Below are 72089 nucleotides of genomic sequence, written 5' to 3' on the forward strand. Positions count from 1 at the left end.
CAGGGAGCTAAGGCAACGGCTGCGAGTCAAATCTCACTGTGAAATCTATGGGACTGGATTGCAAGTAAATGTGCTCAAGGTTGAAGTTACAGTGGTACTCTTTCAATTTATACTTTCATTTGGTCTCATGGCAATGTTTACATTTTTTGTTTCATTATACGTACCAGACAAAAAAGAAGAAAAACTCACCATCACCAGGTTGCAATGTTGACTATCATCTTAAAATATCCTCCAGGATATTGTTTTTAGATTAGAAGGTCTAGACATTAATACAGCTAGAAAGGAAGACCAAAAGCATTTCAAGAGGTGTTTTTTTATTCCCATGCTCTTAATTTTGAAAAAAAATCACAAAAACATAACTTATAAAACAATATATACTGCATCCTCCACAACAGCATTATTGAAACATCCAGCATAACGGTTACCACAGGTGGGAATACACTGGGAAAGAAGTACCTTGTGCATTTTATATTATGTTTCTTTGTCATCTACAAGTAATAAGTATTGACAGAAAGAAGCAACAAATATGTCTGCAAGAAAACTTCATATGCGTTTTGTATGCGTATTAATATTTAAAGATCATATTTATCATTTCCATAGGTTTTTTTTATTTGCCAACAAAAACAACTCATTTTAAGTATCTACATTTACATCATAACACCTTTTTAAGATTTCTTGTTTGGGTTCCTTGCTTTTTGTTCAGAGCTGGAAAAACAAGTCACTTTTTCAAACAGTTTCCCCATCCGTGAAGCTACTCTAACTCCTTTATTTAAGATGCAGTATCAACATTTCAGGATAGTCCTTTTGCATGTCTTTAAGCATTTTTCCTAGATTATCTAGGAGAATTCTTTCTTAATTAAAAAAAATTAAATAAGGATGAATGATAATTTGATTATCAGAGTAAGACTTTGCAAAGAGGAGGGGAAGTTTCTGCAAAGTTCCTTTTCAAAGGGAGGAGATTAAGAGGGATACTGCAGTCTCGGGAGGATATAAATGAGAGAGAGGTAGGAACCTTTTCAGCTGCTTAGTGCTCGGAATGGTCGGGTCTTCATCGCTTTCAGCAAAAGAAACAAATCCCATCAACAGTCATGCATTTGAAAGCAACATCATATATTCAACGGCCAAGCACAAGGAAAGGCAAAAAGAGAAAACAGAATCTTATGGAAGTGGTTGACCCTTGTCATGCTGAATTTGCTCGTGTGGAGTTTCATCCTTTCATATCCGAACCACTCCACGCCCCGCCCCCTCAACTCATTCTTGCCGAACGATATACTCTTCCCCTGAAGTGGCAAAAACAACACTGAAACCACGCCTCTTTTCCCCACCCGCTACCACAAAGAGCCCCACCCAAAGCCATATAATTTCATCACTCTCGCGGTTTCTCTTTTTCTCCCCACCACGCCGTTATCGCATTTCCTCGTATAAAGTGGACGCTTATAGAAGAAAGTCCTGTGCAAGTTCAAGTAAACACACGTACAAAACCCGCATCATCCAGAGGAGAAAAAAAATTGCAACTCATCCATGTATTAAGGTTCGATTTGGGCATCTCCCTCTCTCCTTGCCAGAGATTGCTGGTCCGTCCGTTCCCCCGCCGTCCCTTCCTCCTCTTTCCCCCCTCCAGAGCGTCTTCCTGCCCCTGGGCGCAGCCGCGGTGCCTTTCAGGAAGAGGACGCCCGTCAACTGTTGTACTGACAGGCATTTAGGGTGGAGCCCGGGCTCTGCAGGCTGCTGTAGCCGAAGTTCGAGTGCTGCTTGGATTTCAGTCTCAGGCTGGCCAAGCTGGAGTTGCAAGTGTCCCTGTAGACGCTGTAGGGCGAGCCCGGCGGGCCGTAAGGGCAGGCCGGCGAGGACATGGCCGTGTTGAGCGACGAGCCGCTGAGGTTGTTGAGGCCGGAACTGGGCACGCCCGGCACGGCCGAGTGGCCCATGGAGGACGGCATGCTCATGGAGGGCAGCGTGCTGGGCGCCGAGAACATGGACTGCGCCGACGACAGCGGGCTCATGGAGTTGAAGAAGGTGAAGCTCTTGGAGGAGAGCGGCGCGGGCGCCAGGCTTTTGGCGTGCCAGTAGTTGGATGGGTAGCCGGCGTACACCTCCTCGTAGGGCTGCATCAGGCCGCTGAACTGCGGCACGTAGCCGTTCTTGCACAGGTCCATCTGCTGGTTGCGCTCCCGCTTCCGCCACTTGGCGCGCCGGTTCTTGAACCATACCTGCAAGGGGGGGGGCGAAGAAAGAACAGGCACGCCCGGAGGCTTAGAACTGGACGAGGAGCAACAGCACCGGCGCAGCTTCTGCTTAAGATCCCCCGCTGCCCGTGCACGCTAAGGGCCAGTGGGGCAAGTTAGGTAATTTCATACTCTGACGGTCTTATTCCCCCCCCATCTTCTTTATTAGACGACTTCAAAATGTGCTCAACCATCTTGGGGACACTCCTGCTAATTTTGTGGCTCAGGGGCCCCTGAGCCATTTCATGGAAAACATTCAACAAATGGAATTTAAGGACCTAAATCCATCTAATCCAGGGTTGGACGCCATTTCCCATCATTCCTGTCTTTTGGTCGTGCTGGCTGACGGGAGTTGGAGTTCCACAATATCTGGAGGATACTGACAGCCAGCCAGACGCTTCCAGGAAGCCTCTCTGCTCAACTGAGGTTCAACTGAGGTTCCCTTTAGTTAATATGGCTGATTGTGTCTCCATGATTCCATCTTCATGTCAGATCCAGGGCTCAGCTGCTGAATTTGCTCCCACTGCTCAAATGCCTTGCTGTCAAGAGGGGGGAGAGGGAGCCCAAAACTTAACTAAGGGGAAAACACTCTGCACATGTTCAAAATTATTCTTTCTAAAAGAAGAGGTGTCAAGGTTAAATTTATTTCTGCTGACAAGCTATTTCCTTTCCCTCTTATTCCCCAAATAGGTACGAAAGCACCTTCTGGATATTCAACTAGCTTTTTTGCACAAACTCCAATACATTTCTCACATGATCCAGCCTGAACCTTGGCATTGAAAGTAGGTTCTAGGGTTCATTTAAGACTAGACTCAAACCAAACGAGTTTACTTCAGGAATGTCCCTTACTGTAAGGACCTATATTTTTCATTTTTATTAATAGAAGGATGACTAGGTCCTTCATAAACATGTAGAGTCACCTTGTTATGCTGGTTTTTATTCTTTATCGCACCACAACCTGGCTGCATCTGATAAAGTAAAGTATTGCCTATACCAGGGGTTCCCAAACTGGTCTGTGGACCACCACTGGTCTGCAAGCTTCATTCAGGTGGGCTGTGGCATGTCTGTGAAGACCACTTAAAATCTGAATGCTGTGGAATTCAAGTTGTAGTGCAACGAAATACAATAGGTAAGAAATAACAGAAGCAATAAAAATGCCATTAAAAACCATACATCTAGCACAGCACATTACAATTGCTACAATAGGCAGAAAAATCATCCGCAAAGACCCTTAGCAATTTTCAAGCAGTCCGTGGGGGGAAATGTTTGGGAACCACTGGGCTACATAAGATCACACAACAATAAATCAGCTTTTAAAATGGGTGGAGAAACTGTGGCCCTTCCTGCTGGATAACAACTCCCAGCATCCCTGCCCATTGGCTGTTCTGGTTGAAGCAAACTCTGGTCACCATTCTTGCTTTCAAAAGTGATACAGTACCTTTGAACATCTTTAACATGAATGTTTGTCTGGATTTTTAAAAGAAGCTGAACTGTCAGTTGGTTGTCACTGGCAATATTGCCCATATTCATACTGCTCAACTCCATAGGGAAGGCTGTGTGTGGATACAATAACCTATTATGCTAGTGAAGCCATTTTCTCAATCTAGACGACAGTCCTCCAAAAGGAACACCCTGACCTGAAGTCAACAGAGTGGAACTGAGAAGCCAGTAGAGTAGAATTTATTGCTGGATCTCCAGTTCCAGTCTCTGGTGAGCAACTGAAATAATTAAAATGATGGCCGCAAGCCACTTCAAGAATGTTAGATTCAATAAGGCTTTTAACTGATTAATCGACAAAGGAATTAAATTTAAATCAATATCCCATTTACCAAACTCTCGCTCTGGATGTCTTTCTGGGGACAGTGAAGAAAAGACATTGGTTCCTCCTGTGGGTATCCAGCCTGATCCCATCCAAGGTTGTCTGGATTTCCCTTATCTCAAGCCTTCCTCCTCTCCTTTATACACCTCCTTATAAATGCATTCAGTAGGTGCCACCCTCTTCCAAGCAGTGTATCTCTGGGGTACCATGAAGTAAAACACCTGGTGGGAGGAAGGGCCAGATAAATAAACAAACAGAGCTGCTTTGTCCATTGCTTTTCCTCCTGCTCTTTAGGACCTTGATAAATCCCTTCCTGCAGATTGCTGCCTGGGACTGGCACCCCATCCACCTCCTCTTTATGATCTCCCAAATTTCAGTTTCTCACTTCCCTTTGCTGCTGAGTATTAACTATCCTTGCCCAAACTTCTTGGGATCAGGCCCTGGTTATGGAGGCTAGTCTGCTTTCTCCAATCCTAATGCGGTTAAACAAACAAACCCTCTGTACAGATCATAAAAGGGGGGCTGTACAAGTATGTTTAAGGTAAGCATAGAGCCCACCACCCCCTACTGTCTTTTGCCTTTGAATGGATGCAGCATCTGTCTTTCAATATTTAGAATTTACAGCTTTGCTGCTGGAGAGGGAAAAGAGGCTCCTGGGGTTTAATGTAAAAAAACAGGGAAAGAAGGGGGGTCTGATGCAGATTTTCGGAAACTGCATCTTTAGGAACGCAAAGCCTTCTCCCTTTCATAAAACCTCCAGGGCTCAGAGAACAGGAAAAGCCACCCAACTCATAATCTGAAGCAGGACACAGCCAGATCTGGTTTAGCCTCCTGGTAAGAGACTGCATATTTAACAGGGAAGTATTGGGCCTCATCCACGTGGTTTCTGTTCTGGGTTAAAAATCTCCCCTTCGGTGGCAAGTATCTCTGGAACTGCCTGTGTTACTGGTGGGGGTTATGGTCTTTGCAGGTCCTGGCTGAGTACAGTTACAGCAACCAGCAAATAAGAGGTGACATCAAATTCACTCAAATTCTGGGAGCATGAGCCTTCCCCAAAGTGGAAAAGATGTTCTGTTTTTCAAGGGGGCAAGGAGCTCATTAAAACAGACCTTTGTATTTAAAATCCCTCTGTAGGTGATGCTCACAAATGCCTGAGATTGTAGGTGCAATAACCTAGAATTATACAGGGAAAACAGAAAGTCGAATTTTCAGGAGGAAAGACCGGGGGGGGGGGGGTCAGGATCTGGTGTAAATATAAAACAGGAAACGAAGACAGACAGTGCGCTCAAAACCTGTAATTCACTTCTCAGAAGGTGCTTCCAGCCAGGAATTTCCTGAAAATGAGGTCAATAGTTTTAATGATGGCTTCTAGACAGTTTAAAGGAAGGTCCTCTTAGCAAATTAAGGTTGGATTGGCAAAACTAGATTTTTAGGGCAGTTCCGAATAGATGGATAGATTCGATAGATAAAAGGCAGACATGAAATGTCCAGTTTATGCCCAGATCCTCGATAAGATCATTAATTAATTAATATAGCTATTGATTGCCAGAATGGCTTCTAGCAGTTTATAAGCATAAACCCAACTCCACAACTGACTTGAAGGAAACCTTCTTTTCTGCTAGTGAAGCTGACTGCCATGCAAAGATCAAAAAGGTAGTCTGCAGGCAGTGTTTTATCAGCTTGTTTTGCCCAGGTCTCAGCGGTTGACATAGGCCGAAGTGGAATTTCTGAAATGATCTCTGCTTGAGACAGAATTAAGGAGGGTAGCATTCTGCCCAGATTAAGTTCGGTTGCAAATGGGGATAGAGATACCAGTCCTTGTGGCTACCACATTATACCTACTTACTGAGAATGTGCACCTGAGAATGCACTGGGGAATGACGCCACTCAGGAGATATGAATAGGGGTTAGGTGTACATTGCCCCCAAAGGCATCACACAGCTTTAAGATGCTTCACTTTGGCTGGATCCTGCCAAAATTAGCCTAAGTGCCTCACTACAAAAATACAGCACATTCTCTGGCCCTGCCCATATTTAGTTACAGAAGCACTCCCATTGATCACAGTGAGACTTGAGTCTCACCTTGCTGCTTGAATTTTCATCTCTTCCTTACAAAAGCTACTTTTTATTTGGAAGCTATTGGCTCCTGATGAGTTGTTACAAAAGGCCTTAAGGGCTGCAATTTCTGGTATGCTTACCTGGGGGTGAGCCCCGGTGAACTCAGTGGAGCTGACTTTGACATGGCTAGTGTAATTTAGATTTCTGAAATAAATATTTAACCTCTTAGGATTTCCTAGTACCCCGATCCCTAAACCAGTTAAGCTTCTGATCCCATGCAGGTTTTGCATCAAAAATAAGTAAGGGGGCCTTCCTCCTAATGTGCCACTTGACCGCTGGAAGCAGACCAATGCGGAGGAAGGTGTAATCCTATGCAGATGTTACTTGGGAGTCTCATTGCACTTAATGCAATTTACCTCCAAGTAAGCAATCATAGGATAAGGTTTCACCATGGTTTCCAAAAATCCAGGACCTCATTTGGGTACAGTAGGATTTTCCTAACAGTCTCGCCAGTTGATTTTGAAGTTTTCACAATATACCCCCATTCACTTTTTTCTTCGGTATATCAGCCCCTTTGCAGTGGTCGCTCACTCGCGCCCATTAAGAGGTTTTAAGAGGGTTGCTACAGGAACCATTTAACTCAGTGGGCAGTTTGACACACTCACTTCAATCCTTTGTAATTCTTTCGCAAACTACACTTCCTCAGCAGGGATTAAACACACCCACAGCTCCCGGCGGTAGAAGGCTTCATTCTTCCTTCTAGAAAGCACAATGCAGGGGAAGATCCCGAAATTAAGAAATCGGTGGTGAGGGGCACACCCTCCAAACAAGTCCAGTAAACGAAAAACCCAAAGTTAAAAACGAGCACAGAGAAAGTCTAACAAAATGCTAGTCGTTTTTCCTCCCCTGCCATTTTGGGCCACTTTAAAAACAAACAAACAGAAGCAGCCTCTGCAGTTGCAGGTAAGAGATGTCTAGAAAGTCGGCTCTGCAAATATTCGGGACTAAACCCTTCGCTGACTTGGGAGTCCAATGCAGCTTGCCCTGCTGGCTGAGTTTACCCTCATTACATTTTGGTCTGCAGAGTGCTAGTGAACTTGGAAGTTAAGAGCCATTGATTCCAACGAAATCTATTTAATGGAAAGTGTGGTTTTGTTGGGGGGGGGAGGAAGTTAGAGTCACACACCACTCCAAAAAGCCCACCCCATATAAAGCCAAAACCAATGGGATTCTTACCCTGATCCTGAACGCTGAACTTGAAGTTGGTTTAATTTCAGGGGACTTTTCTTAGCGTAAACCTTAGGTCCATACGTTTGAAATAAACTTCTACTGAAAGCCGTTGGATATGATCAGGATAGCTGGTCCATCGGCTAAAAAGCCAGATTTGTGAATCACGCTACTACTGTTAAAACAATCTATACTCTAACATACGGAAGGAGCGGCCAAAATAAAATAAAATAAACCGCACAGGAAATAGGATCTGTCATAAACGGTTCTCGGTTGATTTTAAGGATTTTGCATCTCTCTCTCTGACACACAGACCTTGAGCTGGACATATTAAGTAACATTCTCTTCACAGGGATTTATTTTCCCGCAGTGGCCACGATCCAGCCACAGTTAAAGGGCAACAACCACAAATATATGTACTCAGAAGTCCCACTGAGTGCAATGGAATTTACTCCCTGTGAAGTAAGTTTACTAAAGAGAGTACTTGACTCTCCCTCTGAATTTAGTGTGACATGCAACCCAAAGCAGGGCATCGTTACTTGAAAGTAAGTCCCAATGAGCTCCAGAGGACTTGCACCCACAGAAGTGGTTATTGGTGGCTGGATCGTGCCCAGTGTTTTAGTCGCGAGGCGCAATGGAGGGCAACGCTCTTAATTTATTGGAATAAAACCGCCGCATTCTGCAACACATTCTGCAATATTTGTTAAATACAGGAGGTAAACACAACAGTCTGCCCAGGTAGCGCCATTCCTAACGCGCATCCCAGGGAAAGCTGCCCTGTGGACAGGAATGGGGCTTGCATTCGGCCATACAGCTAAAGATGCGCTGTGACCCAGCGGCACAGAAAAGGCTTAAACCCAACACTACATGCAGGGCGAGTCAGAAACTCTCCCATTTATTAAAATTGGTCGAATATATTTAATTTTCTTTAAACTAAGAACTAAAGTCCAGAGTCCTGCCCCCATTTCGACTTCTGTGGATATTTCCCGCTGCTCTCGCCTAGCACCGAATGAAATGCGCCAAGGAAACACTGTACAACTGAAACACCGCCCCATAACAGCCGGGGCCAAGAAAGAAAGAAAGCCCCTTTCTGGGCCCATGAAAAAGCCTCTACACGCGGATGCCTGCGCTCCCTCTCTGCCCCCAGCCATCGCCGGAAGAGAAAATAGATTTCCCGCTTGGAATTAAATGGCCGCTGCATTGCATGAAGCCAGGGGGAAACAATCAACCCGGAAAGACGTCTCTCCTGGCCAAGTCCCGTTTGTCCCATGCCACAGAAAAGGAGAAGGGTATGTGGCGTGTTTCCCTCTCTCCCTCGACAAAGAATATTATTTGTTTACAGGCCAAGCCTCTGCATGCTTACTCGGAAGTAAGCCCACTCTGCTCTACTGAGTCATTGGCGAGTGTTCCCAAGACTGTCAATGGAAGGCAGTGGCGATTTCATTGTAAATCAACCAGCTAGTCAGTGTGGGCAATACTGAGCTAGAGGGACCAAGGGGTCTGACGCAGTGTAAGGCAGCTCCCGAGGCTCCCGATGAGGCCTCGCTTCGGGGCTGTTGGAGGCGCCCAGCGGGCCTTTCAGCTTCCTTATCCCAGTTGGGCTCGGGCGGCACCGCACGCATTGCCAAGGATCCGCGACTCATTCCTGTGGAAGTCGCATCTGAGCCCCTGGCGGGAACTTGCATCGACCCTGACACAGTGGGCCGAGATGGGCGCCCCCCAAGAGCCCTTGCTGATGTAGGTGCCTTCCAGTCAGTTACGACTTATGGCGACCCTATGAATCAGCGACCTCCGAGCATGAGCCCTAACCCCCCAAAGGGGGCTGCGCCTTCACTCTTTGGCGCTCAAGCGCCGCCCAAGTGAGGCCCGATCCCTGAAGTGCAGCAGCTGGGTTTTCAGCAGCTCCCGCCCTCGGATTGCCGAAGATCTGGAGCTGGGGCTTACCCGGGTCGACTCGGGAGTCAATCCCATTTGATGTCGTACTCCCGAGCTAAGTGGGCACAAGTCGGAGCCTGCAATCTTCCGCGCGAGTCGCCTGGGAGGAAGGCGCGAGACTCCCTTCGGAGGAAGCCTGGCTAGGGGTGTGGGCTGCCCGTGTTGGACCGCATGTCTCCTTGCACCATGTTGGGACGTCAACCGTGCAGCCCACCACGCTTGCTCGGCCGTCAGCCTCACTTTTCCCCGTGGGGCTTCCTTCCGGGCAAGCGTGCAGAGGGCCGCAGTCTCTACCTCGGCTGGTGTTTCGTGGGTCCAGGCGGGGACGTTAAATTAGAGCGGGAGTACAGTAGAAGCCTCCTAGTCGGGCCCAACTCAGCCCCGGGGTTTATTTCTTTATTTTGCCGCCTCCTATGCAGCAGCTGTGGGCCCAGGGACTCCCCTACCTCCCCACGGTCAGGAGGACCCTCTCTCTCCCCTCCCGGCCAAAAGCCTACAAATCAGGACCCAGGTTCCAGTTACACGCTACAGACAATCCTCTGTCGGTCTTCTTAGCAGAAAGCGAAATTGACAAAAGACGGTTCAGGATCTGTAAAAACAAAAAGATCCTCCGCACGCTGACCGGGAATAAGGCCGCGATCTGCAACAAACTTACTGGGAGGTACGTCCCAAGGAAGGCATTGGGACTTACTTCCGAGTAAACCCGTTTCCGATCTCGGCTCCATCAATGCGTGGTCAAAAGCGGCCATGCCCAGGTGAGTTTGCAATCGACTAAGCTTTTACTAGCGGACTTCTAGGCGTCTTCAGGCAGCCGGGGAAATGGTTGGATTAACAGGGGAGGCCGTGGAGAGAAGAGCGGAGGTCGGCTCACCCTGACTCTGGGCTCCGTGAGGTTGGTCCACACCGCGATCTCTTCCCTCATGCTCATGTCCGGGTAGCGGTTCCTCTGGAAAGTGGCCTCCAGCTCCTGCAGTTGCTGGCTGGTAAAGTGAGTCCTTTGTCGCCTCTGCTTCTTCTTCTTCGCCGGATCATCCGCGTTCCCATCGTCGCTTTTCTGCACACCACTTCGCTCCTTTTCTGGAAAGGCAAAAGGGCGGAGCATATATGTCGAGACAAAATCAATAAATTACAAAATGGTTTTTTAAAACACGGCAAAAGGCTTCTCCCACCTCCCTAGCCCAAAACATCCTAACTAAACCCTCTTTCGGCAAGAAATCTGCACAAAGTGAAATCTAAATTGCTGCTCTGCAGAGCCCCAGTTACATCCTTCCACAGCAGCGAGAGCTCTTGGACTGGAACCAGCTCGTCTGTTTCGGAAAGCCCCATCAAACACAACCCAGGACAGAGGATTTTCCATTACAGAAAGGAGGGCCTATCAACTCCGGATCTTGATCTAACCTTTCTTTATGCAGAAGACTTTGAACCCTACAAAAAGGGAAAGAATTGTGTGTGTGTTTTAATTAACCTATGAGGAAGGAAATATTTTTAAAAGGTGGGAGAAACTCACAAAAACTTCTTTACAAGTCATCACTTCATGTTTTTTTTAAAAAGTCTCTAAAAACAATGAAGAATTCACTTAGATTTTTGTTGTTGTGGTTGGATATCTTACTATCACATCAGGAGGGTAAAATGACAGACGTAGGGACACAACATTTACTCCCCACAAGGGGAACCTTAGAATTTACTTAACCCCAAACGAGGCTTTTCATACAACTGGTTTAAAGTTATAGTTTGGGAATTTGGATTCTTAAAGTCTGCAGATTTTTCAGTTAGACAAAAAAGTTTTTTAGTTAGTTAAATATAACTAGCTAACCAACAACAACAAAAATAAAATGCATTGGATCCTAACACCTACCTACAGCTTTGGAGCACGAATATTATTTGAATTCTTTTCCATTTCAAAGTGCAGGATGTGTACACACGTTTTCACACAAAACGTAATATCTACGTGTGCGTTTAGGGCCACGATTGGTATAAGCTCCTGTTGGCATTTGCATTTACATCGGGACCGTGCCTTCAACCTACAGCCCTCTGGAAGTCAATAAAGAAAAATTCCGAGGACAAAAACTAGCAAAGGTTAAGACAGTTCTAAGTTCTATTGACTTCAGCTGGGAAAATGTAATGCGCACTTAACTTGAGCGTAAATATCCTTGAATTCGGTTGACTTGCTTCTGAGTAAACACGCATAGGCTCGTGCTGCACGCACACTGATTGAAGAGCCCTTAGTTTGCTCCAAGTCTACATTTTCTATTTATAGTTAAAGAATATCAATTTAGTTACTTAAAATATATAACGACCATTTCATACGAACGCAACCAGGTTCTAAACCTGGCGCACGCGCCGGTGCAGAGGGAATCCAATCCATGGTTATTTAAAAGCAATTTAGGAGGAAATACCTAGACAAGCCAGTTTGATTTCAGGAAACTTCGTCGTTCACCTGCACTACGATGCTAACACATTTATAGCAGAACCGTGATTTCAGACCGATCGTCTGCGTGTTTACTCAAAAGAAAAGCCCACGGAGACCCCTCGGACTTAATCCCAAAGGATTGTCTCCTGTGATGCTTTGCTGTAAAGCATTTTAAGTACTCCGGCTCAACTTGGCACAGCCATTGAAGTCATTCTGCTTGCAATCCTACCTGGGAGCAAAGACCATTGAACTCGGTGGCACTTACTTCCGAGTAGGAATGCTTAGGGATGCTTATGGCCTGCTTTGCTGGATAATATACTCATTCACTGTTGCACACTGCTCCGATGTTACGGAGCCAGGACTTGCAATCGGTTTTTAAAGGGAAATGATCTAAAGGATTTTATAAATAGAATGAGATGTGTGTTACTATATGCTTATGTCCTGTGCGTGTTTATTGCAATCTGCAAAGAGGAGTCCACACACAAATTCCTTCAGTTGGGATGGTCTGGACTCCCCACACATCAGAGAGAAATCAACAATATAAACGAAGAGAATAAAATAAAAACAACACATTCACTCCCCAGCGCCTGTCTATTAAGTAACTTTCTTAAAATAGATGGAATAAGTTGAAAAATAAAGGGGTTATGGATCTCAGGCATAGACTATTGTGTGTATGTGTCTCGTGAGAGGGGTTTTGTATGCACCAACATAAACGTACATGCTGATATGATTTGAAGTCCCACTTCTGTGGCATTTACTTAGAATCGTCACCTTCTTGTTTCTGCATGCATTGCCATGCACAAAGTGTAATGGAAGGTGGGCCTAAATATGTGTACAGCACATCAATGTTTATACAATTAACAAACAAAACCATAGCGCAAGATCCATCCAACAGTAAACTCTTTATGTCCCATTGATTTCAATGGTGGAGATTAAAGTATATGCTTTAATCAGTGGGGTTTCAAAGTTCTTCACTTTCTTTGGATCAAGCGCTACGTGCCACTTTGCAGAGCGAAAAGGAAGTGTGTGTGTGTATACACACACACACGTGGACGCCCATTAGTGTGCATATTTAGGTACACACACTACCCATACAAACAAGCATACACATACATTTTAGGGACTCACGCAAATACCTTTTGGTTCACTTTAATTTGTATCTAAGATGCTTATCCTAAATCAAAGGCTTGGAATTTAATTTAATTTAAAACGAATTTAAAAAACGTAGCTTATTGTGAGAATATTCTATGCACTGAAAATCCTAAATAAAGGAGCTCTAGTTTCCCTCCCCCCAAATCCCTTTTAAGTTATTAATTCATATTCTCTCCCCTCCCCTTTAAAGTTACTCCTGGGCTCATCTGGGAGCTTTGAAAGTAAATAGGAGAGTTCAAACGGTGACACGGTTCAAACCCCAAAGTGGCGAATGACCTTATTGCAGCTCTGATGGCCCTCTTTCCAATAAGCAGTTTGCAAAGCAAACAAGGCAAGGCCTGGAACAACGCGCTCGCCTCGTTAAAGCTCCCTTGGTGATGTCCAGACCAGACGCCCTTCCCAACCCAGATCTCCCCGCTTCCACCCCTCGCCCTGCACCCATGACTAGGCTCCTAACCCTTGTCATCTCTGGAAAGACGGGCTTCCTAGCAGCGTCGGAAAAAAGGATTTCCAACGGCCTCCCGTTTCTTCAAATTGCCCGGGGCGGGGACAATCTGGAACGCCCAGCGAGGCGAGAAGAAAAAGGCGAGGAAAACACGGACAAGAAAAAAAAAAGACATATAAATCTTTGGCCTCAACCGAGGGACCGTCCTCCGTCAAGGCAACGGCAATCTTGGCCTTGGATTCATCCTCTTGCCAGTTTCATTATTTATTTATTTATTTATTTAATTTATTAGTCGCCCATCTGGCTGGTTGTCCAGCCACTCTGGGCGACATACAAGATAAAAAACAATACATTAAAATGTTTGAATGTTGTTCAGTGTTGTTCAGCATTCAGTGTTGTTCAATGTTCACACAATTTAGGAAAACTGTAGTTGGAGGTATGATCTTCTGTCGAGATGCAAATGGCCGAAGCAGCTACTCCGGGACTGGAAGGATTTGCTGTGTTGTGCATCTCCTCCACCAGCAGCAGAAGATGGTTTTCAGTCTTCCTATCAAACTTTAACAGAAGGTCCTCCAGCTGAGCCTCCACTCCCAACAGGAAAAAGCCCATCTCTCCAGTTTCCAAGCCAGCAATTTAAAAAAAGTCTGCCTGCTCCGACGGGCCTCTGATAGTTTCCAGTCATATCATACATTAGGCTTAATTGGTCTCAGCACATTTTCCCCCTTAGAAGAAGTGAAAGGTACTTTGTGCCTTGGCATGGAGGACACGGCCCCGCTACCCCAGCCCCGTTGGGATTTATGAGCCACAGTTTAGGAGTACAGCGACAACCTGGAGCAGCCCCCTCCTCTTTCCCGCGGCTCTCTCGCCGCAGCCTTTCAGCCGAGACCCGGCAGCTGGCGAACCGCCCTTGAAAAAAGAGTGGCCTATTTATCGATTACCTGGCGGGGCCTTAAGGAGCCTCTTTTTCGCTGGAGCCGCTGAAACCAAATTTCCCTATCTTCAAAGGACTTCGGAAGAGCACCTTGAGTCAAGAATGAACCTGATTTCCGTAGGGCAACTTAGAGACCAATTTCAGGCCTACTGCGACTGTTTTTACACGGGGTTTCCTGTTATTCCACAAATTAGGTGCATTTTAAGTAGACATGTAACTTTCCCTGCCTTTCTTGATCTATGTTCCTTCGTCAACGGAAGGTAGGCAAGCGCAGGTGCATTATCGATACATAATGTGTGTGCATGTGCATATGTGTGTGTGTGTGTGTGTGTGTGTGTGTGTGTGTATATATATATATATATATATATATATATATATATGAATGTAATTGTGATTAACCAAACAGAGGTTTTTATTATATTAACAAAACGTTTCAGCTTCTGCCTTCATCAGCTGCTAACATACCAATATGTATATATTGCATGTGTGTGTGTCTGCGCGCGTGCCACACTCTTTCAGGTATATGTGGCTAAAGTCACAATTATCAATGCAACTGCAAACGCAGAACGGGACCGTTCGAGAGATCGGAAAAGTGATTTAATTTTTTATGGAAATCAGTACACTTTGTGTTCTCGAAAATTGCACTACAATCCTGTGCACGCTTACCTGGGAGTAAGCCCTCGTTGGACACAGTGGGATAACATAGCACTGGGCAGTAAGTCTCATAGAGTTCACTTCCAAGGAAGGGTGTACAGGATTAAAGCCATAACCTCCTACTGTGCATTTGCCCCAAATAATTCACTTCCAGGTTACAATCAGCCATTGAGGTGTTGGCCTCATTACTTCCAATGGGTCTTTAAATGATACTTTAAGACCTATCGGAACAAAATGTCAAGGCAAGGAATAAGGTTGTTGGTGTTGACTTTAGGGGCATTCCTTAGGGACTCTGTGAGCCTGTCTTCTGTTGAGATAGAAGATAACCTCTTCAGCGAAGGGGCCTTATTACACACGAGACGTCCCCTAACTTTGAAACAGGCAGACACAGGGTTTTTTTGCGTGTGTGGGGGGAAGAGAGTAATCCAAAATTCTCCTTAAAAAACCGACAAACTTTAAGGCTGCAGTCCTACACACGTTCACCTGAGAGTAGGTTGCCTTGAGCTCAGTGGATCTTTCTGCCATATAAACACGAATAGGACCTACTCTCTCTCTCTCTCTCTCTCTCTCTCGCATTGTTCTCTGCTAAAAATGACTCTTCCCTTTACGAAGACATCTTGTATTCACTGCCAAGTTTCATGTAATGTAATGGATAGCCTATGGAATAATATAACTTTTAATTGTCTGGAATTTTCTCCCTTACATTCCCACCCCCTCATCCCCTCCTGATTTTTGATGGATGCCTCCCCGTCTTTGACAGCGAGATCTTTTTGCTTGTGTACGCTTTCCAAACTGGAAAATAACGCCAGCAGAGCTGACATGATTTCAGAAACATTCTGGAAAAACCGCACCCCGAATGGAAGCTCTGAAAGAAATGTATAGCTGCATTAAAAAAAAAAGTATAAACATAATATACATCTGAACAACACCCAACTTTTCGGTTGCATAAGAGCAGTATAAGACATATGGCAGAAAGACGTTTAACCTGATTAAAAACTGAACAAAGCTCCTCTGATGCATCTTTCCTTAGTAGAGAAGGAAGGAATTTCCTTCTCCCTACCTTAGATACATACCAACTAGGCGCACTCGCCGGAAAGGACGTCCATTCTTACCTGGGACTTCGGTGTCCGAGGACTCGCTGGCGGAATTCTCAATCGGTTCTCTGGCTTCGGAAGATCTTTGCAAATGGAAGCTGGGAGCCATGTCGTGGGGAGCCTGGGGCGGTCTTAAGCCGTCGGGAACCCGTTCCAAATTCATCCCACCTTTAAAGGAATCCATAGCGAGAAGAAGACTCAGTCGTGGCCTGCTGTGTCCTCGGGGGTGCGTGCGTGCGTGTGTGCTTCTTACAAAGACTGGGTTACGATTATTCCACAGCGGTTGCAACCAGAAGTCTGCTTTTTAGTGGTACTTGTTAAATCCACTTGGCTCCGGAACGGGCTTGCCTGGCTGTACGACAGGCACCGCCAAGCCTCGAGGTGCTCCGGCTGCATAGGCGGGAAAGTGGCAAAGGTCCCCCCCCCCTTCAAGAGAGAGAAGGTGGGGAAAAAGACGACTTGCGCGAGGTGGCTAGTTTCGAGCGAAAGAGCTTCAAGCGATCTGCCCCAGAACGGCTGCCTGTAAACTGAAGCGAAGCTCCTCCCTTCCCGAAGGTTCAAAACCTCCCCGTCCTCCTGGCTAATAGATCACGGCCATCTAGCGCTCTCTCAGCCTACTGGAGCTGCCTGCAGACTCCAGGTCCAGACGAGCGCTCTTTGAGGCTAGCTTGGCTCATTTCTTAAAGAGACAGCTCCCGCTCTGAAGCCCGGAAGGATCTTCCCTCCCTTGAGGCTCCTCTCTCTCTCTCTCTCTTTCTCCACTCGCTTTGCTTTAAAAGAATCACGACGGTCGGCACGTCGCTCTTCACCCCAGAGAAGCCTTTAGCCAATCAGCTTGCTCGCCCCTCTCTCCATCAGTGCCTACCTCCTTCCAGAATTTATGGTGCAATCCAAGGTCCAATTCCAAGCAAAGGGGACCTTCTGGCATTGACATCACCGGAGAGGGAGAACTGGGGGTGGGCGCGGCGGTGGCGGCGAGGGTAGATCGCCCCCTCAAGGTGAGGCCCACTGGGTTGAAGTCAAGGCAGTTTTCCTACCGGGAAATGTTTGCCTCGGAGGGCACATCTTTTGAGGCCACATCCTATAGAAATCTATAACCACCACCACCATCCCGCTTTCAATGGCATTGTACAGCACGCACTGTTTGGAAGTCAGGGCGCATGTCCGAGCTCACTTCAAGGGGATTAGTTACTTCCGAAGAACCGCAGCCTTATGCCCATTTACCTGAAAATGAAGCTGATTGGAAGCGGCGGGGCTTAAGTGGGAGTAAACGTGTCATAGGATCGGCTTGCACGACTTTTTAAACAATCCCATCATATTCATGGTTGAGACTCCAGTCCTAAATACACTTTTGGAGAAAGTCCTACTGAAGACAATAGGACTTACTGTCCAGCAATCCAACACAAGGTTGGGCTGTAAGATGGTAAAAAAGACGGCCTTCCCCCGCTATTTCAGCGCTTGGATGGGAATCGTCTATAACGGATTTTCCTGGGTATTACGTCTTACCTTTTCAGTAAGACTTTGTGTGGATAGGATTGCAAGCCACAACTACTTTAGGGACCGAGGGCGGCAACGGCGGCGGCGGGTGATTCTTTTGAAGTAATTCGCCTTGTGTAAAGAAATGGACTGTGAGATTGCTTAGGAGGTGTGTGAGACCCATGGAAAGCAACGGGGCCGAATTCCACGGAATTGCTCTCGTAGGGTGAGAATTAGTTGCGGAATTAGGTTCTGGAAGCTGAGAGGTCTCTTACCTCCGACCCTCCGTCCACTTTGAGAGGAGGGGGGAAAAGATTTCAAACCCGAATCCAAATGCCCCATCGAAAAATCCACAGAAAGCAAGGCTCGTTTGGGATTTGACGAAAAAATAAATTAAACTTTACTGGATTGGAAATTACGACCACCCTCCTTTGCAGGATGAAACGGTCCAGTCAAACACCTCTTTCCCCCCGCTCCCCCTCTCATGGCATGGAAAGGTTGAGCACTGGAAAGTTCTCAGTTTTTAGGGATTAGGGTTAAATGTAGCAGCGAAAGAACTTGTCCGGTGGCCTTTAATTTGGGGAGGGCGAACACGGAAGGGAGATAATTTGTTTTCATGGGACCAGAGACTGCAGGCTTTTTCGCTGGCCATTTCTGGAGCCTTTGGAGGGGAGAAATGAGGCCTGGAGGGGAGAAATGAGGCCCCAGCAGACCCCACCCTCTCCTTCAGTGGGGCAGCCGGAGAGGATCTTCCTAATACGAGAGACAGATTTAAAATACAGGCTTTTCTTATGGGATGCTGCTTGGATGCGATGAGATGCTTTCAGCCTGTGAGAGTGCCGCTTTCGAGGCCCTTCGATCTCGACACATGGAATCTTGATATTTAGGGCCGTTTTCACGCCTGCCCCTTACACTCACTTTTCCCATTGCTGTAAATCTAGGAAAAAATATTGGCTGGGAGCGTCCCTCTGGTTTCTGACAGAATGCTCATAAGCGACAATCTCCAGACCAGCATCACCATACTAATCATTGTTGCCTTTAGATCACTGGAACTTTCTACTCCCATGTAGACGTCCGCGAGGCTGCAGCTTCACGGAGTGTCCCTTAACTCGGACAGATAGGCGACTCACAAATAAAATTTTATTATTATTATTATTATTTACCTGAGGATGCAACCATTGCATTCCATGGGAGTTTTGCCATAGATTTCCGTGACGTGGATCGCAGCCTACGTGCACTTAAATTCTCGTTCTTCCAGTCAGCTGGGTGGCCTGTAGGGATTACCACAATCTGCGAAGCACTCATCCGAGAGAATTTCAGGAGAACGACTTGGTAAACTGGTTATGGATTACAGCCTAAAACAATCTTCTTTGCAGCTTGTCAGCCGATTGGTTTAAAGCTTAATTGTTGGGGCCAGGGCAACTTTTTCTTAGGTTGGCTGAAGCTGGGAAGGTTGTGGTTGCCGTGCGCGCGCGTGCATGTGCCTGTGTGTACACGCGCGAGCCACTTTGGTGACTCCATAACGAGCTGTTTACAGTTCTGCCCGTCATCCCGACCTCTCTCTCTCTCACACACCCCGCTGAAGCTGACTGGGCACTCACGGGACATTTCAAACCGAGGACAGGCTTTCCCCTTATTCCTGCTTCTTGAAAGATTTTCTCCAAGCCAGGCTCGCTTTATACTGGCCTCAAAGGCACAACATCAAGCCTCTCCCCACCCCAACTCCACTTTCAGATCCACTGGAAACCAGGATTCCTGTTGAAAAGTTTGTCCTACTTGGTAGATGGGTTGCGGTTTGATCTCTACGTAGCTATAATAGTATAACATCATACATACATATCCTCACTAAAGGTTTCAGCAGATGGATGGCAAAAAAAAAAGCCGGTAACTCTCAACAGAATGGAGCTTGTATTTATAGTTCCTTCACTCAAACTCAGGGAGTGCCTTGAAGTTGATCCTGACTTATGTTGACCCTATGAACAGGGTTTTCATGGTAAGTGGTATTCAGAGGTGGTTTTACCATGGCCTTCCTCTGAGGCAGAGAAGCAGTGACTGGCCCAAGGTCACCCAGTGAGCTTCATGGTTGTGTGCGGATTCTCCCAGGTCATAGTCCAACACTCTAACCATTACACTACACTGGCTCTCAGTTCCTTCACATGACTATATAAATATCTCTTTGTGTTGGTGCATATTAAATTGCACATTCATCTTTGAAAGACCATTTAATCTCCACCCCTTCTTGGACAAACCTGGGTTGGAGAGAGGTATGGATGTTCTGCCATCGTCTCCCCATTCTCTGAAATGTTGCCTTGTCTGTCATGCATACTGCATTAAATAACAAAGGTTGACAATGATGTTATTTAGCATTGTTCTTTTGTGCAAAGTGTCTGTTTTGGACAGAATAGACATTTTGGATAGAAATACCTTCTTTAGATGTTAAAGAAAGGGGGAAAATTGCAACTCAGAAAGATGAGACCAGAACCTGGACTTTTCCTTGTCATCTCTAAGGAAGTCTCTCACCCCACCCCACTCCACCCCACTCCACTCCATTGTGGAGGACCAACTCCCGTCATATCTTGAAAAACATATAACCAGGAGTGCTTCAGTGACAACTTTACCATTGCCAAATAAATCAATCTGCAGCAAAGGCATACCTAAGCACAGTTCCTTGGAAAGTATTCCATTTGAAAGCAAGGAGGCCCTGTTCTCAAACAAACGTGCCTTTGATCCTGAAGGTCAGTCCATACAAGATCTTGCTCAATTGGCCTAAAGCAGGAGTGAGGAACTTGTGGCTTTCCAGATGCTACTAGACTACAACTCCCATCATGCCTGACCATTGGCCATGCTAGCTGGGGCTTGGGTGAGGTGGAGTCCATCACCATCTCGAGGTTCACCATCCCTGGCCTAAGGGGAGTACTGGAAGGATCCAGTTAGGTATATGTTCCTATGCTCAAAGGATGGTCTCCACATCAAGCTGAAGTTAGGGGCAAACATCTCTGTGTTATTTTTAAAGGGCTGGGGTTATATTTAAACTCACAGAATCATCGACGACTATCTGAGTATGGGTGAGAAAGCTGTTGCCCTCCAGATGTTGCTGAATTACAATTCCCAGCATCCTCTGCCATTGGTCATACTGGCTGGGGCTGATGGGAGTTGTAGTTCAGCAACATCCAGAGGGCCACAGGTTCCCCACCTATGATCTAAAGGAACATTTCATCCAGCCCCCAGGTTTGCCCTGTCCTAAAATAAAACACTCTCAGAGATAATCAGAACAATTCTCTGCCCTGGTATTGGGTGTGTCATCCTTCACACTCCTTATTCCGGGGAGTGTCATTGAATCTACTTCTCCAAAAGAGAAAAAACACCCTAGGAAGCCACTTTCGGTTTAGCAAACTCCTGAAGTCCACGGCCCCGTGATCTCCTTAGGCTGATCTTGTTTTATTGCTCCTCCAGCTTTTCCCTTCTTCCCCAACAAATGTGTGAATTGAAGACTGGAGAGTGGCTAAGCTGACTTTTCCCAAACAAGCCCAGAGCAAATTATTTTTAGGAGAACGTCAAAGCCCTGCAGGTGAACCACTACGCCCTGAAAATGGCCTTTCAATGGTTTACTCTCACCTCTCTAGAAACCACCAATCCACAACCCCTTTCATTTGAAATCAAAGGGACAGCACTGCTCGCCTTAGAAGCTGCTTCTAAGCAAGTGTGTTTAGGATACTAGCCTTCATCCAACATCCCTGCATTTCAGTTGGTTCAGGCTTGGGTCCTAAACATACCACTTGTAAAGGCTATTCAAATCACAGGGGCAAACTTCCAGTGTGGTCGACCCTTGTGCTGTTAGCCAAGGGAACTCACAAGCTACAGTCTCCAAATCCCTCAGACCAGAACAAACTCGAGGAAGCCTGTGGCCTACTCCAGGATCACTCTGGAATCAAGTGTCAAAGATGGTTCAAGGCTTGCAAGTGGGTTGTCACTAGGATCTGCTTGGGATCCACCAAGTTAAGTGAGGGAATAAAACCCAACACTTTCCTGTTTATATCCATTCCTGCATGTTGAGGTCAACAACAGGCCCCAGCAGTTGAAATCCGGGCAACTTGACAGAACCAGTTTGTAACGTGGGCTGTAAGTAAATGTAAAGTTTGTGCTCCTCCATTGGCTCAGCTTGAAACGCAAGTCCTCTTTTTACTGGGGCAATTGTGCGGCTGATCTGTTAAACAAATGTGCCGCCAGTTACTCATTTTCTCTGCCATCATCATGAGGGTTTCTGTTGACAAAGTACAACTGAGCTCTGTGGTGGGCTATCTCAGAAACTCACCACGGGGTGAGTTTATTGTTTTATTCTTTGGGTCTTTCCCTTGCCCCCCTCCAGTCCCAAACCTATGACCTTTGGACTGTGTTTTAAAGCGACAAAATATTTGCCCCTGCTGATTTCAGAGACAAGGAAGCCAATTTGTCTTGGGATGGGGGATGGTGAATGGAACTATTCCCCTTGGAGTGGAGTTTTCCAAAAGAAAATAAAAGATAAAAATTCAAGAAGCTAGTTTCGGTTAAGCAAACTCCCAAAGTCCACGGTAATTTTGTCTCCTTGGGTTAATCCACCCTTATCATTCCTCCATCAGCAGCTCCCTGGTGGAAAAGGTGTGAAATTAAGGCTTGGGCTCCACAATTGAAATGGGCCCTTTGTTTCATGAAATGCCCTGTCCTCAAAAAGGATTGACCCTAAATCCAGAACATCCCAATTCTGCCAAACAAACAGGGTCTCAAAGCCTCACACAGAACTACACGTCAGAATCCAGGTGAAAACATGCAGGGCATCTCTAATTTCAGAAGCCCATAGAACTAAATGGGTATCCGTCATTTCAGCAAGTTTCAGAACATAAAATGTACCCCTGGTTGCAGAATTCTGCAACATCATTCTGCAACAAGAAAGTCATATTGGCATGAGGGACCGGAGCATTCCAAGTAGCGGGTCTGCATCACTAATCTCGCGAAGGTTCAATTGTCCATTCTCATCTCCAAAAAGCATTTCCTTCTGACCTCACTGCTATGTACCTGTATGCTTACCTGTCAACCTAACCCTCCATGAAGTGTGGACTATATTCCATGGAAGCTTATGGCTTCATACACGTGTTGGTGTCATGACACTCTTCCTTGTTTTCTCCTGATAAAAGTCATGTTTCTGGATCCATCCTGGCCTTCTATTATTTCTTGAACTATCTTAAGCACATGATGAAAACACTGGTCCCATTGTTTGGGTTTCTCCCAGAAGAGACTTATCAGACTAGTGCAGCCAACAGGCCAAGCATGCTGTGACATCTGGAAGACCAGCTCTGAGACCATGTGTTGAATTCAATAAATCCAGGGCTTGATCTGGGCCATAATTTGTGCACAGTCCCATAACTTGTTTCCTGTGCCAGGGCTGAGCGTGGGAAGTAGCAAAAGTGTCTTTGAGCATGTTCAGAGTGCCTTGACCTCACCTCTCAGCCTCCACATGCAGCCCCCCAAAAGGAGAGAGGGAAACAGCTTCCGGGCCAGCGGAGGTACTTCCAAGGCAGGCTCACTTCATTTTGGAAATGAAACACAGGATAAAACACAGTACTTTCCAATCTCTCCCTCCACTATACTTTTAAAAATTTAAATATTCTATGATTCTTTAAAAACAACACCACCAGAAGAAACAAAGGAAGAGCGCTTTATGATCTGGGTACTGCTGAGTTTCCAAATGAGTCAGATCGCTGTCTGATTTTCCATCAGGTCCTCCTGCCCATCTTTTCTTTCTCCCTTCCTTTTCCTGGGACCTGGAATTGGTGGTGGCGTCATCCCTCTTGCCTCCCCTCTTTGCACAACTCCTCAAGGGAGCCGGGCAGGTTTCAGTGTCAAACGGCAGCAGGTGACAGTCTGACAGCTTCCCTGCTTCACTAGGCCCTGATGAGAACTGAGGCAGAAGGAAGAATGGCCCATATCATGGGAAAGAGGAGGGCTGGGTGGTGGTGGGGAGAACTGCCCCTGGGGAAGGAAGAGTGGATTCCGGCCCAAGGCACATTTCCATGGGGCGGTGGAAGCACCCTTGAAATCAGTTCCCAGAGCAATGGCTCCTGCAGGAGGAAAAATAATAATCAACAAGGAGTCTTGTGGCATCTTAAAGTCTAACCCACTGATGTGACATAGACTTTTGTGGGCTACACTCTACATCAGGACCCCAAGAGGATGAAGGGCAATGTAGAAGGTTTGAAATCTATAAGTAATCCATGAACACTGGTACAGTGGTTCAGATCTCATCTGAGCCAGGGGCTGGAATCAGCCCTGCATACCTCATCTTACTCTCAGCCATGCAGACTTGAGTAGTCATGGGTCTAGTTTCACATCTGCCTGTCCATTGGACTCTAGAACAGGGCTGTGGGGACCTCCAGGTGTTGCTGAACTACAACTCTCATCAGCCCCAACCAACATGGCCAATGGGATGATGGGAGTTGTAGTACAGCAGCATCTGGAGGGTGTTGTGACAGAGAGAAAAATGTGCATAGCTTCTGATACCGATTCAGCAGTATAATTCCATGAAGACTGGTATCATCATCATCATCATCATCAGTTTATATTCCGTTTACTTGTCAAGGTGTTGTCAGATAAGGACTTTAACTATAGCAGAGGTATATAACATTTTTATTCTTAAGTGATAAGAAATACAGGAAAGTCTGAGAGAGAGGGATGAACCAATGGTAGGGTATTGATAAAATCAGCAGAGTTTAGCTCAGTGTAGCTTACTCAGCGTTTCTGTGCAGTGTGAGTGTGTGTGGTTTATCTGAGAGAAAGCAAGCTTTTACCTTGCTTGGAATCACTGAGACTAGAGTGGTTTCAAAATAAGAAAAGACTATTTTATGAAAAGAAATACATACTTGATAGGAAAGGCTCTAGTTCTAGCTAATTAACTAGGTTGGGGGTGCAATGGGCAGGCTTGGTAATTGCCCCCATGCTTTGGGGGACAGGAACAAAGACAAAGGTGTCTGCTCTCCCTCAGATGATCCCAGAAGAAGTGGGGAGAATTTGGAAGTGAGGTCAGCTCCCTGAGAGTATTAGTTTACAATGAAGGAGAACAGGTAGAAGAACACAGGTAAGGATGGGAGGCCTAGCCTCTCTCTATCTCCGCTTAGGAATGCAAAGAGAACCCAACAAGATTTGCTCTTGCCACACTTCCAGCAAACAACAGACTTGATTGATAACTGTGGATCAAACACCAACCTTTCTCCCCAACCCCCCCCCGTCTAATCGGCCCATTCTTTAAATACTGATGATACAGATCCTGTCATCAAAAGGTTGTCATCCTTTCTCTGACAAACCCCTGCAGGAAATCCGAAATGTTTACAGATCGTTCTGTCATTAAAACATGTAACATCTTCTGCCCTTGGCCAAAATGCGGAAAATGACAAGGGCTGGAGCCCTGTACTTATGAACATTGTCGCCCACCATACATATTTAGCATCTTTATAATCAATCCACAACCCAGGAACCATTATTTCACCTTCATCTTAAACACACACAGTATTAAATAAAGCAGAGTGGCACTGAAATTACTCCCTGTGAGCTAGATGGTCCAATGGTCTGGCTGGGTACTATAAGCTATATTCATAGGAACACAGGGAGTGGCCTTCTATTATTTATTACATTATATTATTATTATGTACATTTATAGACCACATTTTGTCCAAGGAGCTCAAAGTGATATATATGGTTCTCCTCTCTCCATTTTATCCTCACAACAACCCTGTGAGGCAGGCTAGGCTGAGACATAGTAACTGGCCCAAGGTCATCCAGGGAGCTTCATGGCTGAGCAGGGGTTTGAACCCTGGCCTCCCAGGTCATAGTCTAGCACTCTAACCACTACACATCACTGCCTGTCACACCAGCTTATACCAAGTCAGGCCAGTGGTCCATCTTGCTCAGTGTTGTCTACACCAGTGTACTTGGGTCCCCAGATGTTGTCTGACTACAACCAGTAGTATAGTGGCTAATTCAGAAGTGCTGGGTCCTTTCATGTTAGTCACAGCCACGCCCTCCTTTGTTTTGCTGCTGGGTTGTGAATGAGATCCTTGTCCCACAACAACAGATATCCCTAGGAGCCAATAAGCATGAAAGGGGAGAGTGTTAGCGGCTGAGAAGACTCTTCTCAATGGCTGACTCACCTCCTTGTTGGCTGTGTGTATTTGTGTTGCTTAATTTTGTTTAAAGCAGCACCACAGCAGCAGAGTAACAGCAGATGTGAAATGCGAGTGTGCCAGCGTGTGCGTGCGTTTACCTAAGAAAGCAGGCTTTTACCCTGCATCAGCATCACTGAGACTTGAGACTTAGTAAAATAAGAAAAGCTACTTTATTTATAGAAATACATAGTAGATAGAAAGGCATACCTAGTTCTAACTAACTAAGTTGGAGGCATAACGCCCAAGTGTAGGAGTTAGCCTCATGCTAGGAGAGAGCAGAGGCAAAGGAATGTCTCCTCTCTCCTGGACAGTTGGAGAAGGAAAGGAGTGGAAAGGGCAGAAGGAGGAGGGGCAGGTAAGCTTCCTAAAGACGTCACAGTCTAGCGACAGAAGGAAGTCAGTCAGAGCATCACAGGTAAAGGTAAACAAGCCTATCCATCTGGGGGACCCTAGCTCTATTTCCCTTCTGGAGCATAAACAAAAGAACAAAACAGGAGTTGCTCTTGCCCCACTTCCAACACTCCTATCACTCTGATTGGCTCCAATAAGCAGGAAAGGACTCTTCTCAGTGGTTAACACACTCCCTTCTCATGCTGATTGTCTCATAGAATGCTGCAGACATAGGGACGCTGCTCCTAAAAAAGTAAAAGGTTTAAGACCTCCTGAGACCCTGGACAACTACATCCCTGACTACAACTCCCATCAACCCCTGCCAGCTTAGCCAATGACCACAGATGATGGGAGTTGTAGTCCAGCAACATCTGGGGATCCTAGGCTGAAGAATAGTGGTCCACACTGACTGGTAGCAGTTCTCCAGCCTTAGCTGGGGATTTAACCTGGGACCTTCTACCTGCAAGGGAGATGCTCTGCCACTGAGCTAAGGCCCTTCCCCTAGTACTCACAGTCAAGGTATAAAGAGTATTTGCCTAAAATAAATGCCGCTGGGAATTACTTCCCAGTGAATATGCTTAGGATTGCACCATGTCAATCCGTTAAAACCCAGATGTTTTCTTTTAGTTCACTCGTCACTTGAAATCTACCTGAATCATCCACTGTTTTTTAAAAAATGGTATGCTATGACAAAAAAGCTAAAGCTAAAGGGACACAAATCATTGGTTGCAAAGTGAACTTGAACAGATTTCACCCAAATTATTCCAGAGAAAGCAACTTGACACTTTGAAGTTTCTTTTCTTGAGGAGAAAAAAAATCTCATTGTTTCACTGAAAGTAACACTCCGGAGCTGAATCGCCCCGAACTCCTCTTCAGTGATGAGCTGCATGGATGGGGGTGGGTGGGGGGCAGTCTGTGTTAGAAATCTTGATATGTTTAGGGAGCTATGACAAAGGAGGACAGGGCTTGCAAGAGTTACAGAAGAGAGCATTGGGGCAGGTGCAAAGGACAACCCTATCAACCCAAAGCTTCTCTTCTTTGCAGCTATTAAAAAGTAACATTAGGTAGTAATACCTTTATTACATTTCAACTACATCATCACAAAGAAGTGAGCAAGATTTTGAGTTCAGTAGAACTCTTCTTTGGGTTGGATGTTGAGCCAAAAAAGGGGGGGAGGGAGAAAAGAAGAAAGTAATTTGGGTATTATGAAAAAGGCCCAACTTATACTTTGTATTAAAAATTACTGCAGGCTGTGACTCTCTCATCATGTCCAGTCGCATTTTCCCTTTTGGTTTCTTTTCTTTGTTTTTTGTTTGACATCCAGCCTGATAAAGAGTTCTGCTGAATTTGAAAGCTTGTGGCCTTTTAGGAGGTCCTAATATAGGCTGAGGGGTGAGTGGCAGAGCATACTTTTAGTTGGAAGTGGGGCAAGAGCAATTCCTGTTTTGTTCTTTTGTTTATGTTCCAGAAGGGAGATAGAGTTAGGGTCCTCCAGATGGCTAGGCTTGACTACCTTTACCTGTGATGCTCTGACTTCCTTCCTTCCTTCGCAGACTGATATGCTCAGTGAAGCTTATCTGCCCCTCCTCCTTCCATCCTTTCCTCTTTTCTCTTCCTTGACTGTCTCAGAGAGAGGAGACATCTTTGTCTCTGCTCTCTCTCTCTCCTGAGCCATGAGGACAACTCCCAGACGTGGGAGTTGCGCCTCCAACTTAGTTAGTTAGTTAGAACTAGGTATGCCTTTCTTATCTACTATGTATTTCTACAAATAAAAGTAGTTTTTCTTATTTTACAAAGTCTTAAGTCTCAGTGATCCTAATGCAGGGTAAAATCCTGCTTTCTTAGGTAAACACACACACTGGCACACACGCATCTCAGACCTTTGACAATTTCTGCTCATTTATATAAATTTACATAACACATTTCACGTATACAAGGTCCTAGGTTCACTATTCAATTCATTTGAAATGTGGTGTTGGAGGAGAGCTTTGCAGATACCATGGACTGCGAAAAAGACAAATAATTGGGTGTTAGAACAAATTAAACCAGAACTATCATTACAAGCCAAAATGATGAAACTAAGGTTATCATACTTTGGACACATAATGAGAAGATAGGATTCACTAGAGAAGACAATAATGCTGGGAAAAACAGAAGGAAGCAGAAAAAAAGGAAGACCAAACAAGAGATGGATTGATTCCATAAAGGAAGCCACAGGCCTGGATTTACAAGATCTGAGCAGGGTGGTTTATGATGCTATTATAGGTCACTAATTTATAGGGTTGCCATAAGTTGTAATCAGCTTGAAGGCACATAACAACAAAGGTTCACTATCCAGCCTTTCCAGCTGAGGGACAAAGTCTGGGTTGTTGTTGTTATGTGCCTTCAAGTCAATTACCCTATGAATCAGTGACCTCCAAAAGCATCTGTCATGAACCACCCTGTTCAGATCTTGTAAGTTCAGGTCTGTGGCTTCCTTTATGGAATCAATCCATCTCTTGTTTGGTCTTCCTCTTTTTCTACTCCCTTCTGTTATTCCCAGCATTATTGTCTTCTCTAGTGAATCATGTCTTCTCATGATGTGTATAATAACCTCAGTTTCATCATTTTTGCTTCTAGTGACAGTTCCGGTTTAATTTGTTCTAACACCCAATTATTTGTCTTTTTCGCAGTCCATGGTATGCACAAAGCTCTCCTCCAACACCACATTTCAAAGGAGTTGATTTTTCTCTTATCCGCTTTTTTCACTGTCCAACTTTCACATCCATACATAGAGATCGGGAATACCTTGGTCTGAATGATCCTGACTTTAGTGTTCAGTGATACATCTTTGCATTTCAGGACCTTTTCTAGTTCTCTCATAGCTGGCCTTCCCGGTCGTAGCCTTCTTCTGATTTCTTGACTATTGTCTCCACTTTGGTTAATTATTGTGCCAAGATATAATCCTTGACAAGTTCAATGTCCTCATTGTCAACTTTAAAGTTACATAAATCTACTGTTATCATTATTTTAGTCTTTCTGACGTTCAGCTGTAGTCCTGCTTTTGTGCTTTCCTTTTCAACTTTCATCAGCATTCGTTTCAAATCATTACTGGTCTCTGCTAGTAGTATGGTATCGTCTGCACATCTTAAATTATTGTTACAGTAGGGCCCTGCTTTACAGTGCTTCGCTTTACAGTGATTCGCTAATACAGCAGTCTCAATTAGATGCAATTAGACTAAAGCCCCACTCATACGGCGCTTGTTCCGCTTTTAAGGCGGTTTTCGGTCTTCACGCACCAGTCTATTCAATGGGTTCTGCTTTACAGCGGTTTTTGCTTTACAGCGGGGGTCTGGAACGTAACCCACCGCATGAGTGGGGCCCTGCTGTATTTCTCCCTCCAATTTTCACACCTCCTTCATCTTGGTCCAGTCCTGCTATCCGTGTGATATGTTCTGCATATAGATTAAACAAATAGGGTGATAAAATACACCCGTTTCACATCCTTTCCGAAGGGGAACCAATTGGTTTCTCCATATTCTGTCCTTACAGTAGCCTCTTGTGCAGAGTATAGGTTGTGCATCAGGACAATCAGATGCTGTGGCGCCCCCATTTCTTTTAAAGCATTCCATAGTTTTTCATGATCTACACAATCAAAGGCTTTGCTCTCGTCTATAAAGCACAGGGTGATTTTCTTCTGAAATTCCTTGCTCTGTTCCATTATCCAATGTATGTTTGCAATATGATCTCTGGTGCCTCTTCCCTTTCTAAATCCAGCTTGGACATCTGCATTTCTTGCTCCATATATGGTAAGAGCCTTTGTTGTAGAATCTTGAGTATCACTTTACTTGCATGGGATATTAAGGCAATAGTTTGATAATTACTGCATTCCCTGGGATCCCCTTTCTTTGGAATTGGGATGAACATGGAACGCTGCCAGTCTGTGGGCCATTGTTTAGTTTTCCATATTTCTTGACAGATTTTAGTCAAAATTTGGACAGATTCAGTCTCAGTAGCTTGTAGCAGCTCTATTGGTATGCCGTCTATTCCTGGTGATTTGTTTCTTCCAAGTATTTGAAGAGCAGCTTTTACCTCACATTCTAAAATTTCTGGTTCTTCACCATACGGTTCCTCCGTGAATGAGTCTGTCATCCTGACATCTCTTTTATAGAGTTCTTCAGTGTATTGCTTCCATCTTCCTTTTATTTCATCACAGTCAGTCAGTGTGTTCCCCTGTTGATTATTCAACATCCCTACCCTTGGTTTAAATTTCCCTTTCATTTCTCTAATCTTTTGGAATAGGGCTCTTTTTCTTCCCTTTTTGTTGTCCTCTTCTATTTCTATACAATAACTATTGTAATAGTTCTCTTTGTCCCTACATAGGAGTCGCTGTATTGTTGCATTTAGGGTTCTGACTGTGTTTCTGTCACCTTTTGCTTTTGCTTTCCTTCTCTCTTTAACAATTTTAAGAGTTTCTTCAGTCATCCATTGAAGTCTTTCTCTCTTTTTAACTAGAGCTATTGTCTTTTTGCATTCTTCCCTGATAGTCTCTGACTTCACTCCATAGTTCCTCTGGTTCTCTGTCAACTAAGTTTAAAGCCTCAAATCTGTTCCTTATTTGATCTTTATATTCTTCTGGGATGTTATTTAAATTGTATTTTGGCATTATGAGTGCTTTGTTGTTGTTCTTTAGCTTTACTCTGATTTTTGATACGACCAGTTCATGATCTGTACTGCAGTCTGCTCCTGGTCTTGTTTTCGCAGAGAGTACGGAACTTCTCCATCTTCTGCTACCAATTATATAATCAATTTGATTCCTATATTGACCATTTGGTGATGTCCACCTGTCCAGTCATCTTTTCGGTTGCTCAAAAAATGTGTCTGCAAGAAACAAATAATTGGCTTCACAGAATTCAATAAGTCTTTCTCCTGCTTCGTTTCTGTCTCCTAAGCCCCATTTCCCCACAATTCCTAGTTCTTCTCTGTTCACTCCTTTTGCATTCCAGGCCTCCATGATTATCAGCACATCTTGTTTGGGTGTGTGATCAATTTCCTCCTGTACTGTGTAAAATCTTTCCAATTCCTTTTCTTCTGCGTTTGCCATTGGAGCATAGACTTGGATGATGGTTATGTTAATTGGTTTCCCATTTAATCTCATTGATATCACTTGCTCAGACTTTGTGTTGTAGCTCCTAATTGCTTTTGCTACATCACTTCTCACTGTTAAAGCAACCCCATTTTTTCTTAATTTCTCATTTCCTGCATAAAATATTTTGTAGTTGGCTGATTGAAAATGTCCCATTCCTGTCCATTTTAATTCACTCACACCAAGTATTGTAATGTTGATATGTTCCATTTCTTGCTTGACAATTTCTAACTTTCCCTGGTTCATGCTTCTCACATTCCATGTTCCTATTGTGTGTGTTGTACAACTCCGGACTCTCCTTTCACATCTGTGCACATCAGCCTCTGGGCTTCCTTTTGGCTTTGATCCAGCTGCGTCATTAGTCACAACGCTACTCGTACTTGTCCTGACTCGGTGAGAGCCTTCTGACCTTGTCTCATCTTCCAGCACTATCTCGTGTTGCATTTTGGATACTCTGTTCATAGGGTTTTTGTGGTAAGAGATATTCAGAGGTGGCTTACCATTGCCTTCCTCTGAGTTTGGATACCTCTTAGTTTGGTGTCTCAGCTTTGGCCATTCCACCGTGGGTGCCCCTGCTAGGAGTCTAGTCTCTTGGTCTAGACTCCTGACGGCATTGCTCTCAGCTTCTTCAACACTTTCAACCCCCCTCACCACATTAAGGTGTGCATCCTAGAGGGGGAGAAAGTCTGGGAAACACCCCTATTTGAGGCCCTGGGGATCTGCTGGGAGACAGAGTAGGTCAGCGTTGTTGGAAGTGGGGCAAGAGCAACTCCTGTTTTGTTCTTTTGTTTATGTTCCAGAAGGGAGATAGAGCTAGGGTCCTTCAGATGGATAGCCTTGTTTACCTTTACCTGTGATGCTCTGACTGACTTCCTTTTGTTGCTAGACTGTTACATCTTTAGGAAAACTTACCTGCCCCTCCTCCTTCTGCCCTTTCCTCTTCTTTCTTCTCCGACTGTCCCGGAAAGAGGAGACTCCTTTTGTCTCTGCTCTCTCTGCTAGCCATGAGGCTAACTCCTACACTTAGGCGTTATGCCTCCAACTTAGTTAGTTAGAACTAGGTATGCCTTTCTATCTTCTATGTATTTCCATAAATAAAGTAGCTTTTCTTATTTTACTAAGTCTCCAGTCTCAGTGATCCTGATGCAGGGTAAAAGCCTGCTTTCTTAGGTAAAACGCATGCACACGCTGGCACACTCGCATTTCAACATCTGATGTTACCCTCTGCTGCTGTTGTGCTGCTTTAAACAAATTTAGCAACACAAATACACACAGCAACAAGCTTTAGAGACCCTGTGGCCTTCCAGATGTTGGACTCCAATTCTCATCAGCCCCAGCCAGCATGGCCAATGGTTAAAGATGATGGGAGCTATAGTCCAGCAACTTTGGGAGGGCACCAGATTCCACATCCCAGGATTCCACATGCAAACGCATGGTCCAAAGGTGTTATTCCATAAAAGGCAGAATCATATATGAGGAGCCTAGAGAGGAAGAAGAATCACAAAAACGTAGAGGAGAAATGTAAATCTCGAGGGCTTTAAAAACTTTCACAGTTGACTGGGCAGTACCCCATCAAAGAAGTGGAGACTTTGTTGTAAAAAAGGACCTTGCAATATTCTACAATGGAGGCGATGAGTCTTTCTGTAAGTCTTACACAGTTATTCCTTTATGGAAGGCTGACAGTTCTCCTAGAACTAATCAGAACTTTTATCTGCCTAAGGGATCTTTTTACTTTACTTATGGATAGAATTTATATGTCACCCCTTGTCACAAGTGATCTCAGGGGAGGTCACAACCAGCAACTGAGAGAAAATAAAATGCAATAAAAATAAGAGCCACCAATCCCTGCATTAAATATTACAATCAGCCCTTTCAGGGATCCATTGGACTCTTATTTTTAATAGGGCCTATTAGAAATCACTAGCCAAAGGAGCTATCAAGGAAAAACAAACTTTCAGAAGCTAAGGGCAGATTCCTCAAAACTATGACCTACTGTGCCAAAGATGCAATGGCCCAGGGGCTTCTTGTAGAATTGTCTTATATGCTGACACTTCTACAGCCAATTTAAACCAGTCTCAGAGTCATGGCTTGCCTGCAGATACCTTGAGAACTGTAGTCTTTTAAGGCGAGGATAGGGAGCCCTTGGCCTTCTTGATGTGGCTCAACTACAACTCCCATCCTCCCTTGTCACTGGCCATGCTTCCTGGGGCCGATGGTTCAGCCACATCTGGAAGGCCAAGGGCTCCCTATCCTGGACTAGGCATTTGTCCCATCAGCAGAACTACGGTTCCCAGAACTCATTGCAAGAAGCTGTGGCTTTTAAGACAAACATAATGCCTTTGAATAATTTCTGCAAGATATTTGGACACCAAAGTGAGGATCCATTGTCTTCTCAATCCTCTTTCCGCCACACGCTTCACAGCCTGACCATGAGACATAATAATCTTCACACATTTTGAAAGAGCATGTGCTTAACACCTCACCCTTTCTAAAAGACATTTATTTGGAATATTAATGATTTTATCCACTGCTTCTTACTTTCCAAGAATGATATTCAGATTCGGGTAGGCCTGGTTTTGTTTAGTTTCAAGGAAAACGGTCCCACTGATTAAGGAATTGATCCAAAAGATGCATCCCTCAAATAATCCACTTTGTGAAACTAATTTCTCTTTTTCTTTTCACGCAAGTAAAGGGTGACTAAACATTTCCATGAGTTACAAGGCCTGGTGGTATCTGAAATTCCCAGACTGCAAGCAGTGAGGGCTGCAAAAGCATATTGCGGGGAGGCTGTCCTAATGTGGACCTGCCCCACAGGCTTCAACTGGTACCTCTCAGTTGCATTGTGGGCACCCACAGGTGCAAAAGCTATCTTTTTAATGTTGGAAGTGGGGCAAGAGCAACTCCTGTTTTGTTCTTTTGTTTATGCTCCAGAAGGGAGATACAGCTAGGGTCCTCCAGATGGATAGGCTTGTTTACCTTTACCTGTGATGCTCTGACTGACTTCCTTCTGTCGCTAGACTGTTACATCTTTAGGGAAGCTTACCTGCCCCTCCTTCTTCCACCCTTTCCACTCCTTTCCTTCTCTGACTGTCCAGGAGAGAGGAGACATTCCTTTGTCTCTGCTCTCTCCTAGCATGGGGCTAACTCCCGCACCAGGGCGTTATGCCTCCAACTTAGTTAGTTAGTTAGTTAGAACTAGGTATGCCTTTTCTATCTACTATGTACTTCTATAAATAAAGTGTTGGAATATAAGTGGTTCAACTCCAATTTGTGGGTTGAGGCTGCATGGGGTTAAAAAGGGTAGCTAGAGAGGAGACCTCTTGGTTGTTAGGCTATACCTGTCCTTTGATCTCCTGCTGTCTCTTCCTTCCTGCTAGACTGATATGCAAAGGGTGTTGTTCACAGTTCCTTCTCTCCTTTTCACTTCTTCTTTCTCTTGAGAGGGGAGCAGACATATTCCTTTGTCTCTCCCTCTCCTCCAAAGCATGAGGGCAAGCACTGGGCTCAGTGTTTGCAGCTCCAACTTAGCTAGTTAGCTAGATATAGGACTCTTTCCTATCAAGTATGTACTTCCAGAATAAAGTAGTTATTTCTTATTTTAAAGCTTAAAGTCTCTGTCTGACTAATTTGCATGGAAGGTATGATCTTTAGCAAAGATTCAAACACACACATAGGCTTGCTCAGAACTCTCCGTTCCCAGCATCACAACTCTCCGACAGGTTATGCAGCCCAGGCATGCAAAAAGGAGATCTGAGTAATTAAGGAGCTTTTGTGTTGCGAATCAAAGAAGCTAACAGAGACCTTCAGAATTTAGTCAGTAAAGCCTTTTCTTAAGGATGGCCACCGTAGCACAACAGCTAAGCCTGGACAAACTGTCACCTGGAGAATGGAAGTTATGGTCGTTTCGAATGAGAAGTCACTTAAAGCAACAGAAGCTGATGGAAGTGATCAGAGATGCGGAACCGGGACCAGATGCCTCTCAGGAAATAAAAAGAGTTTGGACGGAGAAAGACGAAAAAGCACAGGACCTCATTATCAAATGCGTGAGTAACTCGGAAATCCCTTTGATCATTAACTGTAAGAATGCCAGAGAGATGTGGAATGCACTGGAGTCTAACCACCAGCAAAAAGGGCAAGGGCGTTTAATTTCAATGTTACGAAGTCTTACTAACTTGCAAATGAGGGATGATTCATTTAAAGAACACCTTACTAAATTTATGGTGTTAACCCAGGGGATAGAGGAAGCTGGGACGAAGCTGGACCAGCCCGTACAGATTGCTTTGTTTATAGATTCCCTCCCCAAATCAATGGATACATTTTGTCTCATAATGCAACAACAGAAAAATACTCTAAATGAAACTATATCAGAAGTGAGGGAACAGTTCTTTCAGGAGAGCAAAAGGAACGCTGTTGCAGGAAAAGAGAGCATCTCCTCTTTCCTAAGTAAACAGACTTCTGGCCGACTGCCAGTCATATGCAGATTTGGGGAACAAAGGAGGCAATCAAGAGGTGCTAAAGCCAAACGCTGCTTCCTATATGGTTCAGAAACTCACTTTAAAAGTCAGTGTGATCAGAGAGGGAGGTCTGAAGGACAAAATAAAGGATTTAAAAAGACAGACAAGAAAGATGCCAAGAGTTTACAAGTAACTCATGTTGAAAAATGTTACAATAATAAAGTCTATGTAGATTCAGGAGCAAGTGCTCATCTGATAAATGCAAAGACCCTGTTTGAAACTCTAACCCCACGTGGAGGAACAGTCAAAGTCGCTGACTCACGGGAGGTGCCCATAAAGGGGGAAGGGGATGCAAAGCTTGTCTGCCAGATGATAAGCGGTACAAAGGAGATTTACCCCAGGAATTTTTAATAATTTGATATCAGTCAGTGAGGCAACCAATAAAGAGTGTTCAATGCTATTTGAACAAGATTCCTGTGCAATTTCTCGAGATTAATTACATGCACAGCTACTAAGAGAAAGGGAATGTATGAAATTGATCAGCAACATCCAGAAGCTAATGTTGTGAAGGACAGCTGTAACAAGTCATGTTTGCACCTATGGCATAGAAGGCTTGGGCATAAAGACATTGCAAAGATTAATACCCTTCAAAGGAATAATTTAGTAAGAGGCATGAAAATTGAACCCTGCCAAGAAAAGGGGAGATGTACATGCTGCGTGAAGGCTAAAGGGACCAGACCGAATTTTCCTAAGCAGAGTGAAAGGAAGACCAAGTGCCCCCTAGAGTTGATTCACAGCGACATTTGTGAAATGCCAATTCCTTCAAATGGTGGAAATAGATACATTGTTAGTTTTATTGATGACTAGTCAAGATTCACTGTAATCTATACGCTGAAGGAGAAGAGGCATATGCTTCAGAAACTCAAAGAATATGTTGCAATGGTGACCACTAAATTTCAGAGAAAGCCACAAATTCTACGTTCTGATAACGGGGGGGGGGGGGGAGTACATGTCTCATGCTACCCAGCAGTTTCTGCGTGAACATGGGATTGAGCATCAGACCACTGTACCCCACAACCCAGAAGAGAACGGAGTCTCAGAGAGAAAATTCAGAACGCTTATTAAGATGGTGAGATCAATACTAGAAGATGCCAATCTCCCACAGAAAGATTGGGGAGAGGCAGTGTATACTGCCACCTATCTACAGAATCGTTTGCCAACAAGACTCCATTCAAATTATGGTATGGGCGCATACCCAGTTTGGCTTATATAAAGGTGTTTGGATCAAAAGTGTATGGTCACATTCCACACCAGAAGAGAACCAAATTGGACAACACTACAAAAGAAGGAATCTTCGTTGGATATTCTTCAAAGCAAAAGGGATACAGAATCCTAAATCCCAAGACAGAAGGGATTGAAATCCAAATAGCTGTCTACTTTGATGAAGTTCAAGGTGCATTTCAACCAGAAGGGGCACCATCCCAAGACCATGACAGTGAAGATGATAAAGTAGAAATACCATACAGTACTACAGATTACAGCGACATGCCAGCACTGGAGGACAGCAAGGAATCAGAGCAAGAAGGGGAACCTGCACAGCCAGAAGGGGCAGCAGAGAATCCTGTACCAAGATGCTCTAACCGCACCAGCAGAGGTGTACCTCCAGTGAGACTGTCCTACCTTGCAAGAGCTGATGAACTTCCAGAGCCAGAGACCTGGAAAGATATTGAGGCCTTACCCAAAGCTGAAGCTGAGATGTGGAGGCAGTCAGCCAAGGAAGAGCTGGAAGCTCTACACAAGAACAAAACCTGGACACTTACTGAGCTTCCCTGAGAAAGGAAAGCTGTAGGTTGTAAGTGGGTATTCAAGAAAAAGCCAAATGCTGAAGGAAACACTGAGAGATACAAGGCAAGACTAGTGGCCAAAGGATACTCTCAAAAGCATGGACAAGACTACTATGAAACTTTTGCTCCTGTAGTCAAACATACAACAATCAGAACTCTTCTAAGTGTTGCTGCTAACAAGAAAATGCAGGTGGAACACATGGATATAAAATCAGCGTTCTTGCATGGAGAAATAGAAGAGGAAATCTACATGCAACAACCACCAGGTTTTGAAATACCAGGAAAGGAAACCCTAGTATGCAAACTGCAAAAGAGCATCTATGGACTGAAACAAGCTGCAAGAGCATGGAATGACAAACTAAACCAAATGCTCTTGAAACAAGGCTATAAAAGAGGCGAAGCAGACAAATGCCTGTATAGCAGATTCAAGAACAACAAATGGACTTATGATTTATGTAGATGACTTACTATTGGCTTATGAGAATCCACAAGACAAGCAAGAGTTAGTAAATAATCTAAGCAAGGAAGTTGAACTGAAATGTCTAGGCGACATCACATGCTGCCTTGGAATACAAATTGAAAGAGAGGACGATGGATCCTTTCTTCTAAACCAAAAACAAAAGATTCAAGACCTACTTGAGAGTCTAGGACTGAAGGATGCACATTCAGCACCTACACCAATGGAAGTAGGATACTTGAAACCAGACCAGAACAATCAACCCTGGGAAGACAACAAAAGGCACAGACGAGCTATAGGGAAACTCCTATACATCAGCACAATAACCAGACCAGACATGGCGGCAGAAGTGGGATACCTTTGCAGAAAAAGCAGTTTGCCAAACAAGAAAGACTGGGAAGCAGTCAAGAGAGTGGCAAGATATCTGAAAGGCACTGCAAACTTAAAAATAAGGCTATCAGCTACTCGAGATCCTAAGCTTCTAGGATATGCTGATGCTGACTGGGCTGGAGACACCAAGGATTGCAAGTCAACTAGTGAAAACTTGTTCTGCCATGGCAGTCACTTATCTGCTGGACAAGTCGAAAGCAAGAGACTGTAGCACACTCATCTACTGAGGCAGAGTACGTATCAGCTGATGAGGCATGCAAGGAAATGCTGTGGCCATGCAAGCTTCTAGGAGACTTGGGCATATCTGAACCAGAGCCTATCAGAATACTTGAGGACAATCAAGCTTGCATAAGACTCGCAGAATCAGAAGGGCAAAGTTCTCGCATGAAGCACATTGATGTGAAGTTCCACTACCTCAAGGACATAAGGGAGAAAGGACTTCTAGAGATGACCTACTGTCCAACAGAAGAGATGACAGCTGATGCTTTGACCAAACCATTGGGCAAAGTCCGACACCAGAAGCTACGAGGCAAGATGCACCTTGAAGAATGAACCAAGTTCTCGTTGAGAAGGGGTGTTGGAATATATGTGGTTCAACTCCAACTTGTGGGTTGAGGCTCCATGGGGTTAAAAAGGGTAGCTAGAGAGGAGACCTCTTGGTTGCTAGGCTATACCTGTCCTTTGATCTCCTGCTGTCTCTTCCTTCCTGCTAGACTGATATGCAAAGGGTGTTGTTCACAGTTCCTTCCCTCCTTCTTACTTCTTTCTCTTGAGAGGGGAGGAGACATATTCCTTTGTCTCCCCCTCTCCTCCAAGCATGAGGGCAAGCACTGGGCTCAGTGTTTGCAGCTATAGGACTCTTTCCTATCAAGCATGTACTTCCAGAATAAAGTAGTTCTTTCTTATTTTAAAGCTTGAAGTCTCTGTCTGACTAATTTGCATGGAAGGTATGATCTTTAGCAAAGATTCACATAGGCTCGCTCAGAACTCTCCGTTCCCAGCATCGCGACTCTCCGACATAAAGTAGCTTTTCTTATTTTACTAAGTCTCCAGTCTCAGTGATCCTGAAGCTAGGTAAAAGCCTGCTTTCTTAGGTAAACACACGCACACGCTGGCACACTCACATTTCAACATCTGCTGTTACTCTGCTGCTGTGGTGTTGCTTTAAACTAAATTAAGCACACAAATTACACACAGCCAACATTTAATTGGGGGCATTCGTTAGTTTCCCCTCATCCCTCCCCTCCAGTAGAGGGATGTGGGGCGGAGGGGGGAAGGGTCCAGGGAGACGGCTGAGGAATGAAACTTTAGACCCTGTTGGCTCCCCTGAAAAGAGCGGCGCCCACTGCTGGGCTCTGCCGAGTCGCTCGTGGGCCTGTGCCCCAGAAGGGTCCCAGGCTGGTGCTTGGCTCCCGTTTCTCCTCCTGACGCCTTTCAAATGGATCAGTGTCAATACGTCATCTTTTCCAAGCGCGGAGGGGCAGCCTGGTGCCAGCGACGCTCCTCTTCCCCTGCTCTTCCAGCTGTCAAAATTTACACAGCCTTTTTCCATTGCAGCGGGAGCGAGAGGGAAAGAGCGAAGCAGAGAGAAGGGAGACCCACCCGTGGCTTTCAGTGAAATCTACCGGCGGAGCCCTACGGGCTTGTGGCTTGGAGAAATCTTCCAGCCTAAACAACACAACAACCGCCGTCGGTTGGTTAGCAGCCTTGGCGGAGCGGAAAAGCACTAGAAGCAGCCTGCAGTGGTCACCGCGGCCAATCCCAAGGCCTCGCCCGGCTCCCAAAGAGTAGCTGGCGGAGCCGAGAGGCTGAAAGAGCGAGTTAGGAAGCAGGGAGCGGCGGGTTCGAATCCCACCAAGTAACCGAGCCCCGCTTCTCCCAATCTGGGGAACGGTCATATCGGCCTCCTACCTTACAGGGTTGTTGCCGTTAAATACGATGTGCATTTAAAAATATTGCCACTGATCCCAAGTGGGCCTTACTGCGGAACCGGTCTGTTGCTTTCAATTGAACTTGCTGCCGGGGAAGCATGCTTAACGCCCTACCATTATTTCGAAACATATTTGGGAAGTCATTCCCCACGGATTTCATTGGATTTTTCTTCCGCTAGGATGACAGGATTTCATCAAGTAACGGCCTAATTTATTTGTTTGATAAAAATGTATACCCCGCTTTTCCATTTAATGTCTTGTATCCAATGCTAGTCTCACTCAGAGAAGACCTGTTGAAAATAACGGCCATGACTAATGTGTGCCTATTATTTTCAGTCTAATCTAACTTAGTTGGCTGCATTCCATAATATGCATGCTCTCACGCTATTTTGTTTGGATAAAGAAGGATATCCAGTGAGGCTGTGGATTCTGCAATATGTTAGGAGGCATTTCCAGGACCAGCGAGGATAGAAGAGCGAACCGGTTCAGAGGGATGAAGGCACAAAGAGGATTGCAGATCATCAAGATTTCATGAGCTGCAAGGTTCTGATAGCTGGGGCTTTTTAAAAAGCATCAGCATCAGATTACGCACAATCACGCAGGATATATGTTTTAATCAGGCATTGTGCACGTAGGATCTCTGAAGAAGATTATTCCCGTTGTGTATAATCTTACAAAGGCCTGGGTGCCGCTGCTCTCATCTGAGTCCCCGAGAAACATCTAATTCACGGGTCCGAATATCTTGTCGATAGAATATAAAGGCTGCAAGTTTGTGCTTAGTTAACTTTGCGTAGCTGATGGTAGGCTTAAGCAGGAGTCCACTTTATTCCACTTGGTTATTTTTGTATTCTTTAATTCGACGCTTTCCTCCCACGTACCTATCGTTCGGAAGCTGCAAATGGAGGCGTGATGTCACCAGGACCTTTTAATGCATGGGCGTGACGTCACCGGGTGGAATCCATCCCCTTCTAGTGGGATCTCAGCCTTGGCGTCTTCCACGGCGCCAACAGAAGCTCCTGGGTCAGGAAGTCTTGAGTGGGGTCATCTCAATTGTTCTCCTTTCACGCCAACTGTCGTACCCATGGATGGGACCCTTACTGGAAGTTGCGTTAAACTGTTTTGTCCTGTTGATGGTGGCTTGGACGGTAACAACAGAACGAACAGGAACGCTTATGTGGTGGTGGCGACGGTGGTGCAGAGAGCTTCTAGATACTGGAAAGGTTTTAAGAACCTTTGGGAGGTTGGCCAGATGAACGCAAGAGGAAGGAGAAATGGATGGGAGTGAACCAGAGCGAGAAAGAAAGGGCCGTGGAGCGCAGGGAAAGAGAAGGCCCCTCTTTAAGATGGGCACAGATGGGCAAAGAGTCGGGGGTCTGAGCTTGCCCATCAGCGAGGATGTCCCAAAGAACCTGAAGACTTGCGGAGTGGACCTTGAAGGATATCAACGGCGCGGGGGGGGGGAGTCCGGAGGGAGGTGGCGTATCAGCTTGTGTTTTAGTGGCACCGTCCCTGTTCGAGACCAACAGGCACACAGGAAGCATAGAGTCAGGCCCTTGGTCCATCGAGGTCAGCACTGACTACACTGACGGGCAGCGCTTCTCTGGGGCTCCAGACCGGGTTTTTTTCCTCCCAACCCTGCCTGGAGATGCCAGGGATTGAACCCGGGACCTTCTACATGCAAAGCGGATGCTCCGCCACCGAGCCACGGCCCTTCCCCGAGTGAATCCTGTGCACGCTCGGTGGTGATTTACTTCTCCGAAGCGTAGCTAGGACAGGCCTGAAAGACTTGGATGTCATCCAATGCATGCTTACTTGAGAGCAGTGTCAGTAAACACGCGGGACTTTCTGGGGTCAATGGTGCCGCAAGGTAATCTTGGACTCTGGATTTACAGTGCAATCCCATACACGACTCTTCAGAAGCAACTCCATGGGGCTCAATGAGACTTATTCTCAGACGAGTACAGGTTTGCAGCCTAAATGGTTTTAGGGATTTTTAGATGGCAAGTGCCTGAGGTCAAAGTGCATTAGGCCAGTCCTGCTGCGTTTGGGGGCCCTGCTTACCATTCTGTTGAGTGGGGTCCTAGACTTCTGCCCTAGAGTCCTGCCCCGAGGGGACCACTGCCTCCTCTTTCTGATCTATCTTTGTGATTCTCCTGGAAGCACTGTGGATAATCTTTCCAAGTAAATGTGTTTAGAAACCGGGATGCAAGCGAGGCTATGCACTGACAACAACAAGACAACTCTCACTTATTTCCCTTTTGATTCGAAGTAAATTGGCGAATGGGTTAAACAAGAGCAGCAACCACAGGACATTATACACGCTGCAGCTGACTGGCAAAACAGTTAAGCCAGAGTGCTTGGGTTGCACAGTCTATTTAGTTCCAGCCAAGTCGGCATAAACCGATTAAACCAGTCCGTTCTCACCAGGTTGTGGGTCAGAGCCATATAAAGGTCAATTCAATTCAGTTCTAGTTTTCCTGCAAGGTTTGAGCTTTGTTTGTGCTCAAGGAATTCCAGTAACCTTCCTACCGAAGACCGAAATGTACCTCGAATGGATTAACTATTTACTTCCCACACCTACCAGATCTTAGACCTTTTCATGCAGGTCCCTTTAATTTTCAGGAAAATCTCACAGGCACGTTAAGTGGGAGTAAATACAACTATTGCTATGAGCGCATTTTCTTTTAATGTTCTTAGGGTCCCGGTGTTAGATATGCTGCTTGAAACCATGGCACATCTGCAAATGGTTTCCAACAAACATATCAGGAACAACAATGCTAAGGCTCAAATCTTATACATGTCTACTTAGAAGTGTTCAACTGAGCTCAGTGGGATTTACTCCCAGGTAAATGTGTGTAAGGTGCAATCTTACACATGCTTTATTAGGGAGCAAGTCCCTCTGAACACAATGGGGCTTGTTAATGAGAAAAATGCACAGGATTGAGCGGTAAGTAACGTTCTACGGGACTTATTTTCTTTCCCAAGTCTGGGATCGGTCTGAACGACACGCTTTCACAGGGAGGTGCTCAAAATAAAACCTGATTTTAAACCAGAATTTAGGTCTAAAATTCGAATCTGTAGCGGTTGAAAATGCATGTGAGTATGGTTGGGACTGTAGAGTTCGATCTCGTGACAACGGGACTATGCCGTTTTAAAATCTGAACCTAAATCTAATAAGGTCGCAACCTTATTAATTTCACTGGAAAGCACAGAAGGAGGATGAGAAATAAATCTGCACTTGTGAAATTGACATCCCTTTCCCTTCCATACAAGGAGGTTGAATGTAACGAGAAGCTATTCCCAAATGTCGACGTTCCCACAAAAATGTGCTCCAGAAAGAAAGCATCTGCTCACAACGACACACTCACAAGAAGGCTGAAATGCAATTGTAAATCAAACTTCCTACCTGACCATCAATCAATCAAACTCCCTCCCGCCCGACAACAACTGATACAAAAGCATTTCTATAGTTTAAACATGCACACCAATTGTGGGACACAGTGGCTTAAAAGTGGTACGTGCGAAACACGGTTTGGGTTTGCTGATGGCGTGGCTTCCAGCTGTTCTGGGCTAAAATGGTATGCTTTTGGGGAAGGCTGCAAAAAGGCTTTTCCGCCGGACCTCTTGTAAAAGGATCTGTATACAAGAAAAATCTCTAGAGTTGTTCACCTAGGTTCAGATGCCTATGTGCTTCGGCTTCACGTGTTTGTGGATCGTTGCTAGTAGTTTTTACAAGTACAGACTAGGAAACCGATCCTATGCATGTTCAAACTAGGCGCTCGCCCCCCCTTTTGCAGTGGGCAATTTCTCAATTGTTTGCTGATGTTTAGCCTAGCAGTCCCATTGAGGTTAGGCTGTACACACAACTCCGAGTGAAAGTAACTAGAATGGGTCCTCCTATTACATTTCCACTTAGTGGTTTCTTCTTAAAGATAGCCCTCCCCTCTTTAACAGACAGATCCATAAACCAGTTAAGTCTGGATACACTGCTGATTACTAAACGAGGAATTATGCACCATTTAAAAGCTGACTTGGATTTAGCCTGCATTTATGTCGAAGCAATTGACTACCAAAGCAAGAGGGTTTTTTTTCGGACAGTAACGATTAAATCTCATTGAAAAGCCACCAGACAGCAAAATGTTGAATTTCCTCCCCTACCCCCCACCCCAATCGATATTGTACAGGTTTATGAGCGCTCAACAGACTCGTGTTTTGCCGATAAATTATTGAAAATAATGAAAGGGCAAGTGACACCGTTTCCTCTCAAATTCCAAGGAGAAGCCTATTATAAGGAACTACTAGCTTTAAAAAATCTGCATCATGCAGTCTTCTGAGGCATAAGGAACGCTCTTGAGGCATCTCCAAAGTTTATCTACAGGAATCTTTTTTACAATTATTTTCTTAGACGTTTAAGCAATATTTTCACTGACTGATATTCCCAGTCAGTCCATCGTCGTTTCAATAGGGCAAAGAGTTGGTTGGATGCATGAATCTCAAGAGTGCAGGACAGAGAAGGTTTTGGTCCGGAGACACAGTCTAAACGTCCGGACTGAGAGCAATCGGTGGCTGATAAAATCGAGCCACGAATTCACACGTGCAAGTTAAAGAGGTGGATTTAAATGGGACTTGAACTGGACCTTGCGCCCGTTCACTGATACAAGCAATCCTGTGTTCAGGTTGGGCATTCTCTTCCCAGCCATGAGTATCGTGTTGCACCGCCCAGAGGAAGGACAAGACAGTCAAGTTTCCCTAAGGCCCATTGGTTGCCGTGAAAAACCTTTTTCACAGAAAACATGACACTTTAAAATGTGAAATCTCGATGGATCATCTCCAAATTGTTCTGTTTACTAAGGCTGTAGTCTTATGAACACTTATTGGGGAGGAAATTCCATTGAATTCAGTGCGACTTACATCTGAGAAAACATGCATAGGATCGGGCTACGTGTCTCCAAAAGGGAGTCAGTTGGTTAATGAATGACAAGACATAATTCCTATGTAAGTCTACCCAGAAGTAAATTCATCGAAATTTACTCCCAGGTTACAAGATCACAGCCTTACAGTGCAACATCTACTCAGAAGTTCCAATGAGCCTGAATTGGTAGCTGTGTCCACACATGCATACATACTCGCGCACAGAGGTGGCTGGCAAAGGCTTTGTGAATTTCACATTAATGTGGAGCTAGTCACGAGGGAGTTGATTGCCTCCGGACGGTGCTGTCTCTGTCGCTTCCACCGAGAGATCAGTTCAGAAGGGCGCAGAACTCGGGTCACACAACAGAGAGTGCGGGAGAAAGCCGTTTGATTCCTTATCGTGCAACAGGCGCCCCACGCACCCTCTCCCTTCAGACTCACGAGCTGTGCTTCAATTGTGTTCTGCTCACCAAAGCAAAAAAGGCCCAGGATTTCTAAGGAAAATATGTAACTGTTTTATCAAGAGGACAGAGACTTTGTGTGTGGCATTGAATAGTGCGCCTATTCTCTTCCAGACAACAAAAAGGAACAACAGCCATTTCTATCTCCTCGGGAGAGATAAGTTCTATCTGCCCAGACGTAGTAGGGCAAGCCATTGGTTTCCATGAAAGCAGAACACGAGTCTTGCAAGGGTGCGGCCAGGAAAGCAGATGGAAGGAGCAGAGGGGAAAAGACTCAAAAACCGAAATGTAGAATAACGCTGCTTCAGGCTGGGCTTGAGCGGGTCCAGGTGATCCTGGTCACTATTAGGAACTGCCCTTAACCTTTAAATCAACTCTTGGTGATTGTTACTAGGAGTAACTATTTTATAGAGAGCGATCAGAATACGGGGATGCCCTTTACAGAGTTACGGTAAGAAAATAAACAGAGAGAAGAAACAGAGAGAAGAAATAAAGAAACAACATCAGTAACTATATACAATGTTCCTTGCCTCGTGGACCTTACAATCTCAGTTTTGCCAACGGGAAGACAACTGTGCAAAAGGAGGAGAAGCCTTGCAGAGCTGCAATCCTAAGGACATTTACCTAGGAGAAAACCTCCCTGAATTTACTGGGACCTACCTCGGATGCATAGTACCAGACTATTCCTTTATGCGCGCCTGAAGGACAGCAGCCTCCCCCCGCCCGTCCTTTCCTACTAAGAAACGGGGGTAAATTATTCTCAGATTGCACCCATAATCTTAAAATATGGGCACAATCCACTTTTATGTCCTTTTGATTGTAATGGGAGAATTAGGCAGGCCCTTGACAGTGCAATCTTATGCATGTTTACTCAGAAGTAAGTCCCATTAAGTTCAGTGTGTGGGGATACTCTCTAATAAATTTGTTTAGGATTGCCTTGCGCATCTCTCTTGACCTCAGGATTTACCTTGCAAGCAAGGCATCGGCATAGCTATGTTTTTTTGTTGATCTCTCCCCCCTTTCTTTGTCCATTTACATATAATCGTTGCTTGATCTGTATCTTTGGAAAAATAAAACCCTATCTTCTATGCTTAGTCTCAGTAGCATTGCTTTTGGGGGGAAATACTTTCTGTTTCTGCATTTTTCCCTTAGTTGAGTTGCACACATTTATGTATAAAACGACACAAGGCCAGCTTGCTGTGAGATGGTGGTACCTTAGATTTTGAAACCTACAAATAGCTCACTCCTAGGTATTTTTATTCATAAATAAATCCCAATGAGTCCAGTGGAGCTTACTCCGAGGTAAATGTGCATGGAATCACAGCTTGCGCTCAAGTCGTTTGATAGACAAGGAATGCGAATTAACTGGTTTGTGGTAATTTCACAACCAAATCTATTCAGAGCTCTAGAACTGAAAGCCTAACACGATGGGAAACATGTAATCGTGCACACTCATAATGGAACAGAACACGACTGGACTGATATGTATTGCCTTCATGATGTGAGGGCGCGCAGGCACAAGCTAATCTCAGGCCTTTAAAGCACTAAATCGCCAACGAACCTCTGCGCGTGGTTTGAACGCAATTGCTCGCACACGTACACAAGCATACAGCTCAGACATAAGGTCACATGGAGGGCCATCCGCGTCCCACTGAAGTCTGAAAGGCAGGAAGTTCCCATTGATTGTTTGTCAGGACTGCAAACTCTGCATTGTGCCCACAGCTACTTACGGTGGCCCACGCGGGAAAAGAACTGCGTGTCCTACGCCTGGAAACCAAGCGAAAAAAACACACTTGACAACAACAGAACAACATCTCATCTGCACGTGTTGTCTGCAGATCCACCGCGTGGCTTCCCCTCACCCCCAAACAGCAAGCCATAAAGAGACCAGTGAAGTACCCTCTGATGCACTTTTACCCAGATGTAAAACTCCTGGTACTTATACTCCCGCTAACCTGGCATAGGACTGCAGCACCGCGAAACTCTGAGCGAGGTTATAGGCCAAGGGAGCTGTCCGATCCCCGACCTCATCTGTGCTGCGATTGATAGCTGACCCTTGGAAACAAGTTCCAAGGGCCTTATTTTCAAAGCATTTGTTTCGGTCGGATCGGGGTGCACGTCCCCCTGAAGACAACGGAACGAATATCCCCCAGTGTATTGAGAATGGGGATGTAGGGTTAAATCGAAGCCGTCCGGCTGGAGTAAAGGAAGTTATGAATGGGAACCGTTGAGGCGGGCCGACAGTGCGCAGGTTTCGCAAGCGGCACGCAACTCTCTTCTCATGAAAGGATCGAGTACCTGCACGTGCCGTGGGTGTCAGAATGCCAATATATTTCAGTGGCAGCAAGGGTGGCACCTTTGGCTTCTTTCTCCCGGTTCCCAAGAGTCATCATTCTTACGCTCCCGTCAAATCTGTCCCTAAGCTGCAACTGCCCTCCTCTGACAGTGAAGCAAATCCGCCTCAGTGCCTCTGTAGTGTACTTGGTGGCCCAGATGAGGAACGGATCGTCATGCCCCTGTCCTTGGAAGCGAATCCGTTGCTTGTGGCCTTGCAGGCGGATTCTTCTCCAGGGAGAGGGTAACAAGGGCGGAGAAGCCTGGCCCGTGCGAGGTGCCCCTAGAGTCCCCCATTGTGGCAGCAATCCAGGGCTAGGCAGATTTTATAGAGCATTTTATTTTACGTGGGACAATAAAACAGCTCCCTGAGCCGTTTGCAAAATAATAATCGTTTTTTTAAAAAGTAAAACAAAACCCTGACGATGGAACTGCGAAGGCAAAGCGAAGGGCAACATTTGGATTGGGGAGCGATGGTAGCAAAAGGGAGAGCGCTTTTTCAAATAAGACCGCACATTTCTCAGGGCTCAGGACCCCCGACGAAGGCGCCTTCTCAAGCTGCTACTGACAGGATCGGGAGGAAGGGCGGGATTAAAATTTAATAAATAATAAATAAAAGAAGGGAATAGATCTAAGGCAGAGGCAAATCGCCAGTCAGACTGCTTGCATAAATAATGTGCTGAGAGAAAAGGCCAATGGTCAGTTTTCTTAGCCTGGCGGCTTTCCAGACTCAGGGCCAGTGCTTGTCAATTACACTTGCCTTTGTAGTCGCCACCGCCAGGTTACTAATGGCGGCCAAGGAGCGATCATCAGCACTGGGAGGGCGTTCCCAAGGGCCGAAAATCAGCACAGGCATAAGGGCTGCAAGTCACATGCCCCTCTCTCTCTCTCTCTCTCTCTCTCTCTCTCTCTCTCTCTCTCTCTCCCCCTCCCCCCCCCCCAACAATGAAGGAATTCCCCCTCTGGGATATGCACAAGGCTAACCAGGGAGACAGAAACATGTGAGAAGAAAGACTAGTCTCCCCCCTCATCAAACCCCTCCAAAGATCAACTTCCACTCAGATATATGGGCTTCAGCACCTCCCCACGGCGATACTACAAAGGACCCATAAAAGTTGGGCTATGCATGACCCCTCCCCCCTTCTAGCTTTGCCTTCATATTTGTTTGACCGTCTTCCCCGCCTTCGGGCAAACCTCCTGGTTTTGCCCCATGATGGTATCCTTTCTCCCGCCCCCCAAATTTAAGGGGACGTACACCTATACAAAAGAATTTGCTTGAGAGCTTGGTCCGCAAATCTGCCTCTGGGCGATCTATTTATTCAAGTGACATTCCAGCTTTAAGCTCCAGAAGTGGATAAATGCAACCTAGAAAACCCAGATTAGTTAAATCAATGGGCGAGGACCACCTACCTTCTCTCAACTACGCTATACAACTGTGTATACACAGCGACGCGTGTGTATATATACATTGGGTAAAATTCAGACGTGGCAAATGCACTCTTTCTGGAACACACGCAGACAAGCCTGGGAGCATCGTTTCACTGTTAAATGCCCCGGTCGCCGTGGGGGACCCGTCCGAGGCTTTGGCCGTAATAGGAGGCGGCACCGCGAGCCCCGCAGAAGCGTAGTCCTTCGTATATTACCGTCCAAACGGACTGGGGGACTTCAAGAATAAAAGCAGCGGCCCTGAACTGAAAGTTGGGAAAGCTGACAAAAAGCTGAGCTTAAAAAAGAAAAGCTTAATTTTTCCTGACAGATACAAATGACACCCCAAGGCTTTTCCGAAGAGCGGCAACCGGCTGCCGGAACCGCGGCTGATCCCGCGCCCGCTTCAATATGCTTTCCAAAGCTGGGAAGAACCCTCTTCGCCATGAAAGTGAACGGAGTTTCCGCTTGGCAGCCGGACAACGCGCCTGTGTGACTGCGGGGCCTCAAGGCCGCCAAAGCACAATGCCTGATCCTCTCTCTCTCTCTCTCTCTGGCAAGGCCTTCTTCAGCGGCCTCTTCCACATGATGTCAAGATGCTCTCTTCCACCCTGATCCTGAACATTTGCAGGAGGAAGAGAACACCAGATCATTGCAGAGCGTGTCGTTGTTGTTGGGCGGGGGCGAGGAAGCGTCTCGGAAAGGCTTCATCAGAGAAAGGGGGCTCCAGCTCAGTGCACGCAGAGCACGGGCTTTGCATGCCAAAGGTCCCAGGTTCCATTCCGAGCATCTTCAGGCAGAGCTTGCAAAGGCTCCCGGCTGAAAACGCTGCCAGTCAGTGCGGCCCTCCAGACGCTGTCAGACTCCAGTCAGCGCGGCCAGTGGTCAGGGCCGTATCCGGGCATCATCTATTCTGGAGTGTCACACGTTCCCCACCCCTGGTGTAGACAATAGGGAATTAAAGAGACCAGGGGTCTGTCTTGCTAGTTAGAACTAGGTATGCCTTTCCTATCTCCTATATATTTCTAGAAATAAAGTGGTATTCCTTATTTTACTAAGTCTTAAGTCTCAGTGATCCTAATGCAAGGTAAAAGCCTGCTACTTAGGTAAATGCATCTCAGACCCTTGCCAGATCTCTGCTAATATTTATACAAATTTAGATAACAGCATCTTCCTAGGGCCCTTCGCTCAAAAGGGCTTTGCTGCTAAGGAAGAGAGTGAGGGATCCAGATCTAGGGAAGTAGCACTTGAAACTGAGCTTCTACTGGGAGGAACGGCAGGATATTATTATTATTATTATTAATAATAATAATAATAATACGAGTAAAGACGCCGATAGTTAAAGCCAATACCGGGACAACTACCTCATGACATCAGAGAACACATTTGGGCACGACACAGCCTTAAGGCGCGGTTATGTCGCCTTGTTTTTAGTGGGAGGTTGAAGCCTCTCTTCAGCTTTCTTTCCCGCCGAAATCAGTACCTCTTAAAACGAAAAGAGGTTAACCTGGGCTGGAGCGTGTCAGTTTCTTGGAAGTTGATTTCAGGCGTTCCTTGGGGTTGCAATCCTAATCCGAGAGGAGTTTTAAAAGGGGGGGGGGAGCCCGATTGAACTCCGTGAGGCTGGCTTCCGAGTCCACGGGCTTCGAACCCGGCTGCATTGTAGCTAGGTTGCCATTGGTCGGTCTGGCTTTATTGTAACGCTTGTTGTAAAAGGGTGATGTTTATTGTCTCAGAACGCCTTGCATTCTGACTTCAGCTGCAGCCCGATCCCGTGCGTGCTTAAGGTCCACTGAACTGAATAGGATTTATTTTCAAAGGAAAACGTTCGTCGTCTTTCACTCTCGAGCGGCGGATTGTAGTGTAGTCTTTAATGGCCCATCCACAGAGTATCGGGGTTTCTGGAGCCGGGGGTGGGGGTCGGTAGAGAGGAGGGAAGCTTCGGAAACGGTTAGGAGGGGCAGGATCAGTTAGCCTGCCCCGTCTGGAAACATGCTTTTCAGATTAATTGATGACAGGAAAAGGGCAGAGTTTGTTAACCAGGCTGCTCACGTTACTCCGGGCATCTCTTCATCTGAACTTGGTGCTTTTTTGCGGGGGAGGGTGTGGAATTAAGACGATGTCTCCGATCCAGCGTAATCAAAGGCCCAAGAACTACCAGCCTCTCTCATTCGTTAGGGGACCTTCCAAAACCGAAAAGAAGCTGCAATCGGAGCCGCTCGAGATTACGTTTCCATTTGGGTTTTAACGCTCCCCCCTTCACGTCTTTCCCCCCTCCCCTTTCTCCTCGTCCTTGTGGCAGTATTTTGATGTGTGTGTGGGGGGGCGGCAGGGGAGAGAACATATTTCCCCTAAACAGGACATTTCCTGAAAGGCTGAAGTATTCTAATAACACAGGGCTTTTAATGTGCTCAGAGCAACCCCGAAGCTCGGTAAAGCCAGGATGTTTCCTGTTTCAAACTACAAAATCAGACAAATAATTACCCTTGGTGGAGAACCAAAAAACAAGATGCCTTTATACCTAACTAAATTGAGAACCCGGGGATTCTCCTGAGGAGAAGAGTGATCAGCAACCAATATGTAATCATACCAATTATAAACCTACCCTTCTAAACAATAACAGAATCCAAACAGCTCGACCTGCAAGTCAACTAAATGGAGCTATAACCACGAAACCGGATTGAAATCATGCTCGTTTTGAATGTAGCTACGGATGGTACGTACATTTGCTCTGGAAAGTTTGGTACGGTTTTATAATAATAATAATTCACCGACCCCCAGTCGAAACGCAATGAGAAGTGAGCCTCAGGGAGGGCGATAGTACACAAAACCGACCTGATGAAAATCCAAATGGATTTTCCCAGTGCGATCGAGTACATGCACAGCACCCAAATCACAGCTTCTGTGGAAGTAAAAAATCCATAGGACTTGTGTCCGCTCCATTCATTATCTTTCCTTCAACCATGGGTCGAGAGAGCAAACAGGGCAGAGAAATAACCCAGATAACAGCGTGATGTCTTTGCAGTGGTATTGTAAAAAAAAAAAAAAGCAGCTTTATCAACACAAGTAGGAACTTGGGGGTGGGTGGGCGAAAAGTCAAATATTCCCTTAAAGTGTGTGTGTGTGGGGGGGAGAAGCTGAGTTAATCAGCAGCACACGCAGAGTTATAGATAGGGAGCCTGAGAGTAAATAAAAGAAATGCGTTTCAATTAGTGCCGTTAGGAATCCGTCCAAAAAAAGGGCTCATCTGACTTTACTAGAGTATTAAAAGTGACGTGGATATTAATACTCTGGAACACCTCCCACCATCCCGAATTTCTCTAGCGAAAAGATATCGTCTTACCTAAATCCGCATAGGGAACGATACTCTTGGGCAAACCCAGTTCCATACCTGTGTGGACAACAAAACACACTGTCAATGAATCGCCCTAGTTTACACGCCAATACGCTGGAAAAGTGAAATAGATGGAATTATACCAAAAAGGCAAAAATGTTTTTTTTAATGGAAAAGCTTACGCCTCAATATTTCCGCCAGATAACCCCTCCAAAGGGCCTATTCAGCCCCCCAAAACAAATGGGGCACAGTGCGTCCCACTGATTTCATTAGGAAAATTTAGCGAACTGCCTTCCATCGAAATCAATGGAAGAATCAGGTTTGGCTGATCAGGCCCAGGATTTATCTCAAAGGAAGTCCTACTGCCCCAAGTGATGTTATATGCCTTCAAGTCGATTGCGACTTATGGCGACCCTATGAATCTTTTTGTATATACTCATATGGTATTCTGAGATGGTTTACCATTGCCTTCCTCAAGCCTATGGCACCGGTATTCCCAGGAGGTCGCCCATCCAAGTACTAACCAGGCCTGACCCTGCTTAGTTTCCGAAATCAAACGAGATCCGGCATGCTCAGGGTAGCGTGTCAGTAGGCCGCCAAAGTAATAAGGGATGTTAATATACCCCTTCTTCCACACCCCAAATGACAGCGACTAGATCCTGCTGGCAACTCCTGTAACGTTGCATTTTACCGAACAGCCCAACCGTCCGCTAAACAGGGAGATTTCATGAAGTTATCAGCTGCACTTCTATTCTTAATTGGGAATCAGCCTCACTGAAGTCAGTGCGACTTACTTCCGAGTAAACATACACAGAGTCGGGTTGCATTAGGACCATCTAGATTAAGCACTAGTGGATTTGCCACTGGCTTCAAGAGGATGTGAATCCCACGCTCCAAGGTACAGAAGTGCGGGTTCCATTTGTCGATCCCCCACGCCCGCAGCATCTGATCGAGCTTTTCAGAACAGAGGGGGGCGGGGAAGAAGCGCATTGGGGGGGGGGATATAAGGAAAAAATGGAAGTTTGTAACTGGACACTTTATCTTCGTAGCATTTTTTTAAAGAAATGCTAAAGACAACACACAAGAAAAGCCTTTCCCAGAAAGTACTTTCACATAGTACTGTATTATCAATACTGTTACGCAGAAGTAGTGTGCAACCTGATCCTGCATGTTTACTCATAAGTAAGTCATAAGTAATACTAAATTCACGGGGATATATTTCCTACTGTCTTTTAGGAATATACCACAGGGGCTGGCGACTGCGTATAGATTAATACGAGAAACGCTCCATTTCCCCCTCGCCCACCGTTACAATAGCACACTTTGCCAGGGTGACTAGATATTAGTCTGTTTGCAAAATAGATATGAACAAACTTAGGATCCCACACAAAGGTGTGTATAGAGAGGCATAAAACATACAGCTTCTCTCTGTCTCTCTCCTTTTGGTGAGGCTGTCATATTCCCAGCACACGTGGCAAATACTGACTGCCTACACACAGTTGCGTGGATGATTATTTTATTGTTAGAAAAGGAGGATTCTAATCCACAATCCATTTAAATCTGAGTTTTGTTTGTATTTAAGATGATTATGTGACTGGCACGCCGATTTTTTTAAAGCATCCTTGATAGAAATGGTACTTATTTTCCAGTACCATCGAAATAATGTAATCTCTTCTACGTTTTAAGAGTAGGGTTCACTATGTAAATCTACATAACCCTAAGTATTCCCTCTTAAACTGTGCGTGGAGTGCAAAGAACGCTCAGGAACAACTAATTTCTCATATGAGGAACTAAGAATGATCTTCAGCATTTTAGCAGAGCAGCAATTACTGTAAATGGGCAGAAAATGAACGTACATACTTTACCACCAATAACACAAATCCCATTTAGGTTTTTAAGTCAGAACAGTTTTAATTTTCTGTATTTAAATGCATATTTCCAGTTTAGTAAAATCACTTCCATTTAGATTTTAAATATGGACGCTTTGATTTCTTATTTGTTTTATTTTATTGAAATCTTTCCAGTTTAGCAACTGGGATAAATGCTTACTTCGGTCTATTAAAAGAAAGACATCATATTTGCAAGGCATCAGGTTTCCTACTTGATTTCTTTTGGGTAATGCATTCTCAGTTTTATTTGTTCTTTCTATAGTCATCCTACACTTTTGGCAAATTCCTCAAGTTTTGGCAGATAAAACAGCGCTCTGAAAAAACAATTTGGATCATAAGCGATTGTCACATGACTTCTAGAAAAATACACCTGTGAAATATTTGGTTAGTCTTTTCAACTGCGAGAGAAATTTGAATTATATGTCTGTGTGTATACACGCACACTCCTCAGGATCAAGTAGCTGCAGCCACATAAAGAAAATCGAATTCCATACAAACATAACATTTATTAGCGGTTCCAACGTGTTCCTTGTCATGCTGATCCATCGTGCGCAGGAGATGAAATCGTCCCTCCCAAACTTGACACCAGACAACCCCAAGAAAGGTCTCCCTTTTGCAAGAAGTTCTGGCTGTATTTCTGTCTTTGCAGTACGCAAAATGAGGTAACCCCCTTGGAATTATATTTTCGGGTATATTTGTCAGATTTGACGAAGCGCAGGAGCCCTCGAGAATTTATACAAGGTATAAAGATGTCAAGGACTTGCAATTTCAAGGCTAAGCCCAGGCTGCAATTAGGAAAGCCGCGGGGACGACGGGGACTTTGACTGGGAAAAATGCCGAGGCAGCGAAGGAGAGGGCGGGGCTGGGGTTGCCCAGCGATCGACATTATTCCTCCAGGAATATGCGGTTGACAAACCCGACGGGCGATCAGTCAAGTCCACCACCGGACCACTGTGCGGGCCAGGAGATAACTTCGCTTTTTCACTCCCCAGGAGAATCTAACTTGGATGTGGGGCAGGAACTCAAGAGCCCTCCGTCCCGTCCCCCCCTTCCCAGGCCAGTTCTCTAGGGTTAGATGGGAAGTCCAACTGCTTGCGGCGGGGGGAGGGAAGATATACAACTGGAGATAGAAGTCTTCCAAAACCATTGAGGGCGGGTTCGACCTCCCTGTGGGCTAAAGACTCCAGATCAGGATCTCTGTAGAATCCGAAACCGACAACTTCCCCTCCCCCCGCACGTGACCCAGAGAAGCGAGGCGCTTACCCTTGCTTGCTTGCACTGCGGTCTTCTGAAGCGTCCTGTATATTATCCTAGCAAAGACGGGCTGCTAAAAGGATGCGGGGGGCGGGTTGCCTCCGCTCAGCGCGCTCTAGCGCTACTACCAGGGTCCATGTAGACTCCGCTCCCTGAGCTCTTTGCAGAAAGCCGGCTGCTGGCTCTTGGAAGAAGGCCGTTCCCCCTGAGGTCGCTCAGGCTGAAAGGATCGTCCTTGGCCCAGCAGTGGTTCGCCCCGCCTGCTCTTGTCTCACCCAGGGCCCTACTGCGAGCTGTCTGGGTCGGGGCTTTAGGGTTTTCTCCGGGAGATCTCGCCGGCGCCTTCTGACGTCAGCCAGGTTACCACACACTGGCGAAGGAGCGAGCCAAGAGAGAGGCACCGAGACCTGGGCGTTTCGGAGCGGGGAAGACCTTGTTCCTTTGTTTTCTCTTTCCGACCCTAACTACACTTCTCCCCCCCTCCCTTTACTGGCAGCCTCAAAGAACGTGATCGTTAACTAGTGATTCCCCCCCCCTCCCTCGCGGCGGGACCAGCCTTTCCGGTCTGTTTTTGACCTCGTAGAAGTCTGGTGCCAGTTGCTGACGCAGGAGGCATCAAGTGAAACTTCGCTTGGAAACTTTACCTGCCTTTATATCTGAGAGATCTTCGAAAGAGGAGGGCAGGTTTGTTTGCCCATCCTGCCTCACCACTCTTTCGCCGAGAGAGAGACCCACTTCTTTCCTCTCGCAAACCGATCTCCTTTATCGCTTGTTATGCTGCCCCCACCCCTCCCGCAAGTATCCTTGATCCCCTTCGTCTATTCCCCCATTCCCAATCAGGAACAAAACATGGAGGCCCCGAGCGGCCCTGATGAAGCGCAGGCTCTACAAATTGGCTGCTTTCGTTTCCTTCTCTCTCGGCACTCTTAAATTGCCCCCTTTTGCCTCCCCGCTCCCCGCCACAATCGCCTGCTGGTTCCTGCCTCACCATTGCCAGTGACAGACATATTAACATTTTTCCTGGCTTGCTAGGGAATGATTATTATTGAGACCCCTCGCCCTGGCAGTGGATAACAAGGTCTTTGCCTGGGGATTTACAGGAGCGGGATTCCCTTCTCTGGCTTGGCTTAATCCTCCAGTTTCTCAAGTTAGCAAGACCTTTTATTAAATCGCTAAATAACAGGACACAGTAACACATGGCCTAATAGGCGAGCGGGGGTCGGGGTGGAAAGGGAAGAGTTGCTGGTTTGCCTGTTGTTTTCCATTAAAATAAGAGCAAACAGGCTCTTCCCTTCTCCCCACCTACTTCGGAGTTTCTTTTGCTCCGGATTTGCCGTGCGTCGGTATACTGATTGTTAAGGATGCAATCCTAAACACTAGGGAGGGCCCATTACACACAATGAAGCTCACTTTTGCATACGCTTGGCCTGAATATGCAGCCGCCGTGAAAATCAACTGGCTCATCAATTGTCCCTATTTCCGCGTAGAAAAGGGGACAAAACTATACTTTATTACACTTTTACTTTACGGGGACAGTTTAAGGATTGTGATGAAGTTCCTACTTAAATGCGCAGCGGGAATTCAGTCTGTCCCGTCGAAACGACGGAAGAGTCTGGCCCTTTGGAGTCGATCGCAGAGACACGCCGGACTGTAGGTTTTGTAAATAAACCACGTCCCCTGGTCTCGCGAGATTTAAGGCGTCGCGAGCTGAGGATGGTTGGGTCACGGCAAGATTGACCCCGCAGAGTTGGGGGGAGAGAGGAGAGGCGAGGAAGCAAAGGAAGTGAGACTAGAGGTCAGCCTGGAAAAGGGCGGAGGGGTTAGGTGTGTTTTATAAAGAACCAGCTGAGAACCTGGATTTGTTCTAAGAGCAGAGGCCTGCACGCTGTAACCTTTAAGGCAAGCCATATTTAGTGCAGCTGGACTTGCCGATATGCAATTCATAATATGCACAGAGTCGCTCGCTAGACCACAGCCCTAAAGATATTTGCTAGGAAGTAGCTCCATTGAACTCTATGAGATCAATTTAGGACTTGGAGTAAGCATGTTTAGGATTATGAGTAGACTAGTCTCCTTTGCAAGGCACTTAATTAAAAAAGGATTTAAAACAATTAACATCCTTATCCCCAAATTTGTTGGGCCAACTATAATGCCTGCCCTGCTGTAGATAGTAATGGCAGCAGAAATATTTAGAATTCATAATGGCCCAACTGGAGTAACCCCAGACAAAAATACCTGTATTAAGCACCCTGAATCCATTATGTGGAGACAGGCTGTCATTAAATCAACTGGATTTACTTCCATGTATCTGTAGGGGAATGGAGCATTAGTGCTATTACTTCTGTGCTCCACTGCCATCTGCTCAACTAAAGAATATGGTTTCAAAGTTAAACTGGCCAAAAGAAGACCCATTGAAAGAAGTGGGATTTAATATGCACATCACTGGCACAATCCAACACAGAATTAGGCAAATGTAAGCCTACTGAAATAATTTAGTTAAGCACTCCTCACGTAATTGTATCCAGCATCGTTAGCCAGTAATTGTAGCATCTTTAGCTTTAGGACCAGGGTATAAATTAGTTTAAATCTAAAAATTGAAGGCTGCAATCCTATGCCCACTTACCCAAGAGTAAGCCCCATGGAACTCAGTGGGATCTGCTTCTGAATAGATATGCCTGAGATTGTGCTGTAAGACTGCAATATTACACACATTTACTTGGAAATAAGCACCACTGAACACTGCAAGAGTTACTTCCAAGTAAATATAAATAGGTTAAGCCTGTAAATGTAACTAAGTTATGAATACTTATGGAGCTTAATTTAGCTAGACAGCAATTTTATCTGAAATGAATAATACATTAAATTGCAGCATTAATAATAATTAATAGAAAGAAGTGGAAGAAAGGGAGATACAGTGATATAAGAGATACAGTATAGTCAGATAACTAAATACTGTAGTGCTTCAGAGATGATAGTGAAGAGGAATAGGTAGACACACTATATCAATCTGAGTGTAGTACCTATTACAATTTGATTTCTATCAATCAGAAAACAAGTCAAAATCTGCCAGGGACCAGCCAATCAAACTGATCTGTAGATATGGCAAGAAAATGTTCTGTGTCCTACATGCACAACGAAATGAAGGGGTCAGATTATACTTTGAGAAACAGCCCACCACAGTCTGAAGCAATTTGGAGGTAAACAATTCAGCTCAGGGTCCGAGTCTGCTTCAGAAAAAACAAGGTTTCATTTCCCCCCATATGCTATCAGGAAATCAGAAAATGGATATAACTGGGCACATTTAAAGTTTGCTGCTCCTTTTTTATTTTTAAAGAAAACATAACTGTTTTGCTTCTTGGCAGAATTTGATGAAACTTGCAGGTGTGGTAGACTCTTCTGAAGTGAATCTTGACAAATGTCAGAAGGATAGCTACAGTGGTGTTCCTGCAAGGGCAGCATTTTCAGTTTGGGTGTGGGTAAAAAAAAGAATCGGTCTTTTATGGGCAATTGTTCTGAAAAATAAAGATTTGAGAAAGGGCCCCCTAAGTAAATTTCAGACAAAAAGGCCCAGGGCCTGGGAGAGTAGAACTAAAAATGATTCATTTTCCTCTCTGTGGTTTTGCTTATGGGCACCAATTCAATGGTTACCGGTGGTTGCCTGGGCCAAATTCAAGGTCCTGGCCTTAAGCTTTAAGGCCCTTTTTGAAGCTGGCCCACTCTACCTAAAGGATCGCCTCCATTTTCATCAGTGGCGCTGGCTAACAAGATCCTCCTCGAATGGTTCACTTCTTCCATTAAGAGCAGCAAGACTGGTGAGGACCAGGTTCAGAGCCTTTTCAGTAGTGGCTCCCTCACTATGGAACTAGCTGCCAACCAACTTTTGCCAGGCCCCCTCCTTGCTCTGTTTCCATCGGGCCTTGAAGACCTGGCTCTTTAACCAGGTGTGGGAGGGGGGTTAGGTTGGCAGTGTGCAGCTTTGGGGGTGTTTTAACCTTTAATTTTTAACGCTCTCTGTTTGTTTTTATATGAACTGTATTTGTGTTTTGCTGTATGTCGCCCCGAGTGGCAGACTAACCTCTGCCAGATGGGTGTCTAATCAAATCTAATAAATAATAAATCTAATAAATAATGTACAGAGAACAACAAGCACACTGTTTTGGTTTGAGGAGTAGGCTGGCATGGGCATTCAGACCTTCAGTATCATGCCCTTATACTATCCCCCCCTTCCAAATCCTCCATCGTTGCCTGCCTAAGCTGCTTCTATTTCTTGGAGAGGGAGCTTGAGAGTGAGAGGAAGACTATGCAGTCTTGCTCCGACCTGCGTGCTTGTTGCTCTTCCTGCTTATCTTCTCTGACTCTTTCCCAAGCAAGAGGGACTGTTGGTGCATCTGCAGGAGCATGATGAGGCTGCTGCTGGTGAAGTGCCCTGGAGTCTTTCCGTTGCTCAGCGGCTTTGTGCAATGTAGGCAGATGGCATAGCTGGGATCTTCTGCCAATTCAAAGTGATCCCAGATTACGCTGTGCCACTTGTTCCCACTTTCTGCCAGCTTCAGAATGGGGGGCTGCAGTTGCTGCATATTATCACTGTTCCTGTCTGCAACAGTGAAGATGCATTTGCACTTGGTCAGAAGAAACCAATGGCCAGTGCTGCTGCCATTTCTGCCTTTGCCTGCAACTCTGCCCCTCTAGGCACCATGTGTTTTTCTGCTAGCACCAGGCATGTGCCTCATGATCAGAAACCGTAATGGATTGTTAACAATAAGGGTATGACTGTGCAATAATGATGATGATAACAAATGACAAAATGTGTATTGTGTGATGCTTTGCTGCTAACAACAGTGAGTGTGTGTGCCCACAAGAGCACTGTAGTATGTGTATGGGGAAGAGACACACCCATCCATGGACACTAAGAAGAATTTTATAAACGAAACATGACTTAATGAGGCAGACTATAGCTGGTCTAGTAAATAGTAAAATAAATGTAAATCACTTGGGAGAGATAAAGGTATATGTGTGAAAAAGCCATAAAGAGACTAAAAGTTCAATAATATAAGGTAAACTATGACTGAATGAAATCACTTCAGACAGACTAAATAAAACACACCACTGAACTCCTCAGGCCAGAACTATTTTGGGGATCCACTGATTTGAATAAGAAAAGTAAGCAACATAGGACTCAAATGCAAACAATTTTGTTGTTGTTGTTATGTGCCTCCAAGTCAACTATGACTTATGGCAACCCTATGAATCAGCGACCTCCAAGAGCATCTGTCATGAACCACCCTGTTCCGATCTTGTAAGTTAGGTCTGTAGCTTCCTTTACAGAATCAATCCATTTCTTGTTTGGCCTTCTTTTTCTACTCCCTTCTGTTTTTCCCAGCATTATTATCTTTTCTAATGAATCATGTCTTCTCATTATGTGTCCAAAGTATGATAACCTCAGTTTCATTATTTTAGCTTCTAGTGATAGTTCTGGTTTAATTTGTTCTAACACCCAATTATTTGTCTTTTTCGCATTCCATGGTATGCGCAAAGCTCTCCTCCAACACCACATTTCAAATGAGTTGATTTTTCTCTTATCCACTTTTTTCACTGTCCAACTTTCACTTCCATACATAGAGATTGGGAATACCATGGTCTGAATGATCCTGACTTTAGTGTTCAGTGATACATCTTTGCATTTGAGGACCTTTTCCAGTTCTCTCACAGCTGCCCTCCCCAGTCCTTCTTCTGATTTCTTGACTATTCTCTTCATTTCAGTTAATGACTGTGTCCAGGTATTGATAATCCTTGACAGGTTCAATGTCCTCCTTGTCAACTGTAAAGTTACATAAATCTTCTGTTGTCATTACTTTAGTCTTTTTGACGTTCAGCTGTAGTACTGCTTTTGTGCTTTCCTCTTTAACTTTCATCAGCATTTGTTTCAAATCAAATGCAAACAATGGTAATATTAAATCAAAAGGAACAAATGAAAAAAACTATAGGATTTGAGTGGAAAGGGTGGTAAAGGGAGGGCCTGGGTTGGACTGAGGCAAAAGAAAAGCCTCACTCCAACTCCTCCACCAGAACTCTTTTTAATAATATTCCTGCTCTTCAAAGACAGAACTTGTGAAAGAACAAGAAGCATCTGAGACCAAGGCTATTTATTTATTTCAACATCCCTCCCCCAAAACATGGATTTGGAGAGTCCAGGTAAAGTCATTCCTTTGATCTGTTACTTTAACTTGATCTGTTGGTCATGACAGAGTTCTCATCCCCCCCCATCATTTCCTTTATCTCCTCTGACTGAAGTTTTCATTATATGACAAACTTAGAGTTGTTAGTTTTACTTTTAGCAAATACTTGTCTGCAGCATTTTTTGATGTCCAAATCACCAAGGCACCACAAAGTGCTTCAGTGCGTATGTGTTCCTCCTTCGATTATGGGCATCTCATACAGATTCTTCTTCACCTCACACAAGGTTGGAATCCCTTCAAAGTGTCCTGCTTCAGTTTGGGATTCATCTGAACCTGCTGCACACCACCACTGGAGATCATATTTTCCCCCTCGGTGTCATTACGGTCTCTGAAATAATCTAAGGGTATCTCTTAATTGACTGCATCTTTGCATCAGGTCTAGACATGAAGGGTTTACAAGGAAGCTGCTTCCAAACACAGTATGGAACTTTCATCCTCTGGACACTTGCACAAACCCAAGCCTGAGCATGTTTCTGAAGCATTGTATGGCTTTTAAAAACAATATGGGCTAACTTTTTGAGGGGTGGGTATTCAGGATCAAGCCTTTAGAGTGATAGAGATTTGTAAAGAATATTTTAATGAGATTTATAGTGCATGGTATGGGGCATAATACCTAGTTTAAAGCTAAGGACACATGTTTGGGGCAAGTTTGTAGCTCAGTGGTAGACCAGGAGCTTTGCATGAAATAAGTCCCAGGTTCAATCCCTGGTGTCTCCAGATAAGGCAGGGGAAGATTCCCATCTGAAACTATGGAGAACCTCTGCCAATCAGTGTGGACAATACTGAGCTAGATGGACCAACTCAGTATAAGACAGCTTTCTGTGTTTCTTATTTTCATGCACTCCTGGATTTCTACATTTTGATTGTGGAATACATCTTCAGTGAAACATAATCTCAGAACCGGACCTGGGTTTAACCATTATGCAAGACATATTCTAGAATAGAGTCTAAACTTTAGTCTTTAGAATTCAGAGTTCGTTGTTTTGTTTTTATGGTATGCTATATTTATCTGTGTTTCTAACAATGTTGTAAGTAGCTTGAAGACCTTCAGGTAACAAGTGACTAAGAAATCAAATCAAATCAAATCAAATCAAATCAAACCAACCAACCAACCAACCAACCAACCAACCAACCAACCAACCAACCAACCAACCAACCAACCAACCAACCAACCAACCAACCAACCAACCAACCAACCAACCAACCAACCAACCAAACACAAACAAACAAACAAACAAACAATCCTAGCTAAGCTGGGGATCCTGTTATGATGTAATCAGTGGACAGTGCTTCCCTATGGAGAATATGAGCAGGGTTTCTTGGAAATTCCTTATAGTGCAGCCACAGCAAGGTGAAAATTTGCCATGTTCCAATTCTGGACAGCTTTAAAATATTTATGTATAACTAAGGAGAGCAGAACGAGTAAATTCTCTATACTGTGTCATATTTCAGGTGTATAGAACTGATAGATAAGGGAAAAAGATGGTTGCTCCTTTAAGTCTATGCATCCAAAAGAAGAGTATGAACCAGAAATGTTTGGGTCCCCAGAATAGGATTAATAAGATGTGCCCTTTATTTGTTAATTTAGTATTAACCACAATCTCCAAGACTGTAGACAAGGCATGCCCATTTATTTACTACTCCATCCATCCATCCATCCATCCATCCATCCATCCATCCATCCATCCATCCATCCATCCATCCATCCATCCATCCATCCATCCATCCATGGTATTGCTATACTTAAATGACTTAGAGCATAAAATCTTTTGTACACCGCCCAGAGAGCCACTCGCTATGGGCGGTTTAAAAATGAAACAAATAAAAAATAAATAAAAATTGGCTAATACTAATTTTTATATGTAGATGCTTCTAGGAAATTAAGATGGTTGGTGGGTGGCTTTTTTAAAAAAATGGAGGGGAGGAAGGAAGGGAGATCTGGGGCATGCAACAAAAGATGCAGGGTTCAGACCCCTCATGGCCACCCTTTAATAATGCCCCTGCTTCCTTCCTTCGCAAGAACCTAATGTTGCCTGGGTGCTTACATAGAATCCAAAGGAGGGAGTAACTTTTTCACTTTTTATGTAAAAAAGGGCATCTTGCGCTTCCCTCTTGTCCTACATATACAATAAAGTGAGAATATCCAATATGGAATGGATCACAAAGATAAATAGCATTAAATGAGGAACAGTCCAGTTGCACACTCACCATTTGTTCTACAGGGAAGGAGCAAATGGAATTCACATGTGAGGCATTAGTCAATTGTTAGATAGTATGATAATATTAATGTTAGTATTTTGTGGGTTGCTTTTCAAAGGGACTAGAGGGGTGGAGTTAATTTGGGATGGCATACACACTGTGTGTGAGATTTTGGCACCAGAGCCTACCCAACATATCAAGGTGGTATGAAGGTCATAAAATCCCATAGGGGAGCTCATAAATTAATGTATTCTACTGGTTTAAGGCAGGCAGCTAACCATGTGTTTCCTTTTTGGCTGGCTGGGAGTCCTCCTTGCAATGTAACAGCTGTTTTAAAGGGGATGAGAAATTAAAGAGAGCAAAAGATGGTTGTCTTTAAATCAATGTTTAATAACATATTATTAGGAAATCTTTTTGTGAAAAAATACTTTTTCTTTTGCCCTCAAATGTATGATCATACACAGACATCTTCTAAATGGAAATGAAGAATGGGCACTTCCTGGTGTGGTTTGGGATCCCAGGTATGTGGTGAGAAAGAAAGGCCACCAGAAGAAACAAACACCCAAGAAAGATAGGCAGAAAACAATCATTACAGCCAATATATCCACTTCTTCTCCTTCATTCTTTTCTTGGATTGAGATGGGAGGAGAGACTTCCTAATGAGGTCTGTGGTCTAACTCAGTCCCCCTCCCCCTCTACCAATGACTTCTGTTCTAAGCACACCTACCTGGAAGTTCCATTGATACAAAGCCAGGCATACTCAGATCCAATTCAAACCTGTATTTCTGAGTTAGGATCTGCACAGCCCTGTTGCCTATGAAGAGATATTTGTATGAAACTGAGCAAAGCCTCCCATTCCAAAGAAAAGACTTAAGTCATGTGAGGATTGTTCCCCACCACCACCTCAGACACAACATATACATATACTTAAAATATGTTTAGTACTGAGAAGTTAGCAAATCAATATACCTTACCATGCACTTTGCCCATAAAGGTGGGATCTATGCAGGTTTCCTAGCCTTGTGCTACTGTGTGTGTTGTTGTTGCCAGACCCACTCATTAGTTTTCAGATAGAAAAATGTACGTCTGTAGAGGCCAGGCAAAATGGTCTTTTCTCCAAACATCTTCTTGGACTTTGCATGCTCTGTGGATAGGTTTCCAGTCCTTAAAACATGGCACTCCATCCTCTACAGAGCACTGGAAACCTATCCACAGAGCATGCAAAGTCCAAGAAGATGTTTGGAGAAAAAATGTTACTGTACTGGCATAGCTACTGAATGCTCTTTCATAGGAAACAGCTCTAATTGCTATTTACCAGATAGTTCTGTAATGCAGTGGTTCCCAAACTCCCTCTGTGCCCATGGACCACTTGAACATTGCTGAGAGTCTTGGCAGACCCCTTAATTTTTCTGCCAGTTATAGCAGTTGTAATTCCATAGAATTCAAACTGTAATACAAAACAAATACAATATAAGAAATAAAAGAAGCAATTAAAATACAATTGAAAAACAATATGAATATTCAGTGTGATGGATGTGCTATCTCCACATATGCCACAGGCCATCTGAATGAAGCTCGTGGACCATTGGTGGTCCATGGACAACAGTTTGGGAACCCCACTGTAGTGTATAAATTAACAGATTAGTCACATCTATCCAGTGATAAATGCTCTTAGCTCTATTTTCCTTCACTGCTAAGGGTCTACCACAGCAAATCTCTCTCTCTCTCTCTCTCTCTCTCCCCCCCCCCCCAATAAAACAAATAGTTATTTCACATATTGGATCAGCACATCTGATTCAACTTTGTGACACAGCCATTGGAGAGATCCAAAAAATGAGTCATCTATGTATCTAATAATCTGCCTGTTTAATCTGCACTTTGTTTGATGATACAATTCAAGGTAATGTGATGATATAGACAATATGCCACACCAGGGTATTTCACTTCCATTTAATAATCCCTTTTTTCTTGTTCTCTGTGTCTGTAATGAGGGATGTAATCTTTATTCTCTCCCTGAGGACCTTTCTTCTCTCAATCATGCTGCACAGGAAGTACTATAAATTAGCTCTAGGAAAGAATGGCCTAATGATTGGTTTTTAAGGCACATTTCCAAATGGGGAATGTGTGGTGTGCTTAGTGCTACTGCTAAGGCAACACTGCAACTGAGTAACCATTTAAACAGCAAAATTCCTGCCTTACATTCTAAAGATTCCATCCTGGGATCTGCTTATTTTAAAGTTGTTAAGTTTCATGCTCAGTGTATATGTGCTTGATATATATACTGGTGGGGTGGTGGTGGGAAGCAACTCAGGAAGGATGCGAGTGGGCCCTTATTATGAATGTAACACAATGCACCACACTTATACATTGTCATTATACACAGCTGTAGACTATTGGCATTAAAAAAAAACCCTTGTGTTTGTACCACACCCTGTGGCCTAATGATTGGTTGTTAAGGCACATTTCCACATGGGGACTAGATGCAGGGCAATGGGTATTTTGGAAACATGGGAAGCTACTTTACACCATGTCAGAATATTTGTCCATCAAGCCCAGAGGTGGGGAACCATTTTCAGCCTGAGGGCCACATTTCCTCCGGGGCAACCTTCCAAGGGTCATATGCCAGTGGTGGGTGGGACCAGAGGCAAATGTGGGTGGAGCAAAAAAAGTAAATTTTACCTTTTTACACTAGACTAGTTTCTACACACCATTCTTTCGGTCCTCCTTACAGACAAGCAAGAGGCATGATCAGAGTTCAAAGACATCTTCCAGCCAGGCAAAAACACTTGGGATGTGAACAAGAGCCAGTGGGGAGCATGGCCTGGGGAAAGGAGTGGGTGTTCTGTGGAGTGTTCCAAAGGCCAGATAAAGAGGACTGGAGGGCCACATTTGGCCCCCAAACCTGAAGTTCCCTACCCCTTATCTATTTTTGTCTCTTCTGACTTTCTCCAAGATCTTAGACAGAGGTCTTTCCCCCACCTGCTATCTGATCCTTTAACTGGGGATGCCAAGGATTGAACCTGGGACCTTATGTATGCAAGGCATGTGCTCTGCCACTAAGGTATGGCCCCTCCCTGAATTTTGCAATTCAGCAGTCAAAGCCAGGGTAAAGATGTGGGTCTTCAGCATATGACCAAAGCTATATAATGGAGGCACCAGATGCACCTCTGCTGGGAGTGAATTTCGTAGATTAGTGACTACACAACAGAGAACGTTCTCTTGTGAGTTGCCCCCCCCAAACTTCCAAGGGTCTGTAAGGAAGGAGGCACTTATTATGATGTACAACTCTGATCTTGCTGGAAGGCCACTTTGAGAAGGAGGTCAAGGGTGGTGGGCCCTATTCCATTGAGATTCTGCTCATCTACCTCACTTTTTGCTTCTGAGACTGGTAATTGTGGGGTGTGTGGGGGAGAGTACAGCTCTCAAGTAATCAGATTTGCTCTGGGGACTAAGAGCTGCTGGCTCCTTGTATTTTAAATTGGTTGTATCAAATTCTGTCCCTCAACTAATGATAGACTCTTTGATCTTGAGGTGGCTTCAATGAGCAGTAAGGCAGCGGAGGTGATTTTTGCAAATTTGCCCTTCTCCTTGTAGCCCTCTATGTTGCCTCCCATGTTGTTCCAAAGGGTCCTCCAATCCACTCAACAGACTTTTGAAGGGGCTGCAGGGAGAATGGAGAATAAGCAAAAATCACCTTCTTCCCTTTCAAATCACAGAAGCCTCTGATAAAAGAGCCTTTTGTCAGCAAAGGGAGACATCTTTACAAAACATAGTAATTGTTTGGATAATTTTTCTATGTGAGCAATATCTCACTCATCAATTTATGACAGTGTGTGAATTGTGAAATCAAAAAGCTCTACCTCTGATTCTTCCCAGCTTTAGCTGAAAAGAATACCCCTTTGTAATTCAAGTGCTGAACAGGGGTGGATCTAGACAGACAGGCCAGTTAAACAAGGCAATGCAGGGATGGAGACCAACGTGCCTTCTTCAGCCAGGCAAGCAGCCATGGAGAGGGACGGCACAGTGATCCAGGCATAGGAGCATGTGGGGAGGGCTTGAGCAGAGGTAGGAGTGCAAAATCATGGCTCTCCCTGGAGCCTTCTGAAGCTGTAAGTAATGTAACTCGTCACAAAAGGTAGGGAAGTGGCCTGCACTGGGCTCATGTAATTCAAGCAGTGGTTCACAATCAACCTTGTCAATGCATTTGCCTCACCACCCATACTTATAATATGTTCCTATGTACATTCACTCATTTGATGAAGCAAAGTATAAATTAAGATTTGTTTCTTTTTTTTGGTAATAAACCTTTAATTGATTTTATTTTCTTTACAAGCATCTTCAAAAGATAAGACAGCATCAGTTAACATTTGTAAATCAGAAGAAATTGCAATGAAATACAAACAAAGCAAAATCAGAACAAGAAACTTGAGGCATATGCTGTGGAGTTCGGTATATAAGGGTGCAAATCAAAGTATAATTAAGATTTGTTACTGATTAAATGCCTCTTCTTCATCATCATAATCATCACCATCATCTTAACTATTGCTGGCCACAATAAGAAACAGTAAACATTTGTTGCAAACGTTTTCTGGGAGTGAACTGCTACTTAAAAGAAATTCCACTCACTGAACATGCAAAGACACTTTCAAAAGAGATGCTGGAATGAGGTTCTGGATTTGCTGTGGAATGTGTTTTAACTGCATGTATATATTGTGGACATCTGAAGAGCACAAGTTGATACTTTGAAAATTTTGCCGCATACATACGTTTCAGTGAGTTTTAAACACAAATACAAAATGGCATTGATCTGCAGGGTGCTAATAGCATAGTTCTCAGTGGTTAATCTTTCATAGATATTGTTGCTTTTCTTTGATACATTGTAACTTGATGCCTGCTATGGACTTGATGCAGACACATTGTCTGCTTGATCCACGGCATAGTTTTACATCGGCATATATCTCACCCAGCAAGTTTTAAAAGAGCCTGCATTACAAAATCCAAAAGCCCTACACCTCACTTCTCCCAATTTTAGTCAAAACGTGTTCCTCATAGCCTTCTAAAAGTAGTACCTCCCCCTCCCCCCTGTACTGTTGAATATTCCTCAAATTTATTTATTTAAAATACTTATACCCTGCCCTTCTTCCGAGGAACTCAGGGCGGCTCACAATTAAAACAATAAACAATCAGAACAACCAATATACATGTTAAAAACAATTAAAAATAGATTAAATCAAAATAGATTAAAACTATAACATTTTCAGTTAAAAGCCCGCCTAAATAAAACAGTCTTCACCTGGGCGCGAAAGGATGATAGCGATGAAGCCAACCGAACCTCGCTAGGGAGGGAATTCCACAATCTAGGGGCAGCCGAAAAGGCCCTATTCTGTGTCTCAGCAAGAAGAACTTGCGAGAAAGATGGAATAGTAAGGAGGGCCTCACCGGATGATCTTAAAATCCAGACAGGTTCATAGAGGGAGACACGGTCTAACAGATAGCCTGGACCTAAGCCGTATAAGGCTTTATAGGTCAAAGCCAGCACTTTGAATTGTGCCTGGAAACAGATTGGCAGCCAGTGGAGCTGGTATAGCAAAGGAGTAGTATGTTCTTTGAACCCAGCTCCAGTTAACATTCTGGCTGCCGCTCTTTGTACCAATTTAAGTTTCTGAGCAATCTTCAAGGGCAGCCCTACGTAGAGCACGTTACAGTAGTCTAATCGGGATGTAACTAAGGCATGTGTTACCGTAGTCAAGTCTGACAGGTCAAGGAACGGGCGCAGCTGGCGCACTAATCTTAACTGAGCGAAGGCACTCCCGGCCACAGCAGAGACCTGCACCTCCAAGCTCAAAGTCGAGTCCAGGAGTACTCCCAAGCTGCGAGCTTGAGATTTCAGGGGGAGTGTAACCCCGTCCAGCACAAGTTGAATCCCTATTCCCTGATCCGCCCTCCAACTGACAAGGAGCACCTCTGTCTTGTCAGGATTTAGTTTCAACTTGTTCGTCCCCATCCAGTCCATCACTGATACCAGGCAACGGTTTAGGACGTGGACGGCTTCCTTGGTTTCATTAGGTGGAAAGGAGGAATAGAGTTGGGTGTCATCCGCATATTGGTGACACCGAACCCTAAAACTCCGGATAACCTCTCCCAGTGGTTTCATGTAGATATTAAATAGTATGGGGGACAGGACTGAACCCTGGGGGACCCCATAGGTCAATGGCCAAGGGGTCGAGCAGGTATCCCCCATAACCACCTTCTGGGTTCGCCCCTCTAGGAAGGATCAGAGCCACCGTAGCACCATGCCTCCAAGTCCCATCCCAGCGAGGCGACCCAGGAGGATACCATGGTCGATGGTATCGAAAGCAGCTGAGAGGTCCAGTAGAACCAACAGGGACACACTCCCCCTGTCCAGTTCCCTGCGTAGGTCATCCACCAAGGCGACCAAAGCCGTCTCAGTCCCATAGCCGGGCCTGAAACCAGATTGAAATGGATCTAGATAATCCGTCTCATCCAAAAATCTCTGGAGCTGGGCGGTTACCACTCATTCTATTATCTTGCCCAAAAAAGGAATATTGGAGACTGGACGATAGTTACCTAATAATGAGGGGTCAAGGGAGGATTTTTTCAGCAAAGGTCTTATTATAGCTTCCTTTAGACAGGGTGGTAATCTGCCCTGTTGTAGAGAGGCGTTGATCACTTACTTGACCCACTCGACCAGTCCCTTTCTGGCATTTTTTATAAGCCAGGATGGGCAAGGATCTAACATACAGGTGGTAGGACGCGGCTCTCCAAGGATTTTGTCCACATCCTCGGGTTGAACAAGTTGAAAGGAATCCATTCTAATTATACAAGTAGAGGCCGAAGTTACATCCACAGAGACTGTATTAATTTTGGCGTCTAAGTCAGAGCGAATCTGAGCGACTTTATCTGCAAAATATCGAGCAAACTCGTGACAGCGGGCTGTTGAGTGGTCAGCATCATATTCATGTGGGTCAGAACTTAAAGGACTCTTGACCACTCAGAACAGTTCCACAGGACGAGAGTTAGCAGATGCAATGGTGGCGGAGAAGAAAGATTTCTTCTGAGCCCGCATTGCTGTGGAATAGCTCTTTAAATAGCTTCTAGCCCGTTTTCGGTCAGATTCGCTCAGAGTTTTCCGCCAACGTCGCTCTAGTCTCCTTCTTTTGTGTTTCATCGCCGTCAGCTCTCCAGTAAACCAAGGGGCAGATTTAGCTCCGATCCGCGGAAGGAGACGCTTAGGAGCGATTGTGTCTACCGCCCTGGTCATTTCCTCATTCCAGAGGTTGGCCAAGGCTTCGACAGAATCACCTGCCGAGGTGACAGAAAAGTCCCCAAGAGCCGTCAGGAAACCATCTGGATCCATCAGTCTCCTGGGGCGGACCATTTTAATCGGTCCCCCACCCCTGCAGAGGTTCTGAGTCCCAGTAAGTCTAAACCTGACCAGGTAGTGGTCTGTCCATGACAACGGAACTAATGAGAATTCCTCCACCCCCAGATCACAAATATCCTGTCCGACAAATGTTTATATGAGCCATGGTGGGACATTGCAGTGAGGATGCTTGGATCCGCAAGCACGTTTTAGAAATGTCAAGGATGACGGCTGTCATGCTGAACCGTAGATAGGAACACAGGAATATAGGAAGCTACCTCATACTGAGTCAGACCATTGGTTCATCTAGCTCAGTATTACCCAGTGCCCACACTGACTGGCAGCAATTCTCCAGGTTTTCAGACGCTCTTAGCCCTACCTAGAGGTGCCAGGGATTGACACTGGGATCTTCTGCATGCAAAGCAGATGCTCTGCAGCTGAGCTACAGTGGTTCCTA

At 45.0% G+C, this 72089-nt stretch overlaps 1 protein-coding gene and 1 pseudogene across 1 annotated transcript; both read right to left on the reverse strand.

Annotated features, from left to right (window-relative positions):
- Window positions 1-312: 312 nt before the first annotated feature.
- On the reverse strand, window positions 313-56415 carry PITX1 (paired like homeodomain 1). Its single transcript, XM_061617177.1, has 5 exons — window positions 55823-56415; window positions 52680-52727; window positions 15968-16117; window positions 10135-10340; window positions 313-2210 (listed from the first exon to the last, which is right to left on the reverse strand). Exons 2-5 carry the CDS (start codon window positions 52723-52725, stop codon window positions 1677-1679), a joined length of 936 nt encoding a protein of 311 aa, XP_061473161.1. The 5' UTR covers window positions 52726-52727; window positions 55823-56415; the 3' UTR covers window positions 313-1676.
- On the reverse strand, window positions 53147-53264 carry LOC133382557 (5S ribosomal RNA; annotated as a pseudogene).
- Window positions 56416-72089: the final 15674 nt, after the last annotated feature.

This window comes from Rhineura floridana, chromosome 3 (genome assembly GCF_030035675.1).
Source record: "Rhineura floridana isolate rRhiFlo1 chromosome 3, rRhiFlo1.hap2, whole genome shotgun sequence".
Classification (NCBI taxonomy): Eukaryota; Metazoa; Chordata; class Lepidosauria; order Squamata; family Rhineuridae; genus Rhineura; species Rhineura floridana.

Excerpts from the sequence above, each read along its gene's own strand:
- PITX1 (XM_061617177.1), bottom strand. The coding sequence starts at position 52,725 with ATGGAACTGGGTTTGCCCAAGAGTATCGTTCCCTATGCGGATTTAG. Across the intron at positions 16,118-52,679 it reads CGTTCCCTATGCGGATTTAG|GTGGGATGAATTTGGAACGG; the intron begins GTAAGACGATAT and ends ATTCCTTTAAAG. Across the intron at positions 2,211-10,134 it reads TCACGGAGCCCAGAGTCAGG|GTATGGTTCAAGAACCGGCG; the intron begins GTGAGCCGACCT and ends CCCCCCTTGCAG.